Below are 72,089 nucleotides of genomic sequence, written 5' to 3'. Positions count from 1 at the left end.
TATGCTTTGACATGCCTACTCACAATTTCCTTGACTTCTACTCAACAATCTCACTGATTACTCATGTTTCATAACTAGACAGGAAAACACAGGATCATAATACACAGATGTGAAAGATTGATTATTTTATTAACAAGACAGCTAGGTAAACCCTGAACATCTTCCCCTGCAATCTTAAAATTTGTAGTTTCCTTATTCTAGTCAAAGGAACATGAAACACACTTTCAAGGCCAACATTTTGCTCAAGTCTCATAATAGTACAGTTGATCATTGTAATAATTCAAAAAGTTTTTTGTGCTAAGCTATTATTATCATTAGAGTGAACATCTTGACTTCACAGATGCATTTCTCCTTTATTAAAAAGTTAAGGTGTCCTTTTGAGAAATTTTTGATAAAATGGCAAATTCATTAGCAAATATGTGGCATCTCTAGCTACCTTGGAGATAACAAACATCCATACCTTCCTTTTAAGAAATACTCCACTCAGAATGAATAAGGATTTGTGTCTTCAAGAATTAGGTTTTTTTCTTTTTCTTTTTTTTTTTTTTTGGTTTTTCGAGACAGGGTTTCTCTGTGTAGCTTTGCGCCTTTCCTGGAACTCGCTTTGGAGACCAGGCTGGCCTCGAACTCACAGAGATCCGCCTGCCTCTGCCTCCCAAGTGCTGGGATTAAAGGCGTGCGCCACCACCGCCCGGCTAAGAATTAGTTTTTGACAAAGAAGCCAATTTTACAATGTTAAAAAGAAAGCATCTTCAACAAATGGTGTTGGCATAACTGGATATCAACATGTAGAAGGCTGCAAATAGATCCATATCTGTCACCGTGCACAAAACTTAAGTCCAAGTGGATCAAGGACCTCAACATAAATCCAGCTACTCTGAACTTGCTAGAAGAGAAAGTAGGAAGTAGTCTTGAACGCATTAGCATAGGAGATCACTTCCTAACTATAACACCAGTAGCACAGACACTGAGAGAAACAATCAGTCAATGGGACCTCTTGAAACTGAGAAGCAGTAAACTTTGTAGAGCAAAGAACACTGTCAAAAAGGCAAAGTGACAGCCTACAGAATGGGAAAAGATCTTCACCAACCCCACATGTGACAGAGGACTGATATCCAGAATATATAAGGAACTCAAGAAATTAGACATCAAAATGCTTAACAGTCCAATTAAGAAATGGGCTATAGAACTAAACACAGAATTCTCAACAGAGGAAGCTCAAATGGCTGAAAGACATTTAAGGAATTGCTCAGCATCCCTAATCATCAGGGAAAAGCAAATCAAAACAACTCTGAAATACCACCTTATGCCTGTCAAAATAGCTAAGATCAAAAACATTAAAGACGCTTTATGTTGGAGAGGATGTGGAGCCAGGGGAATTCTACTCCACTGCTGGTGGGAATGCAAACTTGTACAACCACTTTGGAAATCAATATGGCACTTTCTTAGAAAATTGGGAATCAATCTCCCCCAACATCCAGCTATACCACTCTTGGGCATATACCCAAGAAATGCTCAATCATACCACAAGAGCACTTGCTCAGCTATGTTCATATCAGCATTGTTTGTAATAGCCAAAACCTGGAAGCAACCTAGATGCCCTTCGACTGAAGAATGGATAAATAAAATGTGGCACACATACACAATGGAGTACTACTCAGCAGAGAAACAATGACAACATGAGGCTTGCAGGCAACTGGATGGATCTAGAAAAACTCATCCTGAGTGAGGAAACCCAGACTCAGAAAGACAAATATGGTATGTACTCACTCATAGGAGGATTCTAGATGTGGAACAAGGATTACTAGACTGCTACACACATCGCCAGGGAGGCTACCTGGAGAACAGGACCCCAAGAAAGACACCAGTATCACCAATGACAGAGAAATGGCTGAGATCTACACGAACAACCTGGACATGAGTGGGAGCAATGAAGGGTCATGGGAAAGAGAGGGGGAGATCCCAGCTGGATCAAGAACAGAGAGGGAGAACAAGGAATAGGAGACCATGGTAAATGAAAACCACATGAGAAAAGGAAGAAGCAAAGTGCTAGAGAGGCCCACAGAAATCCACAGATACCCCCACAATAGACTGCTGGCAATGGTCGAGAGACAGCCAGAACTGACCTACTCTGGTGATAGGATGGCCAAACATCCTAATAGTCATGACAGAAACCCCACCCAAGGACTGAGGAATCTGGATGCAGAGATCCACAGCTAGGCCCCGGGTGGAGCTCCGGGATTCCAATTAGCGAGAAAGAGAAGGGTTTATATGTGCGAGAATTGTTGAAACCAAGGTTGGATAAAGCACAGGGACAAATAGCCAAACGAATGGAAACGCATGAACTATGAAACAAAGGCTGAGTAGCCCCCAACTGAATCAGGCCCTCTGAATAGATCTCTGAAGTATCTGAAGGCCACCTGGCCAAACATCCTAATTGCCGTACTCGAAACTCCATCCAATGACTGAGGGAACCAGATGCAGAGATCCAAGGCCAGGCCCCAGGTGGAGCTCCAGGAGTCCAATTGGCGAGAAAGAGGAGCGTTTGTATGAGCGAGAATTGTTGAGACCAAGGTTGGAAAAAGCACAGGGACAAATAGCCAAAGAAAGGAAAGACATGAACTATGAACCAATAGCTGAGGAGCCCCCAACTGGATCAGGCCCTCCAGATAAATAAGAGAGTTGATTACCTTGATCTGCTTGGGAGGCATCCAGACAGTGTGACCGGGTCCTGTCCTCAGTGCATGAACTGGCTGTTTGGAACCTGGGGCTTATACAGGGACACTTGGCTCAGCCTGGGAGGAGGGGCCTGGACCTGCCCGGACTGAGTCTACCAGGTTGAACTCAATCCTCAGGGGAGTCTTTGCCATGGAAGAGATGGGAATGGGGGGTGGGCTGGGGAGAAGGTAGGGGGGGGGTGGGAAGGGGGATAACAAGGGAATTTGTGGCTGATATGTAAAACTGAATTTAATAAATAAATTTAAAAAGTGAAAAAAAAAGAATTAGTGAGGATGGCAGTTGCTCTCAGAATTCATTTGACCTATGTCTAAGAGATAATGAGAGGGTATAGATATACTGATACCCATCTTTGTGTTTAAAAGTAGATGAATGGATGGGTTATTGAAGAATAAAATAGTAAACCACTAAATTAAACTTTTGTATAAAAAGAAATTGGATGCTTAAATATGAATAAGCCATATTATTTTTTTGATGACAGTAAAACAACTGAGGAAAACTGTTAGGAACGTAGAAGGAGAACATATAGATGAATAATAAAATAATTTATTTCCTGAGAACTGCAGCTAAGGTGTAAGTCAATGATATACTGATATGTATAATGAGGATAAAAAGGGCCTTGGCATGAGAAATGACTGGTGGTTCAGACACATAATGTTTTGCAATATTTTTCATTAAGAGATGAATTTTATTGAATAAATATGAGCTCAGGAAATAGTATATTGCTTTTCAAAGAAGTGTTCAAATCAACCATTGACTGAGTAAAGTATGAAAGTAAAGTATAAAAAAAACAATACAAATTTGGATATATAAAGAAATTTCAAAATGTCATAAACATTGCTGCCTTTCATATTTCAAAGAAATCTGTGAGGAACTGCTTACTTTAAAGAAGTGGTTGATATAAGGGCTTGTGCCTAGTCTTATACCATCTTGTTTATGCCTTGTTTGGTTCATATCCCCGGAAGGCCTCTCTTTTCTGAAAGGAAACAGAAGGGGAGTGGATCTGGTGCAGGGGGAGTTGGCAAGGAAAACTAGGAGGAATCGAGTGAGGGGAAACTGTGGTCCAGATGTATTATATGAGAGAATAAGTAAGAAATAGAAAACAATAAAGTAAAGCAGTGTTCTCAATGTTCCTAATGATGCGACCCATTAACACAGTTTCTCATGTTGTGGTAACCCCCAACCATGAAATTTTTCATTGCTACTTCATTACTGTGATTTTGATACTGCTATGAATTGTAACGCAAATATCTGATATATAAATCCAGTGGGAGTAGAGATCCACAGGATGGGAACTACTGCTAAAGGAAAATTAGTCATTGTCAAGTAGTTTAGCTTACTTATTATTGTTTCATGCTTGAGCAGCTAGAAATTGACCTTAGATCCCTATAATGATGAACAAAGGTCTCAGTATTTAACAACATTAATTAAGTTTCATATATCTGTACTTAGGATTATATGAAGAAAATTATAAAATAAAATAAATAATATTAAATTACCAGTTACCGTGTTGCAAAAAACCTTGTTATTGAGTCATCTTGGTAATATCATAGAAGAGCTATTACTCTCACCATAATTTTAAATGTTGGAAAACCAAGGCTCTTGGGTCATATGGAATAAAGGTCTGTCACATACCCTTAACTATGATGCCATTCCACTCACCACACTGCTAGATTTTGTCAAAAACAGCATTTAAAGCAACAAAGGACATTTTTATGTCTAATTTCTTGAGTTCCTTATATATTCTGGATATCAGTCCTCTGTCAGATGTGGAGTTGGTGAAGATCTTTTCCCATTCTGTAGGCTGTCACTTTGCCTTGTTGACCTTATCCTTTGCTCTACAAAAGCTTCTCAGTTTCAAGAGGTCCCATTGATTGTTTCTCTCAGTGTCTGTGCTACTGGTGTTATATTTAGGAAGTGATCTCCTATGCCAATGCATTCAAGACTACTTCCTACTTTCTCTTCTAGCAGGTTCAGAGTACCTGGATTTATGTTGAAGTCCTTGATCCACTTGGACTTAAGTTTTGTGGATGGTCTACACTTTGATATCCAGTTATGCCAGCACCATTTGTTGAAGATGCTTTCTTTTTTCCATTGTACAATTTTGGCTTCTTTGTCAAAAATTTTAAAATGCCCAACAGTCCAATTAAGAAATGGGCTTAAGAAATAAAGAGAATTCTCAACAGAGGAAACTCAAATGGCTGAAAGACATTTAAGAAATTGCTCAGCATCCCTAATCATCAGGGAAATGCAAATCAAAACAACTCTGAGATACCACCTTATGCCTGTGAGAATGGCTAAGAACAAAAACACTGAAGACACCTTATGCTGGAGAGCATGTGGAGCTAGGGGAACCCTCCTCCACTGCTGGTGGGAATGCAAGCTTGTACAACCACTTTGGAAATCAATATGGTGCTTTCTTAGAAAATTGGGAATCAATCTCCCCCAACATCCAGCTATACCACTCTTGGGCATTTACCCAAGAAATGTTCAATCATACCACAAGAGCACTTGCTCAGCTATGTTCATATCAGCATTGTTTGTAATAGCCAAAATCTGGAAACAACCTAGATGCCCTTCAACTAAAGAATGGATAAATAAATTGTGGCACATATACACAATGGAATACTACTCCGCAGAGAAAAACAATGACATCATGAGGTTTTCAGGCAAATGGATGGATCTAGAAAAAATCATCCTGAGTGAGATAACCCAGACTCAGAAATACAAACATGATATGTACTCACTCATAGGAGGATACTAGATGTGGAACAAGGATGACTGGACTGCTACTCACATCACCAGGGAGGCTACCTGGAGAACAGGACCCTAAGAAAGACACGGGGATCGCCCAATGATGGAGAAATGGATGAAATCTACATGAACAGCCTGGACATGAGCGGGGGTAATGAAGGGCAAGGGTAGAGGGAAAGAGAGCCTGTGGGAGCAGGAGATCCCAGCTGGATCAAGAACAGAGAAGGAGAACAAGGAATAGGAGACCATGGTAATTGACCACATGAGAATAGGAAGAAGCAAAGTGCTAGAGAGGCCCACAGAAATCCACAAACATACCCCCACAATAGACTGCTGGCAATGGTCGAGAGACAAGCCCAAACTGACCTACTCTGGAGATGGGATGGCCAAACACTCTAATTGTCATGCTAGAAATTCCATCCAATGACTGAGGGATCTGGATGCAGAGATCCACGGCTAGGCCCCGGTGGAGTTCTGGGAGTCTAATTAGCTAGAAAGATGAGGGTTTATATGAGTGAGACTTGTTGAAACCAAGGTTGGATAAAGCACAGGGACAAATAGCCAAACAAATGGAAACACATGAACTATGAACCAATGGCTGAGGGTCCCCCAACTGGATCAGGCCCTCTGAATGGGTGAGACAGTTGATTGGCTTGATCTCTTTAGGAGGCATCCAGGCAGTGGGTCAGGGTCTTGTGCTCAATGCATGAGTTGGCTGTTTGAAACCTGGGGCTTATGCAGGGTCGCTAGGCTCGATCTGGGAGGAGGGGACTGGACCTGCCTGGACTGAGTCTACCAGGTTGATCTCAGTCCTTGGGGGAGGCTTTGTCCTGGAGGAGGTGGGAACGGGTGGTGGGCTGGGGGGAAGGGAAGAGGGGTGGGAGGGGGAAGATATGGCTGATATGTAGGACTGAATTGTATTGTAAAATAAAATAAAAAAAAGTTAAAAGAAAAAAAAGAAAGAGAAAAAATAAAGCAAGGAAGGAAAACTTCAATGGCCCCAAATTCCTTTTGAGATATGAAAGAAAACTGTTTTCTAGAAAGTTTCAAACACAGTTTGGTTATAATAGGACACCCTGCCCCATATCTAAATCAAACATGAGGGGTGCTGTGGTGATATTGTGTTCCCCAAAATATTGTACACTCTAATAACCTTAACCTAATTTTTAAAAAATAATATCTCCCAAACTAAAAAATGATATTTATGTACAAATATGTTACTGAATCTGAGGACAGAACAGCCACTAGAAATAGAGGCCTGAAAATGGTGGCACATACACCTTTAATCCTATCACTTGGGAGGCAGAGATTCACCTGGACCTCTGTGAGTTTAAAGCCACACTGGAAACAGTCAGGCATGGTGACTCACACCTTTAATCCCCGGAAGTTAGCCTTTAATCCAGGAAGTGATGGCAGAAAGCAGAAAGGTATATAAGGAATGAAAACCAGGAACTAGGCAGGTTAAGCTTTTAGGCTTTTGAGCAACAGTTCAGCTGAGATCTATTTGGATGAGAACTCAGAGGCTTTCAGTCTGAGGAAACAGGATCAACTGAAGAATTGTCAAGGTGAGGAAGCTGTGGCTTGTTCTGATTCCCTGATCTTCCAGCTTTAAGCCCAATACCTGGCTTCAGGTTTGATTTTATTAATAAGGCCTGTTAAGATTCTTGCTATAGGGTGCCCTTATGAATGACATACAAGACACTGCTTATCCATGTATGAATCATGTGCAATGGTTTGGCAGGGTTTATTTTTCCCAGAAGATATTCTTATGCAGCTACTCAGATTCCTTGTGTCTCATTATTTTTTTTCTTATTTTCTTTCTTCTTCTTTTCAAAAGCTTTCAAAAGTTACATAGCTCAGTATTTTTATTCAAATGCAATATTTGAATAGAGCACATTGCAAATATTTAAGTCATTATAGCTTCAGTAACATATTTGTACATAAATATTTTTTTAATTTTGGAGATATTTTTTAAATGTTAGGTTAAACATCATAAATATTTAACAGAAGCAAAACCATGACATGATGAGTAGTAGTTAGGATTTAGGAGAAATTTCAAACCTTCAGTAAAATAATGCATGTCTAGAAAGATAGCAATAAATTTCTAACTATTTTTATTTTATTTTATTAATTAAACCTTTTTCAACTGTTTTATATCCAGACTGCAGTTTCCCCTCCCTCTTCTTCTCCCATCCTCTCCACCCCCTCTAGCCTCCCCTCTGCTCCCACCCATCCATTCTTCCTCAATTCCTCCCATGGGCACATCAAGTTGAGGCAGGACCAAGCTCCTCCTGCATCAAGGCTGGGACAGGCAACCAGGCACTAGGTCTCTTCCTAACCCTGAAATGGGCCCCATTACCAAGACATCTTGTTTAATACTCTCCCCCTCCATCCCTCCCCCAACCCTCCCAAACTGATCCCTCATGTTGCCACCCAAACCCCGATCCAATCAGTTTACCCATGAGACCTCTTCTATTTTCGCTTCCCAAGGAAATCCATGCTTCCTTCCTTGTTATCTAGTCTTTCTGTGGCTATGAATTGTATCCTGGTTATCCTTTACTTTATAGATGATATCCTCTATGAGTGAGTATATACTGTGTTTGTTTTAATGGATCTGGGTTACCTTACTCAGAATTGTTTTTTTCTAGTTTCATCATTTGCCTGAAAATTTCAGGATGCCTTTTTTTTTTTTTTTTTTTTTTTTTTTTACAGCTGAGAAATACTCCATTGTGTAAATGTATCACATTTTCTTTATCCATTCTTTGGCTGAAGAGCATCTAGATTCTGGTTATTACAAATAATGCTGAGGGAAGTAGCCTTGAATGCATTGGCACAGGACACAACTTCCTGAATAGAATACCAGTAGAAAAGTCATTGAGAATAACAATTAGTAAATGGGACCTCATGAAACTGTAAAGCTTTTATAAGGCAAAAGACACTATCAATAAGACAAAATGATAGCCTACAGAATGGGAAAAGATCTTTACCAACCCCACATCTGACTGAGAGCTGATTCTCAAAATATATAAAGAACTCAAGAAACTAGACATCAAAATTCCAAACAATCCAATTAAAAAATCAGGCACAGATCTAAACAGAGAATTCTCAACAGAAGAATGTCAAATGGCTGAGATACACTTAAAGAATTATTCAACATCTTGGAAATGTAAATCAAAATTTCTCTGAGATACCATCTTACACCTGACAGAATGACTAACGTTAGAAACACTAATGACAGTCCTTTTGGAAAGGATGTGAGATAAGGGGAACACTCCTCTACTGATGGTGGGAGTGCAAACTTGTACAGCCACTTTGGAAATCAATATGACAGTTTCTCAGAAAACTGAAAATCAGTCTACTTCAATACTCACCTATACCAGTCTTGGACAAATACCCAAACAATGTTCAATCATACCACTTGCTCAACTATGTTCATAGCATCATTATTCATACTAATTGATTTTAAATGCATGCAAAGTTAGGTTCCTTAGCACCTCAAAAACAACATATATGATTGTGTTTAGCTGGTATTGGTCAGGCTGTTTTTCCCTTCTTGTCTCTCTTCAAAGTTTAGAGCATGATAGAATTTGGAGCAAAGCTTCAGGAGAACCTGCTAAGGCTCCTCAAAATCACAAATGAGGTACCTGAATATTAGTCACAGTAGAAGCTGTGTGAAATTTGAGATGGGAGTTTGAGTCCTACTAAGTCAACAAATCTATCTCTGGCTTTGGTGGATATCTATAAAATGATGATCCCATACAATTTACCAAAGAAATTCTGAAAGAACCTAGTGGAGCTGCTATCTTCACAGAGCATTCTGAGGTAGTCATCACCACTGGCATAATGTTGTCTATCATTTAATCTTATTATCTATTATTTTCTATTGTCTCATATTATTGCTCTGTTTATCATATCTCTAATAATTACAAATTCATCCTTGACTCAGGTTTTGCTTATAGTGGACTGAGGTCTATGATACCTGATTATTTCAATATAATTGAAGTCACTTTATTCAGTAAAGAGAGAAACATTTGTTTAGTAAGTAAATACACAACATTTACATTGCCTAAAATAGTATAACCAAACTCAAAATGTAAGTTGTTCAACTCAAGGTTATTTACTCTTCAGTACTAAGCTAAAGAAAATTAATCTTAACTTGCATGTAATTGGTGGGCTTTTCTATTAATAAAAAAGTGAAGGTAAAACAGCAAACTCAGAAGGTAGGTTTCCTCAAGTTCCTGTCTAAACACCTTCCCTCTCTCAGTAAGACCGTCACTCACTGCCAATCCTGATAATTATTCCCAGCCTGAGAGTTAGGTGAACACTTGCCTTTCTCCTTCCTTAGTACTGTAATTTTCTGGGCTATACAACAGTCTCTAGGATGAAATCATCTTGATGAAAATGCTTTTATTGTTTGGGTTCACTAGGTGTGAGAAGAATAGGAAACTGAATTATATAAAGTCCACAAAACCAATCCTGGTCTACAAAGTGAGTTCCAGGAAAGGTGCAAAACTACAAAGAGAAATCCTGTCTCAAAAAAACAAAAAAAAAAAAAAAAAAAAAAAAAAAAGTCCACAGTCAGAAACAATTTTATCTATCAGCCTACACATATGCAATGCCAATTAGATCAAGATTCGAACACTGACATGATTTTATCTTTATCAGATTTTTAGCCAGGCGGTGGTGGCACACGCCTTTAATCCCAGCACTCGGGAGGCAGAGGCAGGCAGATCTCTGTGAGTTCGAGGCCAGCCTGGGCTACCAAGTGAGTTCCAGGAAAAGGCACAAAGCTACACAGAGAAACCCTGTCTTGAAAAAACAAACAAACAAACAGATTTTAATCTTTGGTTATATACCATAACTTATTTACATCAACTATCAGTTAATATTTTCAGACCTAATGACATCATAAACTGCGTTAATCCTGACCACCCCTTGATTGCCAAATTGTCAAAGTGTGGAAGAATCATATAATGATGGATGTGATTCGTGGCATCATAAGTGATATTAGCCTATCTAAGACTATGTATCAAGAATAATGGCTTTGTACTCATTAAATTGAAGAAAATGTGCAGGTAAATTTGTACCATGTGAATGGTAGAGTGTGAATAGCAAGTTATTCTCACTGTTGTCTAATATCTCTCAAGTACAGGGACTCATCAGAAAGTTTTACTCTATATACAACTACAAGAGTGCTATGGAGCACGTAAGCTTTTTCCAAACTCAGACCTAAAAGTTCTTTTATTTGTAGCTGTGTCTCCCAGAGTGAGCTGCTGATTTTACTTCTTAGGACAATCTTCTTAAGATATACAGCAAAAAGCTGTGTGAACGTCATCAAACAGCAATAACATTGCTTTTGTACAAACAAGCGATATGTGGTGGTCTCTGGAAAAGGTGACAGTGATATCCTCATGAGCACCTTGCTTATGCAGCTGTCTGAGCATGATGTCACATAGCCTTGCTGCTGATCTTGGTACACAAGTCTGATTGATTTTGTTGCCCTCAACTCCCTAATCTGTTTCTGAAATTTCAGATACCATGTCTACTGCCCTTTAAATGTTCATACCCCATTTAGCTCTCCTTTTCTCCCCTCTGTCCATATGAAATTTGTGTGCTCTCCAGAAAATGTGGGAGAGCTTAGACTTTTTTCTAGTTTCTAGACTGCTTTTTTTGTTTGTTTTTGTTGTTGAACATTTTAATTCTGCCCTTCTTTGAAGAGACTTTTATTCTACATTAAAACTACATTTTGCTTTTGCAAAACTAAACAAATGGTTTTCATAGTTTTCCTTTTTGATGTGATTCAATGTCCTATTTTGGAAGTTTTGCCTCTTTCTCAATAAGGTCAAACTATAACAAGTCCAGATCTCTTTATAGCATGTAAGTGCAAGAGAAAAATAACAATGGTTAAAATTTTAATATTTTTTCAATGTCTAGAGGTGGAAGCTCTGTAGTATACATCTGTGTGGATAGAAAATAGACAAATGCTACTCCCATTACAGCTGCAATGGCCAGACCAGGAAGGATGTGTTCTGTATTTTCCGTTCCCCCCACTCATCCTCACACGTTCCTTCTCTGTGCCTGGCAGAATGCACTAGGGATATTCTTGTCCTGCTAGTCTATTTCATTCTTGCCCATCCATATGTACATGCTCAGACACACTCCACACTCCCACACTATATGATAAAATTGTGGAGAAATGAATCTACATATAATTTGCTTTGTTCCCCATACTGACATGTACTTGAAGAAATACATGTTTAATAGGGCAGACACCAGGATTTAAAGACTATTTTAGATTGACTTTGAAACTATTCCATAAAAATTTCTTTTATAATGCTTATTATGATAAAAGCACCACCCTAAAAACTAGATGAGCCTCTTGTTCCTCTTAAGATGTTAATGTAGGTCTTCTTATTTAACATTAAGTGCTAAACACATTTTTCCTTCTGTCTAATTTGCATTGAGATATTTAAAGATAAATTCTAACTTGAGAAACTTGTGATGAATAAAATTTTGATTATTGGTGATTATTATTATTAACCACTATGATACCTGATTACTCAGTGAGGCAATTAATCTTTCTCAGTTCTTAGAAAATAGTCATTAGCAAGACTCTGTCTTTTAGAGGAATGATTTGAAAGGAAATTTATATTGTTATAAATTTTAATGATCTCATTTTAATCAAACTTTTAGATCCACAAGCCACAGCCATTTGGGGGTAAGTAGTGTAGACAGTAAGAACTGTTTGACAAAACTATGATATAGTCTGCCAAACCAACACCAAGGAAAACTTTGCAGGGTATTTTCTTCAAAACAGTAATGTCTTTAACAGAGGATGCTGTTATAGTTCTAGTGGCATTTTTCACAGAAAAAAAGTCTCATAACCTTCATATAAGACAACAATAGTAGCACAAATCTCTAAAGCAATCTTGAGCAAGAATAACCAGCCTGTGGATTTTACACTTCATGATTTCGAGTTACATTACCAGGCTATGGCATTCAAAGCTGCTTAGTACAAGTATAAAAACAAACTCTTATGCCAAGGAAACAGTATCACCCAGGCATAGACAGTCAACAAAACTTTTTTTATCCAGGATTGAGAAGTTTAATTTTAGAACCTTTAAAATGTTACAATGTAGTACTATTCTGCTTTGATATTATCCAATACCAATTTGCAGCTATGTTAACCAAGAAGAAAGAGCATATCAATTGTCTATCTGAGAGTGAAGAAACAGCCATGCATCAAAACAAGTGAACATGGCCTTCTTGCCACAGGCTGACAAGACAACTTATCAAAATATAGGCACTTACAATACCGTTTTGTTCCCCCCACAGGAACTTCTTGGCTGAACATTAATTTGAAAATCAGCATGCTCAATGTTCATTTGTGTGAGAGTGAGCTATTCCCACAGAAGACCAAGAGCCCTGACTCTGATTTGAAGCAGTCATTGCTATGTGAAAAGGAACCAAGAGTACACATTCTCTTCAGTAATTTGTTCCAGGAATGCTGTTCATCCATGGTGAGATAATTAAATTATGCTCTCATTTCATACTCTTAATATTACCCAAAACTAAATTAGTGACCTGCCTTTGAAACTTGAAACAACAGAAGTACAGAGGAGGAAAGAAACAGAATAAACTCCTGAATGCAGACGCTGGATGGTTCTCATTTTCCAAGATAGTGTCTAATTTTCTGTAAACATGTAAGTGGAAACTACTGCGGCAAATTCATAGTAGCCAAAATTATATGTTTATTACTGTTTTTAATGATTATCTTTATGAGATTCTGATAAATGTATCAATTTTTCTAAAAAGCCAGCATCTGTTTTCCTGATTACCTTTGGGATTTATCTGGCTTTATTTCATTGATTTGTTTTCACTGGAAATTTAGTTTTTGAATCTTATTTATTTGATTTTGAAGTTCCATATAATTATAGCACCTCTTGATCTCCTTTTCTCCTTACAAACCCTCCCAACACTCCTTCAAATTAATGGCTTACATTTTCACCACTTATCACTACATGCACATATAAATGTGTGCATACATGTATATCCCTGCTTTGTTTGTATAATGTTACTCCTGTGCATGTTCTTGGAACCTAACACTTTGAATCTTATTTTCACTTGTTCTTAATTTTGATTGAAAATACATTTTTTTCATGCATATTTTATGGCATTGTTCTCCCTCCCTCAACAGTTCCCAGGTTCTCCCTAACACTCCACTCACTCAAACCCACGTCCTTTATTCCTCTCTCTCAATAGATAACAAATAAGAATCTTAAAATAATAATGCTAAAATAAGATAAAATAAAGAATCCATCCTTCATATGACAAAACAAACACCAAAGAAAGAGAAAAACAAAGAGTCAAAGAAAAAGCACTGGAAAAATATTTTAAACTATATAGTTTCATGAGAAAAGGAATTTTGCTTTCTTATCTCTGTTATTAATACTATGATGATTTTGATGGTATATTAATTTCCTTCAACTCTATGGCATTGGTTAGAAATCAGCACCTCAAAAAATAGAAATTCGCTATGTTAGAGAGTCCATGTGATGAACACCAAGTCTTCCAGAGCTTTCAACAGAGGGTTACTTATGCTTTAGGCTGGGAGACAGGTTCCATGCCAGCTTTCTCTAGATTCAGGCAGCTGTTTCCATCCATAAACCATGTCTGTCTCATACCAACTTCAGGACTTGTAGTCTAGTTGATTTTCTTTTGTTTCTTTGTTTTAGTTATAATTGTTGTTAAATTTGAGGGCAAACAAGATCATCGAGCACCATATCCCTTTACAAGCTCTTTAGCTTTATGGAATGTGAAAAGTCTCTTTCCAAATAAGCTTATGTTGTTAGTTTCTAGACATTAGGAATATGAATATATATATGGAAGACAGAATTAGTTATTGTTTTGTTGTTGTGATGAGATGGCATAGCAAAGGTATTTTATTTAAAAAAAAAAAAAACATTTAATTGGGGACTTGCTTACACTTTCAGAGAGTGAGTCCATGAATATCATGGCAGAGAGCATGGCAAGTATTGTTCTGGATCAGAAGCTGAGAGCTTACATCTGGTCTTAAATTAGGAGGCAGGGGAGGCAGAAGGAGGGAGAGAAGGAGAAAAGACTGGTCCTGCAGGGTACACTTCAATGACATACCATGTACAATAAGGCCAATATCTTTTTTTGTTTGTTTGTTTTGTTTTTTGGTTTTTTTTGAGACAGGGTTTCTCTGTGTAGTTTTGGTGCCTGTTGTGGAACGTGCCCTATAGAGTAGGCTGTGCTGGGCTCGCACTCACAGAGATCTGCCTCTCCTGGCTCTGCCTCCCGAACATTGGGATTAAAGGCATGCACCACCGCCACCCACCAAGACCCATATCTTTTTATCATCCTTCCTAAAGAGTCATTCTACCAGCTGGGAACCCAAATGTTCAAATATATGAGCTTGTGGGAACCTTTCTCATTCAAAGCACCAGAAAGGCAAGTACTCAGTCTGATACAGGTGAGGATCATAATAGGCTGATTAAAATAGTGAATTTTTAATTTCAAACACTTATCAAATTTCTCCAAACCCTGAAACCCCTTGTGGTATCATAATGATATGTAAGCTTTCTGTACTCTTAACAATGGCAAATCAATTTAAACACTTTAATCTTTGCTAAACAGAACAATAGAAATATCACTGTATTTTTATAAAATGTGAAATTATTTTATGAGTGGGTAAAATATATCCTTTTTTCATAGTTTGGAATCATGCTTAAAATAATTCTGCAGATGCTTTCTGTTAATTCTATAATGTAAGTGTGACATCTACCTATATTTTAGAAATATGAATACAGCCATTTCTGGTGTCTTAGTTGAGTTTCTGGGCCTGTTAAATTTAGAATATTTTCTTTTGTTATTTTAAGAGTCTTGTTATTTTAAATTCACTGATTATTTTGTTATGAGTGTTGACTTTATTTTATCTGATCTGAGTATTCTAATTTGGTTCTATTTTAAATGATTTTAATCTCTCACTATTATTGTTGCTGTCATCACCACCATCATTTTGGCTGTCCTGAGGCAACCCATGGCTTTGTACAATCTATGCAAATGGCCTTTTGTTGAATGTCCCTCGAACCCATGTTTGGAATATTTTGTCCATTATTTTGCTATCACACATATGTTTAGTTGTAGTTTTGACTTACAGATGTCTCCTATGGAACTTGGAGCCAGATAATTGTTACTGTTTGGTTTACTCATAAGTGAACCTTTCTAGTGCATTTGAGATTGCTCTATCATCTATTTCTCTTTCCTTTTAATTATTTCTTCTTGCTCTTATGACAGCAGTCTGTTGTTTACTTCCAGTTATGATGGTTATAGTCATGACTTAATGATTTATTATGTAATTATTGATATTAGTTGAGAATGAGTATGCTACTGTTCACTGATATGAGCATGGGAGAGATGTTGAGCTCAGATGTGACTTTCCTACCTTCCTCCACTTTGCTCCTCCACCTTCTCAAGTTCTCCTTGCTGTTGTATTCCATTGCATGCTTGCATTGAGTTCAATTATAATAGCTGTATAATTTGCATTGATTTCTGTGTCCAATCTCAAGCAGCACTCCTTTTCCTTCTAAAAAATTGATTTAAAGTTACTTCCACCAAACCTCCTAGGTTAGTTGTTTTACTTTCTCACAATGTAAAGATAGGGATCAAAGGGATGGAAAATATGATTTCTGCTGACAGAGAAATCTGACCAGAACTCCAATTCAGTTTCTCTAGAGTCTAGTTGCTTAGCAGTGCTGAGAAGGTCAGGGTCTATGCTTCTTCCTTTCCTTCAAGGGATATCACTTATTTCCCTCAACAAGGTTGCTCCTTTTCGTATTACACTTTCTTATTATATTTAGATTTTTCTAAATTTTGTCTCTTCACACCACTTTCTCAACTTTATTCTACTTACATATACATTCAACTATTTGTGTATTTTACTATTATTTTTTAAAAAGAAAGTGATAATTGTTAATTTGGGGTAGAATATAAAACTCAATGGAAAAGCATGATATTTTCTGTTTATTTCTCAAATGTTTCTGAGATTTAAAGACATTGGTAAGAATAGCATGTTATATTTGCCTCCCTTTAAATTTTGTATAATGAATTTAGAATTCAAGTGTGACTTTATGATAATAAACAAACATTCATTATAGTAGGCATCAGAATTCAAGAATTCAACATATTAAAAATACATACTGTCCATATAGGGACACTTTAAACACAAAATAGAAATCACCGTAGCTTGTGAACTGTATTTGAAATTTATGTCTTAGATAGTTGTATGCTAAGTACTGGGGTATTTGCAAAGTCTTTTGTTTGATTTTCATCATGAATTAGATATATTGAGCCCTAATTTAACAACAAATGAATATAAATACATTTCCATTGTGCCCATTTCTGTACCATTTAGATATTGATAGGTAAAACCTGGCAATGCTGAGCATTTCCCAGGAGCAACTGAATGGTCATTTTTTTTTTCTTTCTCCCTTTATTTCTTTCTTTGTTTTTGTTTTCATATTCTTTTCCTTATTCTTCAGATAAAACTTTCATTTTGTGTTCTGTAATGATTAACATTTATTCTAGCATATGCCTCATTAAAACTACAGATGAAGCAATATAGAACAATAACTGTAGAGTGATTCTCAGCAATAAAAATGACCCTGCCTTTAGGATAAGCTTCTAGGTTTATGCTGGGTAGAATGGAAATATCTCCTCCTGCTGTAACTTCTTTCTACACACAATTAATCACCTACTTTGTTATTAGCATAAATACTTTCTCTCATCCAAAACACCATTACCATCACCAAGGCCTGGGTCACGCTGAGAATAGATTTGAACTACATTTGAGTATTGCACCACAAGATGCAAAGAAATTCTTAAACAAAAGGCCACAGAAAGATCAGTCTCTCAAATGTTGATTCTCCAACAGGATTTTCTGTTTTGTTTTCTTTTTCTATGACTTACATCTTGAGAACTACCCTCCACACAAATACCAAATGAGAACCACCAGGCTTCTTGATTCTTTAATCTTGGTTTTTACTGTATTTACCTCCCAAATTGATTGACAGATGACTAGATTCTCATCTCACAATTGGATTCCTACTTCTGAAAAATCTTATGAAAATAAGAAATTCACAGTCATTTCAAAGTGTGGTATGCAGCATGTGTCTGCATGCACATACGATTACTCACAAGTGTATATTTTCTACAGAAATAAATAAAGACTAAGGGTATAAATGAAACAGTAAAGGAAAATTATCACAGTTCTAATAGTTATAATATTATAACCATTAAAATATAATTCTTGTTTGCTGTGGAATTAAATTATGGCCAAACAATATAAGTCATCTTTTCATTTTTAATTCTTGGAATACTATTTAATGCTTCTTACCTTAAGTTAGACTGAAACTCTTAAATTAGGTGCTTGTCAATTCAATAAGCATCAATTACTCTCCTTTCATTGTAGATAAATGTGTAGATAGATAAACTCATACATAATAAATCTAGATAAACCATACTGACACATGTATATACCCATGTATGTATCATCTGTTACATATCACATATAGAAAATACATATATTAATCATTTTTAATCAGTGGTGCACAAAATATTTTAGTTAAAAAATGGTTTCTAGAGCTGGAATGATGGTTTATTGCTTGCAGCTGCTCTTCCAAAGGACCCAGGTCAGGTAGCCAGCATGTATATGGCTCCTCACAATGTACCCCTACTTCCATGGTGCCTGATGTCCTCTTTTGGCCTCTACAGGTACTTCATGCCCATGATTAACAGACATATACATACATGAAATAAAAATAACTATATCTTTAAAAAAGGAGCCAGCTTCGTTTTAGAGATTAGTTTTCGTCTTCTTTATATTCCTTATTCTACTTTTATGAAGAATGTCTTAGGGGTTATTTCACTAGTGATGGAGGTTTTATCAGGTAGATTATGGTATGTGTGACAGGGAAGGTATTTTGGGCCATTCTCACACTTTTTAAGTTACTCTAGAAAAGTGCAAACTCTATGATAAGATGCTTTTAAAACTCTTCAGGATGCTGAGTAGCTTCAAGCATTGTAGATCTTCCCTAATTATATGTCGAATGCTGATAATTACATAATTAACTTAGATAATATTTAGATTGTTTTAAAATAAGAGTAAGGAAAGTTGAGATTCACTCTAGAATGAAAAGAATTTGAAAACCAAAAATCCCTGCTTTTAATATTTGCACTCTCCTTCAATATTTTCTTACAATATTCTCATCATGAATTGTATCTTGAGTGATCTCAGATCACAAAAGTATTTTCATGGGTTAAAAAATACAATGGCAGATCGGATCCTGTTGCTAATCATTTACTTACCTCTTTCAGGTTAGCATAGTGAGGAATTATAGCTCCTTTTGGAGTGTAATGTGTGTCTGCTTGAAAGTTCAGATACAGACTCAATCAAAACTTCAGATAGCTATAGTCCCAGTAAAACACCTTGTTGTAAACCATTAGAAATCTTAAGCCAGAAATGCCCAGTCAGAAGTCCCATGTTTTCCTGACCCTCAGAAACTGTGTGAGAAGATGTATAAAGGATAATGATAACCTCCAAAATTTATGTTCCTGAAGCCTAGGAGTTGCATTATTGAAAAAAATATTTATTGAAAATTAATTGTGAAAAAAATGTATCCTTGTGGCTGAAACTCTGTTAAAGACCTTGGGTAATTTTTTTAGTTATGATTTCTACTGCTGTGTAAAAAAAAAAAAAAAAAAAAAAAAAAACAAAACACCATGACCAAAAATCAACAGTCTCATAAGTCAGGACAGGAACTGAAATAGAGGCCATGGAGGAAAAATACAAGCTTACTCCTCAAAGTTTTTACTCAACCAGCTTTCTTATAAACCCCAGAACTCCCTACCAAGGGTAACACCCCTCACAATGGGCTGGTCCCTCTTATATTAATCATTAATCAATACAATAATGTATATAGTAGCTGACAGGCTGCTATAATGGAGGAATTTTCTAAATTAAGATTCCCTTTTCTGAAAAAAGTGGACCAAAACAACCAGCACACCCTTTGTGGCTTACCCTGGACCTAAGATTCAGTTGCAAGGATTTCTATGATGAGAAGTAAAAATGATAAATACAGAAGAAGGTGGTGTGAGCATTGGGCTCTGCTTGTTTTGATAAGGCTTCATAAAAAGAAACATGAAATACTGGCAAAACATATCACAGGCTGTGTGAGGCAAAGAGAAAGAGTCACACAGGCTAATGCTTTTATTTAGAGTTTCTGAACTTCATAAATATTACAGTATAAATTTTTGTTAACTCAAATGATCTATTTACAGTAGTTTAGTATGGTAATTCTAGAAACCCGGTAGAGATACTAAGTGATTGTCCACAACTATTAAAATTTGGTGTGATTTCTCATTCCGTGGTAGGTAACTAATGCAGAATTTGTGCTCAGAAAGTATGGTGCTATTGTTGCAAATGCCGGAGAGAGGGATGGATATTGGAAATCGGCATTGAGCAGCAGCTGGAAGGACCTTAGAAGATAAGTGTTAATGAAAGTCAAAATTGCCTTGAACAGACCATTAGAAGGATGTGGAGCTTTGAAGAGGCAGCCAGTAAGAACTTTCAAAATGTGAGAAAACTTTCTTGGAAAATGAAAGAAAAGAAATTCCTTTTATGTCATGGCATAAAATGCAGACTCTTGCAATAATGGAAAAAGCAGAAAATGTAACCAATGAACTATGTGATGTAGCTGACATGGCTTCCCCAAGTGTTGAAGAGATGTTCTGCATTCATCTTGGAATTCAATGCAAAGTGTGAAAGTAAAGCGACAATCATTTCTAGACTTTGTATTATTAACCTTTTGACATTGCTGTATTACACTGTCATCTGCATAGTCATGCATCAGAATGGTACAATGGAATTTTCTTTAAACAAAAGAAAACACGAACAAACACAAACTATCACAACATTAAGACCAATCAAGTTACTCAACTAAGAGAAAAGAAGGTCAGGATGATTAGATCTGAAAAAATACAACTCTTGGAATATTATAATTAAAAGTACAGTGTATGATTACAATAAATATTTTAGAGAGATGCATGTGTCCTGTTAATTAAACACCCACTTAACCATATTTCAGTTAGAATTAGTTGTTTCAAATACATTTGGTGATTTGACATGAAATCTGTTAAGTGTTTATAAACAGAAACTGATTAACTGATTAGGAACCCCAAAATGCTACAGGGTTTTGCAATTGACTATGCACAGCTGTTTCTTTGACTCCACGAGAAAGGACACAGGAGGGTTGAAATGCCATGGAGCACAGAGCTGTAGCTCCTCAAGGTCTGCTAGAAAAATGTTCCCAACAAACAAAAAAATCTCATATCTCAAAAATGTGGAACTCCCTGGAAGCAGAACTTGATTAAATTCTTACCCTGTGAATTTGGAATTCTTTCAAAATAAATTACATCATACTGGTTATTAATAATAATAATCAGGCATATACCTAACATCTCTTTGTTATACTTACGAATATAATTATGTATATGTGTGTGTTTGTGTTTGCCTATAAATGGGAGTATAAATATCTGAGAAATGTGTATGACTTATAAAAGCAATTTGATAGCTAAAATAGATATTTAAAGTTTGTTCTTTAGGTTTTGAATTATTTATATTGAAAAGAACCTAGACACTGCCCTCAATTTAGATATGAAATCAGTTATGATTTTATTGAAAATTTTAGGAAAAATCCATTCTTGTTTTTACATTCTGTATTTCAGCAGTACCTTCGCATGAGATTTAAGAAGACACTCAGATCCAGAAACAACCATTGTAAAAGTAAATGTGAATCAGTTTTTGTGATGATTGAGAAGATATTCATAATTTTAGCAATTTATAAGCATGGGAGAGTATAATGCTCCCAGTCTACTTTCAAATTTGAAAAAAGGACAATTTTGTTCAGCTTTGAGTTTCTAATATATCTCCTTCTCCATTTTTTCTTTATATTTGAGATATGTTTAATGATTGTGTAAAAAGTGAAAAATATAACAGAATAACTTATTGAAATATGTATACAAGTACAGATATATATACTTCATAGCTATACATTATATAGGTATTACTTAAATCAGTTATACATGAGATGTACATGTGTGCATAATTTACACATAAATGTGTTATTTATAAAGTTGATATATTTATTCACTTTAAGGTACTTAAAATGACTCAGTTTAATTTAAAGGTTCATTATTACTCAGTTTCAAGGTCATTAATGTTCATTTTTATTTGTACATTTAGTTTGGTTTGAAATATATATGTTTGGAAATAATATTCCTGATATTTTTTTTTTATTTTCAAGAATTTGGTTACTTTTCAAGTATTTTTTTTAATTTTTCAAGAATTTTTTATTGTCAAGTATTTCCTTCCGTTCTTCTAAATTATTTTTCATTCTCTTTTCTATTGCTCTTTGCTTTCCATTGTGTGTCTTACTGCACTACATGGGACGTTTCCACAGAACATTACCTGCGTAATGTACTGCGAACATGGCTCTCTAGACCCTCCTGACCTGCCCTTTCTCCAGACTCATACTCCTTGTGTCTTTTGCTCAGCTGCACACTTTCCTGTCATGTTTCTATGTAATTTTATTTATCTATAAAACATGGGAACTACAAGTGTAAGAAATGTGATATTTTGATTCATATGTGCGTATGTTACACACATAAACCCATTAGTTCAAGTTTTTTTTCTCATTTTCATTTATGTGTGTGTGTACCGGTCTCTCTGGGTATAATATACGTATGCAAGTGTCCATGCAGGCAGGAGATGGTATTTGCTCTCCTAGAGCTCGAGTTACAAGCAGTTATGACACACCAGCTGTGGGTTATGGGAACCAGTCTTAAAACGGCATCAGAATCTTAACCTCAGAGCCAATTCTTCAGCTGCCTCGTTCACTTCTCTTCAAAAAAATATATAATAAATAAATTTAGTAATACTATAGTCCAGAGAATAACATGGTTTCATAATATTTGTGTCATAGATGAATAATGACTTCTGATCAGGTATTTATTTGATAATCATTAGAAACCAGATAATTCAGTAGATATATAATTTAAAAGGGGGCAGATGTAAACCTCATATCTCACTTAAAGAATTTTAATCAATAGTAAGCTAGTCATGAATTGTATAATTTCATAAAATGCATGTGTTCAAATGTGCAGATGTTCAACTAAGTAAATGACCACTGAGTTTAGAGTCTTTTTTATTAAGAATTTTTTTATTCATTTTACATACCAATCATAGATCCCCCTCTTCCCTCCCCCTACCCCTCCAGCCTTCCTCCTTCCACCCTCCATTCCCTCCTACGAGAAGGTAAGGCCTCCCATGGGGAGTCATCAGAGCCTGATACATTCAGTAGAGGCAGGTCCAAGCCTCTCCCCTGCCTCAAGGCTGTGCTAGGTGTCCCACCATAGGTAGTAGGCTCCAAAAGGCCAACTCATGTACCAGGGATGGATATTGATCCTACTTCCAGGGAGCCCCCTAAGCATATCAAACTACATAACTGTCTCACTCTTGCAGAGGACCTAGTCCAGTCCTGTGGAGGCTCCACAGCTATGAGTCTAAATATGAGTTCATGAGTTCCTACTAGTTTGGTTTGGTAGGTTTCTCTATCATGATCTTGATGACCCTTGCTCATAGAATCCCTCTTCTCTTTCTTTCACTGGACTCCTGGAGCTTGGTCTGGAGTTTGGCTATGGATCTCTGCATCTGCTTCCATCAGTTACTGAAGAAAGTTTCTATGATGACAGTTAAGGTATTCAACCATCTGATGGATCTGGATGGAACTAGAAAATATCATCCTGAGTGAGGTAACCCAGATGCAGAAGGACAAACATGGTATACACCACACATAAGTGGATAACAGATGTAAAGCAAAGAATAACCAGACTACAACACACAGTTCCAGAGAAGCTAGCTAACAAGAATGACCCAAAGAGGGATACATGAACTGCCATGGGAAGGGGAAATAGATGAGATCTCCATGAGTAAATTTGGGATGCGCAGTAATGGAGGGTAGGGTATTGGAATGAGAACATAATGGAACAAGATGGTCAAGCTGGAACAGGGATGGAGTGGGAGAGCAATGAAGGAGATACCATGACAGAGAGAGGCATCATGGGAATAGGGAGAAACCCAATAGTAGGGAAGTTCCCAGGAATCCACAAGGATGATCCCAGCTTGGACTACAACCAATAGTGGAGACAGTGTCTGACCTGGCTTACCCCATTAATCAGATCGGTGAGTTTTGAGTCTTAGTCTTGATCAATTTGACTTCAATCAGCTTTTTTTTTTTTTTTACTCCTGACTTAAAATGTGTGTGCGAATGTTTTCCTATACTGTCTAATTCCCCCACTCTCTACATCTTCACTTGAATTCTCTTACAAACCTGATTATCTGAATTACCACATAACCCTGGAGTTATGAGCCCACATGTACAGGTTTGGAAACTACTAATGCCAACAGTGTGACTCTGTGTATTCCTTGCTGGTAAAGTGGTTGTAAATTCAGTTGGAGAGGTGATTCCCACAAACCCTTAAGGGACAAGCCTGTCTGTCTGTCTTCCTGGTTGGTTAACTTTCTATAAGCCAGTGAGGAGAACTCCGCACCATCCTTCTTCAGGTTTACTACATCTTTAGAATGTCTCACAGTGATCAGGAAAATACCTTACTTGTATTTCCTGGTTTATTAAAAGAAACAGTTTAGGAACTCCAAAAGGAAAAGATTTGAACAGGAAATGACAGAGGGTGCTTGTGGTGTGACTCTCTGAGGACACCACCCTTCCAGTACCTGTGTGATCTTAGGTCCTCTAAGAGGGCAGCAGACTCTTTGAACCACCAGCTACTTCTTCAGCCTTCAAGTTCATTACCCTTAATAGCAATTTAGTGATAAAATTTATTAGTTTTTCCTATATTAACTGTACTCTAAAATGAACACTTAACATACAGCTGAGTATTTCCATTTAATTTTCGTGCAATGTGTAAGAATGAACGTGGGTTGCTTTACATACTTTTCCCAAGAACTAAAACTTTCATGAAAATCCCAGCTGGAGACATCGTTCTAAAACTGATAAAAGAGAACACAAGTAAAAAGTGAGCCTTCACCTTGTAACAATGAATTCTAGAGATTCTGTATCTGTAAAGATTTTCTGTCTTCCTGTCTGCTTTTACAGATGGAGAACATAAAGTAGTTCTCATGCTTAAACATTATCAACAAGATGTCCTGACATATGCCTTCAGCACTTAGATGATTACCATATAGATATAATACTACATATTATAATGATATATAAATATATAAGAAAATAGATTCTTCTCTCATACGGTACATCCCAACCTCAGTTTCCCCTCCCCTGACTCCTTCTAACTTCCCCTTCCCTCTATGCCAGATCCACATCCTCTCTGTTTCCTCTTCAGCACAGAACAGGTGTTCAAGAGAAGACAGCCCAGCAGGCAAAACAAGATACAATATGACAGGATGAGATTCCTAATATCCTGGCTGGACAAGGCAGACTAAGAGAACAAAAAGAGGCTTGAGGGCAGGCAAAGGAGTCAGAGACATACCTGCCCCCATTTAGGAGTCCCAGAAAAGCAGTAAGTTAACAGACGTAACACATACATGGAGGACCTGGATCAGACCCATGTAGGCCTGTGCTTGCTGTTTTAGTCTCTGGGAGCCCATGGGGGCCCTTCTTAGTTGATTTGGTGGGACATATTCTTCTGATGTCCTCCGTCCCCTCTGATTCCTACAATCTTTCCTTCCTCGAGGGGTTCCCGAGCTCCTAGGAGAGGTACCTGATGGAGACATCCAATTGAGACTCTTTGTCTGCATAAATGTCCAGGAATTGTCAATTGTTTTCTTAATCTTAGCCATTCTGACTGTGATGAGAAAAAAAATCTCAATTGCATATTGATTTCCATTCCTCTAATTGTTAAAAATAATGAACAGATTTTGAGACAGTTCCTAGCTATTTTTTTTTCTTCTTATAAAAACTCTGTTCTGTTTCAGACAATTTTTTAATTGGGAAGTTTTTTTCTTACACTTTCCTTTTTGTCGTTGTTTCTTTGTTTTGTTCTTTATATAATTTTTGCCCCTTATATATATAATTAGGGTTATTAATTCTCATATCTCTCTCCATATGTATATGACAAAGATTCTCTTCCACTCTGTGGGATACCTCTTTACTCAATTGATCATTTCTATAGAAGTTAGCTCAGTTTTAGGAGCTTCCACAAGTCAATTGCTTGCCTTTTTTCTCGGTCAAAAGGATCCTATTTAGAAAATCTTTACCGACATTTATATAATGTTATGTATATGTGTTCTACCAATTTCAGCATTTCACCTTTCACATTAAAGTTTTTGATCCATTTGGAGTTGATATTTTATGCAAGGCGATAAGAGTCTATTTTCATTTTTCCTTATATGGATATCTAGTTTTCCAAGCACCATTTATTGAAGATGCTGTCTCTTCTCCAAAGTATGTTTTTGGAATCTTTGTCAAATATCAGATGTATATAGCTGATTGTACTTCTCTTTGAATCTTCTTTTGGTCTATATATCTGTTTGTGTGCTAGGAATATACAATTTTCTTGCTATAAATCTGTAACATATATTGAAATTGGGGAGGGTAAATCCTCTCTTACTATTCTTTTAGATTAGAATTGTTTGGAAGTCTGGGGTCTTTAGGTTTCCATATATATTTTATACAATTTTCTATTTCTGCGAAGAATGTGTGAGGGTTTTGATTGTGATTCCATTTGATCTGCTACTATAACAATTTTTCCTGGTAAATGTGACTCTGTAAATATGATCAAGTGAAAGACGTTGAGAAAAAGAGGACAGATTTTTCTGGTTCATCTAGGTAGGGAACCAAAAAGAAATGTGGCAATCAAGGCAGTATAAAGAAAAATACAGAGCACAGACATGTTGGCAATATTCATAGACATTGTGAGTTTCGTGTGGCCTATGGGGAATAGTTTAAATATGCCTGTTAAGTACTGTGGAAATGAGGGGAAATGTTCTTCCTTAGAATTTAGTGAAGAAAGACAGAAGAGCTAACACATTTTAGACTCTGTCCTCCAGAAATGTAAAATAAAAATGAATTTCATTACTTAAAATAACCAAATTAATAATAGTTTCTAGAGTGCTAATTTTAAACTAATGCAGTCACTTAGTTTTCTTATTTTTTTTTTGTCTCAATAGTCATTCAGGGGGTATACGTTTATTAGTTTTGTGCTAGCTCAGCTTCATTTGAAATCATCTTTGGAGCTTCTCAGATTGTGTTCTTGAGCCTTCAACTGCTTCATCATCTGTGTGTTCTGCTGAGGAAATTGAATAGTGTTTAGAAAATGTTTTTAGGTTTCTGATTCCTGCCCTTCTCCGGGACCTCTCAGTGGTAAATAAAATAACACCTGTTAAGTGAAAGATATTAAGACTAGACTTTAGGCCTTCAGTGTGGTGGTATTGTGTTCCCTGAAATATTGTGCAACCTAATAAACTTATCTGTCAGAGACAAAACAGCCACATTATTAAACATAGAGGATAGGCAGTGGTAGCACACGCCTTTAATCCCAGCACTTGGGAGGCAGAGCTAGGCAGGAATCCGTGTGTTCAAGGATACAGCCAAGCATGGTGATTCACACCTTTAATCCTAGAAAGCAAGCCTTTAATCCCAGGGAATGATGGTAGAAGGCAGAAAGATATATAAGGTGTGAGGACCAGGAACTAGAAGCATTTTGGCCTGGTTAAGCATTTGGCCTGGTTAAGCATTCAGGCTTTTGAGCAGCAATTCAACTGAGACCCATTCGGATATGAGGACACAGAGGCTTCCAGTCTGAGGAAACAAGATCAGCTGAGAAGTTGGCCAGGTGAGGTTAGCTATGGCTTGTTCTGTTTCTCTGATTGTCCAGTGTTTACAGGTTTGATTTTCTTAATAAGAACTTTTAAGATTCCTGCTACACTTCAGAGTACCAGTCACATCTTTTTCACCTGCAGTGCATAAGAACTTGTCACATCCCTGAGTGCTGGAGACAGGGACTAGCCAGATAGGGGACAACTCCAAAGCTGGCACACTGAGCATATGCTTGCTGGAGGAGGCACTTGAGAATTGTTTGTGGCTTTGTCCCCTTGCCACCTGATCTGAACCCAGTTTCTGATAGAAGACCTTTAAATGGCCCTGAACTGAGAACTGCCTGGATGGTTCTCTTCCCTCTTGCTGTAGACCTCCATCTTGCCCTCCTTTCCTTTCTCCTTCCATTTCTCCCTCTCTCCATTTCATGTATGAGTCAGGAACAAATTTCTCTTTAAAACTTACCCTCTATCTTCCATGGATTTTGTTCTTCAAATTATTGAGAGAAGAACGAGAAAGAAAATTCCCTTGGCTAAGGACACTTTGTTTGGTGGTCACAGCACGTCTGAGAATTTAGCTCTCTGAAAAGCATCATTCTAAAAGAAACCCCAAATGTCTTGTATCAACAGTATCTAAAATATTCAGTCTTGTGGTTTCTGCTTGCACTTTGCACCAGGCTCCAAAGAGCCTAGAACATGTGGAGATAGATTACCTAAGAATAAGAAAATAAGAACCAGGCTCATTAACTTACACTTTAATGATGTAGTAGCATATTTTGCACTACGATTAAACTCAAATATCACCACTTCATTTAACATTTTTTTCTTCAAGCAGGAGATTTAAATGTCTATTAATGTTATAATAAAAAAGACAATTGCTTTTATGTTTAATAAAGCACTATCTATAATATTTTATTTATACAGTGTTATCCTTTCCATTTTAAGCTAGAAGATATAAAATAATTCTCACTCTCATTAGTATTCCTGAGATAGTCTTTTAGAGAGAAATGCTAGGGACTTTGGAGTAAGTCATCAAATCATGAATACCAAGTAGTTTCAGAGAACAGTTTCTTAAGACCAAGCTGGCAGTAAAGTGCATGATTAGCCTTGTATACTGTTAGGAAAGTTCATTTGTACTTTCTATGGAATAATATACCCTTTGTTCATCCTTTGCAGAATGTATTATTGGGGGCAGCATCTAATCTTCATAGGAACAAAGGCTCTTTCCAAATCTCCTTTGTAACAGTCTAGATAGGCACCCCTGAAGAAGGGAACTAACCTCTCTGTGGCTCAATGTTCTCCACTATGACCTGCTAACAAGGTTGCTGTAATTATTGAATAGTCATATTGCATACAGCATTCAACACAAGAATGGAGGAATTTTTAAAAGCACTGAGTAAATGTTAATTGTTGCCATTTGTTTAAAAATAAAATGCAGCACATTTCTCCTCTCCCATTACCTCCACAGACTCTTCTTTTCTCTCTCTCTTTGTTTCCTCTCTCTCTTTTTGCTTTATTTCTGTTTTCTTTCCTTTTCATTTTTCTGTTTTTCATTTTAACCTTTCCTTGATCTTGACTAAGAGACCATTTATAAAACTTATATAAGTCATTCTCAAAGTCACCTTTTTCCCCCTGATATATATGTGACACTTTAGTGCATATCATACATGAGGGTGCCAGAGAGTGGATACATGTGAGCATGCACATGCTGAAGCTGGCAACTTAACCAAGTAGAATAGGCTGGCTGTCAAGAAAGCCCCAAGAATTCTTCTATTGGTGCTTCCCCAATTCCAGGATTATTTTTACACTCTACAATGGCTTGCCTCTTTACATGGGCTCTGGGGGTCAAACTCAGACCCCTTTACTGGCTTAGCAAGCCCTTTGCTAATGAAGCAATGTCCCCAGTCCTCACAGGAACTGGTTTTAGATTACTTCAATAAATGCACACCAATGCACAAAACTAAGACAATCATCATATACAGCAGACTTTTAGTATTTCTCTATTGACTAAACTCTAGCTTTAGTCACAACCTGTGACACAGACTTGCTCTTTCCATTGCTGTATAAAACTTCAAACTTGCTTAGCTAGGAGATGTCCTTGTCCTTGGCCACTCTTTGATATATATCTAGTGAATTAAGCTTTTATGCTCAGTGGATTTACAGGAAAAGCATTAACTTTTAACTTAAAAAAAAATCTGTGTCTGGAACATTGTCTGGTTGGAACACAAAGGAGACCTTATTTGTGTCTCCTGAATGAAACAATGATTATCTATAACACACCAGGAACATTAGTAGGATCTAGCTATATACTTATGAGCATGACTAACAATGCTTTTCTTCAACAGCCTTATTTGTCCTACAAATAAAGGGAAATCACAGGCTATCATTGTGAGAAATATAAAGGCAAAAAGGGGTATTCTATGTCTCCTAGGGACTATTACGTGTATGGAGTAAATGCAGGGCTACTAACTGTATCTATCCCCTAAGTAATATTCCCAAGCAAGTGGAAAATGTATCAGGCATCCTTTCCTAAAGACCTCATATGCATTATACTGACTCCTAATGAGAATACTCTCAGGTCAATGATGAGTCAGTATTGGGTTCAACCATATCTTGACAGCTATTGTTTATATACATATACCTTGCCTTCTACTAAAACTTCCATCTTACTTCAGGGCCCTGAAGATGAACTCTAGGGAAGCAGTAGATTGCTTCTCAGTGTAGTCCCATTGAAATAATTTCCCTTCCTTTCTTTATATTATGATTTTGCCTGTTTTAATTGACCTTTCAAAGACTAGTGGTCCAACCTGGCTTGTGGCCTTATAAATTGTAAACTCAAGTTGAATAACACTTCCTGAAGAATTGAAGAGATTACAAGAGCATATTTAGTCAACTGAAAATAATTATTTGTGACCAACTTACATAAGATAGAAATGAAAGAAAGTTGGAGCAGTACATACTTCTAGAACTAAAGATGTGTGTATCTGTGATAAGTAGTTCAGACTCCATCTTAAAGGCACTGTAAAACATTTATAGGAAAGGATGCAATATAGTTGCGATTTTGTCCTCATTAATTAATCAAGACTGTAGCCCCAAAATAGATCACAAGGAGAAAAACAGAGACCAAGAGAATAATTAGTAACTGAAAGTTCACCTGTAATAAGATAATTCAATTTTTTTAAAGGAAATGAGTATACTACATTGTTATTTGGAAGATTTCATCAACAAAAGTCTGTCAACAAATTTTTGTCTGTTATCCAAAGTAGGAAATTTATTTAATACTATTTTCTGTATAGCAGAATAATGTGTAAATTTAGATGATATTTAAAAAATATTTATTCTCATAGCTTACATTCTAATTTATTTTTAAAAAAAACATGACCCACCTGATTAACATTATAACCCAGAATAGAGTCATATTCAGTAACAAACTCATTTGTCTTTGTGACCTCATGATTTATTACATGTGAGAAGTTTATAAATAACAATAAAAATGACATACCGATTTTTAGAGGGCAAAATATGGATAATAAGGACTTCAAAAATGAAATAAGCATTTCAATTTGGGGCTTATCCATGTTTGTTTTAAATATTTTTTCATTTTAAAAAATTTATTTGTTCTCATTTTATGTGTGTGACTGTTGATCTGCTCATATGCATGTGTATGATATTTGAGTTCAGAGAGGTCAGAAGAGGGCATCAAGACTCCCACATGGAACTGAAGCTAAAGGCTGTTGTAAACTACTTTGTGGGTGCGGGGAACCACACAGATCCTCTCCAAAGCAGCAAGTGCTCTTAACCTTTGAACCATCTCTCCAGTCCCTATTTTGTAAAACTTTCACTCAAGATGTCTACTGTATAACTGTCTGTTAGTTTAAAATTGACTTGAGGGCAAATAAGAATATCAAGAATATCTTATTCTATCTATATGCACTTAGCAGCTGTCAGTTAATAGTCAGTTAACTTTTTTTAAGACTTTGTGACTACAATGTAGAAAATAACAAAATTGTGGCTATGGGGATTAGAAGGGAATGGCGTCTGTGAATCATTGAACACAGAGCTGGCACATGTATGTATCTAGAAAATATTGCAATAAATTTTATTTGTAAGTCTTCCCTTTTTAGAATTCATGTGCTAGAATTTTCAGAATTCCAGTGCTGAGCAGCATTTATAAGGATGCCTCTGCTGATATGGCTGAGAGTTGAGAGCAATGCACGTTTGCTACATGTGTTTGCTGTATCACCTTCCTCGTTGAAATCCAGTAATTAAAAAAAAAATCAAAAAGAATTTTCTATTTCATATTAGGTGGAACCTGAAGAAGCCCAGAGTAAGAACCTATTAGTGACTCTTCAGAGATGTAAGTAGGACAATCCATAAGTAAGGATGGATCACAGAAAGGACCTCTTACATGCTATGCAGGAAGTTTATAGGTAGAGGGTTAGTTCGATTGTGTGCAAAGGCAGAGGCTTCCTTTCTGTTCCACCGTCCTGTGTAGGAGTCAGAGTCATTATGCTTCTTGTACTCTATTTTCAAGAAGATAGCTCCAGTTCTAAGTGCTACATCTACCTTTAGAGGGTGCAGGAGGATGACATTAACAGACCAAGGAAGTACTCTGCATTCCATTTTTGTCAAAAAGCAGAACCTTCTTGAACATCTGGGGAACTGTTTTCCCTCCAGCCTTGTTACCTTTTCAGAACTGGGAAACTGCAGAAGTTTCTTCATGCTTGGATGTTATAATAACAGTTAATTCAGACAACATTAAAATCATCTAGCAGGCTTTACAATGTTAATTTCTCAGTCAATTGTCCAGTCACTGAGGTAGGGTAACTGCTGCCTTCAACAAAATAAAGGTCATGTTTGGGGTACCCATAATACATGCTGTGCTCCTCAGTGTTGGGCAGCAGAAACAGTGTATCATTCAGGGCCTCCCACTGTTTAGGGAAAAAAAGAGAAAGAAGCATTTTGTAAGCATTTAAATGTGTCTGCTAGCAGGAGTACACACAAAACCTGGCAAGCAGAATCTGGTGTCTAGATTAGATCCCAGAAATGGACAGGGACCAGTTCCTGAGGCAGTTACTTAATGAATTTGGTGAGGGAAAATATGATCTCAAAACAGAATTAAAAAAAAAAAAAAACATGGGAGTATGACCTTATATCTAATGTTTTTTTAATAGCTTTCTAACATTTTTATCACTCTAAAAAATTTGGTAGATTGTATCTGTGTGTGTGTGTGTGTGTGTGTGTGTGTGTGTGTGTGTGTGTGTGTGTGTAATCAGAGATCAAGTTCAACATATGGGAATGCAAAGGCAACATTTTATGTACAAATATGGCAGTGGCCTTGTCAACTGACTGTAGTAGAAAGGAATGCATAGCCAAACTGACAGAGGACAAAACGTTGAGAAATGACTAGACAGATGAAAGAGAGAGGAGGCAATTTTTTGAGAATATGTGCAGCTTATGGTTTGCTTGATATTAACAGTCTGAAAAGACTCAAATTTGGATTTATCCAACAACCAAAATACCAGTGGGATATCTCCCTATGATTTATTGGTTGCAGAGCCCACAGAGGTCTCCAAAAAGCACAGGCACATTGCTCTCAGTTGCTCAGTGTAACTACATTGTAAGACCCTATTGCTGAAGATACTCCACATTTTAGTTTGTGATAATAGTGAAATCTATCTTAAACACTGGAAAATATCCTCCATGCTGGCTAGTTTTCATAGTGTCAGATGCTGATAGGCTGCCTACTGGAATAGAGAAGACATCAGTTTCTTCCTCAGTTCTGGACTCTGTGTGCTACAGTATTAACCTGCCAGACACAAAGTGTTCACTTGTGTAATACCAACATGACTGTATGGGGTAACTGAACACTTACTGATTAGATTTGAGAGCTGTGAACAGGGTGAAATATCTTGCCTGGTACTGTGGACCCTGGTCAAAATCCCATAGCTAGGGAACTCATGTATCATCCTAGGGTAGAACCTACTCTTGATATTTTGTTATACAAAAATGTTGTCGAATTGTCTTCTAAATATTTATGTTTATACACATAAACCCTAAGAGTTCCCAACCTTGGTTAGGGAAGTTTCTTTTTATAGTGGCCAGGAGATAATGGATTTTGTTACTCTTTTCTTTGTTTCATAAGATGTAAGGTCATAGAGAGTTTTAGAAAAAGAGATAATGAAGTAAGACACAGGAAAGAAAAATAATTAGTCATAACAGAAAGACTATTTAGGAAAAGACACACAAGACCATAAATGTAGTGTAGGGTTGGGATGTATTTCTCAAAGGTAACTATGATAGAAAATGACAATCCAAGTTTATAGGTTGGTAGGTTGGAGTCAGGAATCCTTGGAAACTAATTGCATTGGGTGATCACATGTGTATAGGAGCCCCATGATTATGTTTTTGGGAGGTTTTTCCTAGATTTTTTGCTTTATTTTTTTTTTTTTTTTTTTATTTTTTTTGGTAGTTGATCCTGTTCTCAGATATTTTAGTTGCATTGTGATTTCAAAATACTTATTCATTACACTAGTAACTTTTGCTTTGTTCTCTTTGATTATAATCAATCATAAAATACTGCAAACAAATAACTATAACTAGGGTAGTCTCAGAAATCCTGTAATGCTCAGATATTTTACGTATGCATTGTGATACAAATGTCAAAAATACTTATTCAATTACAGTTGGAAGACATAGGTCAAGTTTGGATAACAGATTTTATTAGAAGATGGCAAGCATGTTTATTAGAGAAAGGCAACCATGCTCATTAGAGGGTGGCAACCATGTTTATTAAAGTGTGGCAATCATGTTTATTTTGGATCATCATTTGATGAAAGAGAATGAAAAGATTTTAGAAGAAAATATATGAAAAATTTAAAATAATCTCTTCAGATTAATAAATTTTATAAAGAAACAGTGTTGGATTGCAAAAGGGACTCAAAACTCCAATGGCACTACAGATCATGAGTGTCTATATAAGACTGAAGTAAGGCATGCATGATGTATACGTGTGGGGGGCAGTATTGATTGTATGCTATTATTTCTGGGGTGATGACAATTCTAAGTACATCATAAAGTATGATTTGCAATTATCTTAAATTAAGTGACATGGTAGACATTGGTATTTCATCAGGATACAGTAGTAATAGGAAATTAGCCTATGTAATTTGTAATAGAGTTTTAGATTGCTGAGAAAAATATAAATGTAGGAACTCTCTGGCAGTTTTCTCAAGAAAGACAGGCTATATATGTCCGTGAGGAAGAATCAGGGCCAGTACCGAGAACAACACAAATAAGAACCAAGACTGATGACAGACATGGAAGGGTGTCACCCCCACCCCCACCCCCAACCAGATGTCCCCATCCTAACTCATAGGCCCTACGAATGTGACCTTATATTTATTCAGATAAAAAATCTGAAGAAACAGATAAAGGTCTGAAGATGTTTATTTTTTTCCATGAGACACATTAAAAATGTAGCCTAATTGAAGTGATATAAAAATCATTAGAGATGAAGAAATCAATGACTTGGAAAATATATGTTGATTCCCTCATACATATGAAGTTTGTTATCTCCTACAGAGAAACAAAGTATAAGTATTCATATAATGAATACTATATACCATATGTAATTGATTCATAAATATAAAAATTCCATGAAAGTGAGCTTAATTTAAGAAGTTATCTTATTTGTCTTAGTTTAAAATTTTAAGTAGTTTTAATTGAAATAGAACTTATTCACTTTCCTCCCCCTCCATTTTCCTCTCTCTGGCCCATCTAGCTATGCTCTCTCAAACTTCTCTTAGCAACCCACTCTCAAATTGAGAGTCATTTTACACACACACATTAATGTATATGTGTATGCATGTATGCACACACATACACACACACATACACAGATATATGAATAAAATTTCATTAGTAGTTTTTTGTGTATGTGATTTCAAGGTGACCCCTCTGCATTGGAAAACCAATAATTGGCCTCATCCCTGGGAAAGGCTGGTTATTCTTCTCTAAGCAAGAATTATTTGATTGTAGCTCTTTGTCTAGGGGTGGGACTCACTGCCTTGTACATTAATATATTCATTGATATTCTCATTGTTCCAGTCTTCTTTATCATTTTCTAGGAGAGACTTTTCTTTTTTTCTTTTTTCTTTTTGTTTTTCAAGACAGGATTTCCCTGTGCAGTTTTGGTGCTTGTCCTAGATCTTGCTCTGTAGATCAGGCTGGTTTTGAACTCTCAGAGATCCACGTGGCTCTGCCTCCCAAGTGCTAAGATTAAAGGTGTGTGCCACTGCCGCCTGGCAAAAAAACAAAAACAAAAAAAAAAAAAACTTTTCTTAACAGGCATCCCAGTATTCTGATTCATAATCTTTCCACCCACTCAATACAAGGGAAATCTTCCCAGTACCAGAAACCTAGCCAGCTTCTGGGTACTAATGAGCACATGGACCTTAGAAGAGTTCTACTACTTCTACTGTGCTAGTACAACATAATTCCTTAATACACTATCTATCTATCTATCTATCTATCTATCTATCTATCTATCTATCTATCTATCTATCTATCTATCATCTGTCCGTCCGTACATCCATCCATCTATCTATCTATCTATCTATCTATCTTCTATTTATACATACAGATAAGTGTACCTACCACTCTTCATCAATAGATGTATTTTTTTACCATGAATGATTTATTTGATTTATTTTTTCTCTCTCTCTCTCTCTCTCTCTCTCTCTCTCTCTCTCTCTCTCTCTCTCTCCTGTGTGTGTGTGTGTGTGTGTGTGTGTGTGTGTGTGTGTGTGTGTATTTTAGGGGGAATGCATAAACATGATTCTAAAATTTTAATAAGTACTTCTTTTAAAAATTCATTGTCTTATATAATATTCTGTGCTACTGTGAATTGTAGAGACCTAAATGTAACCCCTGCCTGTAATAGAGTAATGGGGGGGGGGTGAAAGAAAATATTTTTTAATATACATGATAATATAGTTTAAATACCTTTATTAACTTTATATCTTAATGTAAAAAACAATGAATGGCCTTGGGAAACACCATCACTAGGCATCTCTAGGTAATCAAAAATTTGAGATAAAGATTGATGCAATTCTAAGACCATTTACCTTCCCCAGATCCTGAGACAAGAATGATAGAAACCAGATGGCAGTTGCTTCTTTTCATAAAATGAGGGTTACCTCTAGGTTTGTGTAAATGTCAGATGAGTGATATAGATTATGAGGGCATGCATTTTTCCAGCCTAACAAAATGCTTTGGAGGTCATATTTCCTAATTATTGTGGCATCTTTGAAATATCATACCATTTTAGCACTCTCTTAATCTATAAAATGCTGTGATACATTTTAACAGCTTTATTCTATATTTGGCCTTTTAAAAGCAGCATGCTTTATGGTCCATCAGTTACATAGTGGCGGCAATCATAGACGTTTTGTTCATGTTATAGGCTATGTTAAGGGCCTTTTATTTGAGTTGTCTATACTCAGTAAAAAAAAAAATTAAATCCAATGAATGCTAAATTGGGTAAATGTGTTGATTGTATATGAAATAATATAATGTGATACTTAATCTTTATATTTAAAATTAACTTTTTTGTTCATATGTGTGACAACTATTCTACTTTTCATGCAAATGTCCAACTATTTGAACCATACATATAGCGATTAAAGAAACATAAGATTTTCTCCTGTAACTTATGAACAGTGAAACTAAACTGAAGTTTGAGGATAAACAAGCAATATTAAAGCCATCAACCCATGTTTCATTAAACAACCTATCAAAACATTTTTGAAGTTTTCTATCCCAATGACAATGTATTTAAATATGTCTTCATATGTTCATATTTAGGGTACAGAATAAACAAAACTGAACATAGTACAAAAATAAGAAGTAGAAGGAAAGTGAGTGGAGTTGATATTAATAGACTCCTGCTGCTGTGGTTCATACAGTATGTTAAATTATGAATGAGTCATTTGAAACATACTTTTCTGAGGCCAGTCCTATTCCAATTGATTTCTGGTTTTGCAGAGTATTACGTCTTTCCTCATCTATGTATACTGGACTCTGAATTTCCATACTACAGAGCATATTTTTATAAACAATTTCAAATAATTTATGTAACCAACAAATATTTCTAAATGTCTATTGAAAAACTTAGTTGCTTTTTTATTGCATAAAAATCAACACTATTACCATGACAACTTAGAAAAGAAATCATTTAATTTTGGGCTCACAGTTCTAGCAGGTTCTAACCTGAATCCATAATCGTCATGGTAGTGGGAGCATGGTCGTAGTCCATGTAATGGAGTAGTGAGGTCAGTAGCTGCGTGTTCTTAAAGTAGATAGTGGAATCCAGAACCTCCTTTCTCTTATCCCAGATGCCATGAGATTATTGGGTCTTGTTGTACTGTTGCCACCAGTGATCCTAAGCAACAGGGTTCAGGGACCATGGATAGAATTATCTTCAATGGAGAGCCAAGATAAATTTGTCTTATTTTTGAAATGTTTGTCCCAAGTGTTTTGTCATTGGGATAGAGACTTAACTAACATATACAAACCCCCACAGAAACCAAGTAACTTAAACATTATAAAATTCATAATCAAATAAGCTTCTATGCTAGCACTACAGCTTCCCTCTAGTTTCTTAAAAATTTAATGGCTTTGTTATTATGTCTGTTGTATATTCTAACAATAATTTGAAGTTTTATTTTTATGTCCTTTAGGATCAATGTGAACATGACACTCATCATTGTTATAACATTTAGAGATTTATCATTAAAATATTTTTTGCATACTTAGATAACTCTTTTCTGCCTCATATTACTACATCCTTAACATATTTGGTGTGTTTGCATGGTTCCATTTAATATTGTGTGTTCTATTCTGCAATGTTCTCAAAACCCTCACTGCATGACAGTGTTTGGCATCCATTCTATTACAGCAATGTGAGATGAAGTTTTCTTTCATTTGCATATAAAAACATCAAATCATTAAAATGTAGGTGGTGACTCTGGATCTCTTTTCAAACTGATATTTATGAAAAGCTGCCAGGAAAAGCTTCAGAATTTAAATGCAAAATAGTAGATCATGAAGCAGCCCATGCGTCCCAGTTGCACATTAGAGAAACTGCTTCTGGGTAAGAGTGAAATCTGTTGTCTATCTCCTGAAGAAATGACATGGAGTAGATAGAGTTTTTCACAGTTAATGCTGGGAAATGAGAAGGACTTTACATAGTCAAAAAATGGATCCCACTTCATACAACATAATTAGAAACACAAACAATTCAAACATCCTAAAAGCAATCAAGTTAAGATTGCATTCAGGGCAAGGACATGTGGTTGGCTGGCATTTTCAGTCTCCTGCTTTAAGCAAGAAAAATTTCAGCCATGATTCTTGACCTTAACATAAACCTCAATATGGAATACAATTCAAATCTGTCATTTTTTGAAGATTTTCAATTATTTTCAGGTGAGAAGAGGTTAAAGGTTTTTTTTTTTTTTTTTTTTTCCTTTCTTGGTACTCTGTCCTCAAATGGCTTGGGCTCTTCTTTTCCAAAAAAACACACAAAAGAAATGAAACTCCTTATAAGTAAGAGAAGCAAAAAAAAAAAAAAAATGAGTAGGAAAAGAGGAAAACTGTGGAGAAAATGAGTAGAAGGAGGATATGAAGACTTTTGGCAATAAGAGAACCAAGAAGGAATTAGTGTTCTGAGAAAGATTAGCAGATAAAAATATATCAATACAGGAGCAGAAACTGTAAGAAATAAAAAAAGTGGGTGGGGCAGCACTGCAGAGGAAAGAGCTTTTCAAACAGGTTGTTGGAATAGCCATGAATAAAATTTGCATTTAAATGTATTAAACTAAAGCATTAAACTTTCCAAAATTACTTTCCAGTCCTCTGTTTATCAGGATTCTATTCTTTCTCTCATTTGCTTTATTTCCTAAAATATGTTATTTTATTACCAGATGTAATTTAAAAGCATAAAAACATATGACATACATACGTGACAAATCCTCAGATCCAAAAGCAAATCATGAACTAGTTTAGAGCCCATAATGTGACAAAGAAATCAAGACGTTGTCTGCATTAACGGGTAATTTATTAAGATAAATATTTTCAATTTTAAATAATCTTTTAATTCTTTTTACTTGAATTTAAAATTGTTTTAGGGTTTCTTATACATTTTTTCTTCCTACAGAAGCCTTGCCTAACATCATCTAAATGTATAACAGCTGTTAAAAAAATGGTTCTATGGAAAAAAATGTAAGCATTTATTCAGAGTGATAAGCATAACAGTAAGTCTTCATATCATCTTTTTTTTCTGTGATGTGTCCCTAATCACTGCAGTCATTGATATGTCTTAATACAGATACAAGTGAATAAATTAATTCACTTTATTTTTACTAGACAACTCTGAAACAATGAACCAAATGGGTACTTTTCCTTTCAAGTGGTTTTATCTTATTTATATATCACAGTGCCTGAAAACTGATTAATTACAGTGCAAGAAATGTATTTATTTCCTTATCATAACACAAATTCCAGTGCTGCTTTTGATCTGATCACTAGTGACACAGTAGATGAGATCTGAGCCCCTGAACTTGGAATGCTTTGTGAGTTTTCTATTGTTGTGTCCTTCGAAATAAAGAGTTTCAATTTAAATCATAATCATATATATGCTTAGGATGCAAGTATTATGTGTGGATTTAAGTATACAATGTAGAGTTTTTATTTTTATTTTATTTTATTTTTGGTTTTTCGAGGCAGGGTTTCTCTGTGCGGCTTTGTGCCTTTCCTGGAACTCACTCTGTAGCTCAAGTGGGCCTTGAACTCACAAAGATCCGCCTGCCTCTGCCTCCTGAGTGCTGGGATTAAAGGCATGCACCACCATCACCCGGCTTACAATGTAGAGTTTTTAAATCAAGCTATTTACAAGTACTTTATCTAACTTACCTATCATTATTTTGAGTTGCATTTTACTCCTTTAGTTCTATATAGTTGAAGCATATAGTTCATTATTTTAATACAGTCACCCTGCTGTGTAATAGATTGATACTTCTCTTGTCTCTCTTACTGTTTTGCTTTCAACTTATTTTTTGCTCCCCTATCCCAACCCCTAGTAGACTGAGAAAACTGTCATTCTATTTTCTTTTTCTAAGAGTCTACATTGTCAGAACTGATAGATAAGGAAAACCATGTAGTTGATGTTCTCTTTCTGTGCCCAGCTAAAATATCTGTAGTATTATCTCCCTTACGCTCATCATTTTAGCTAAAGTTGTATGATTTTCTTCTTTGATAATGCTAAGTACTATTAACGTGTATGCATAAGCTGCATTTCCTTTACCATTTACCCATGACTGGCCTTTAGGTAGACCCACGTCTTAGCTGCTAGGGACAGTTTTGTAATATACAATGTGATGTAAATGTCGCTTGACATATTGATTTCAGATGTTTAGGATGTATACCCAGACATGGTGTGAGTGATTCATCTGATAGCTCTACTGTTAATTTTTGTCAGTGATTGTAATGATTTACATACCTGTAACAATATGTTAAGAACATAGAACACGGAAAAGTGCCTCTTCAATATGTCATGTTGGCAAAACTCAATGTCAATATGCAGAAGGACATTTGATCCTTAGCCCACACCATTTATAACAATTAACTGAGAACGAACTAAATGCTTATATATTATAGCAAAAACCACAAAATGAATTGTAAAAATGTAGAAGAAAGTTTCATAACATTTATCTAGGTGGCAATAGTTGGCTATTATTTCAAAAGCACAGACAAGGAAAAAAAATGGAACAATTGTGATGACATTAACTTACAAAATTAACACACAGCAAAGGAAATAATAAAGACACCATCTAAATAATGTGAGGACATATTTGCAGATTATATATATGGAAAGGTATTTTTTACATAAAAAAGTTTTTATTCACCATGGATTTTCCTCTCGTCACTCCCCCTTGCCCCCACCTTGCCCCACTCCAACATAACTCCCTTCCCCTCCTCCAGAAGGGTTAAGTCCTCCCATGAAGGTAGGCAGAAAAGCCTGATTCATTCAGTTATGGTAGGACCAAGTCCCTCCCCGATGCATTAAGGGTGAGCAAGGTGTCTGACCATTGGTAATGGGATCCAGAATGCCAGCTCATGCACCAGGGATAGATTCTCATCACACTTCCATGGGCCTCTCAATCAGACCCAGCTACACAACTGTCTCCTGTATGCATAGGGTCTAGTCCAGTCCCATTCAGGTTCCACAGCTTTCAGTCTAAATTTCCTAAGTTCTTAGGAACTTGTCTTGGTTCAGTTGTCTCTGTAGATTTCCCCATCATGATCTTGACACCTCTTGCTCATATAATCCCTCTTCTCTCTCTTCAATTGGACCCCCAGAGCTTGGCCTGGTGCTTGGTTGTGGATCTCTGCATCTGCTTCCATCAGTTACTAGATGAAGGCTCTACGATGACAGTTAGTGTATTCACCAATCTGATTAGCAAAGTAGGTTATTTCAGTCATATGGGAAGGTTTTAAAGCCCATAATGTATAAGGAATTGACATAACTAACTCAGTACAAGAAAATAAATGGCTCAACATAAACAAATGAGCAAAAGACATGAATAATTTTTTGTTAAAAAATAACATAAGAATGGCCAAAGTATACATGAAAATAAAAATCTCAGCATCAGTAATTGTTGAGGAAATTCAAATTAGAGCCACATAAATGTATCACCTTCATCCTCATTTGAATGTGTTTTTAATCAAAACAGATGAAAGTTAACAAATGTTTCATGCTGGCAAGTATGCCAAGAAAAGAGAATTATTGTGCTATCATAATATTAAATGTGTTGACATCTCTTTAAAATGAATGTGAGAAGGATTCACTGAAGCTACTCATAAAAATAATTTTACCCTAAAGGCTTCCAGTCTCTGTGCCATTGAAGAAGTTTAGTATATGTGAACTGATGTTCCTCATAATTGATTGGTTCTGAATAAGAATTCTTACTGTTATATTTTACTCACTGTGCCTTGTTCATTATATTTAGATTATTTTTTACCCTTTACACGAGTCTACAGAAAACTCTCCAGATTTTTTTTATTTACTTCTATCCTGGACATTGTGTGATTAATTATTCATAGCTTAGAGAAACAAAATTTTTATTTTTGTTGCTATTTTTCCAGAAGAAATTTCCTGTGTATAATTTCATTTTAGAGCTATTTTTTATATTTCAGAAACATAAATATACTTCCAAGATCATAGTTATTTTATTGTAATAATAATAATGTCATTTATTTTTAACCCATCTGTAAAAAAAAAAGTCATTTCGTCCTTTAAGTAACCAAGACTTCCCTAAGAGTAGAAGTATGAAATATTCCACTTACAAAAGAGGCTGTTAATGTGTATTTCCTTTACTTGTTAATAATTTCATGTCAGAAATCATAACTGTTTCATCTTGCTTTTGACAAAATTTTCATGAAATCCCTGTCCTATTTAGTATACACAGTCAACTTGACAAATCCTAGAATCACCTAAAATTAGTTTCAGTTGAGTAATTGGTTTTATGAGTTTGGTCTTTGTGCCTGTCTATCAAGGATAGTATTGATTATTAACTGATTTAGTAGAGTCCATCTACTGTGCTGGACCCATGCCTAGTTATATGGTCCTGTGCTGTGTAGGAAAACTAGCTAAACAAGAGTTTTCAGGAGATCTAGAGAGCAAGACAGCAAGCAGGGTTACTCCACATGTTCTTTCTGCTTCAATGTCGTGCCTTACCTTCCTACCATGACTTCTCTCAGTGATGAACTGCGAAGTAGAAGTGAAAGCCTAACAAACCTCTTCCTCCCTTAAACTGCTTTTCCTCACATGTTTTATCAAAGAAATAGAAAAGAAGCGAGAGCAACACTCATACACCATAAAATCATATCTAACAGAAACTCATTAAACCGGGCAGCGATGGCACATGACTTTAATCCCAGCACTTGGGAGGCAGAGAGCCAGGTGGTTGTCTGTGAATTTGAGGCCAGCCTGGTCTACAGAGCGAAAGCCAAGACAGGCATCAAAACTACACAGAGAAACGCTGTCTCGAAAAACCAAAATAAATAAATAAATAAATAAATAAATAAAAGAAAAGAAACTCATGTTGCAAGAGTATAAGATGGAGTCACTGGTGTTCTTTTACTGGCCTTCCCGGCCTCCCTCATGGCAAAATGTGTGATCCAACCGATAGCACCTGCTGGCTTGATTTAGGTTGACCTAGGAGGTCAGTCTGCTGTAATCTTGGCTTCCTTGTCATCATGCCTCTGACACTTGACTGATTATATGCCTCTGCTCTTGTATTACAATACCACCATCCGAACATGCAAAAAAGTTATTTGCATGTGTGTTGCTCAAAATTCATCTAATTGTTTCATTTTTTTCCTTCTTGAATACATCATCTTCAAATATCTGAATTGGGGAATTAAGGGATGTTACTGTAGGGAAAGGAACTGTGTTTGAAGAATTAATGGTCTAATTAAGTTTCTGTCTTTGCCTTCTGTTATTGTTATCACATATACATAATTAAATCACTTTAATTCTCAGTTTTCTCCTCCATAAATATGGATAGAAGTGCCTCTTTTCTGAGCTTTTAAAAGAAGTGAAAATGAGGTGCTGTTTGTGAATGTGCTTTGTAAATTATGAACCACTCACTATACAATATGATAATATTATTTTGTATAGTGTATATTTATTCTGTGGTGCTTTAAAGTTTATTAGAAAAGTTTATTTTCTGAACAATAATTACTTTATAATAACCTGCCTTACCTACTAAAAATATAAACAAACTTACTTGGCAATGATAAATTACTAAAGTATTTTAAATGAAAGCACTTGCAATTTAATGCAGTATATTGATCTCATTTTTATTTTATATTGCTTGACTTCTGAATTCTTGACAATATTTTATTTTCAGAATAAGTATGAAATGGAATATTATTGGTTTAGTGAGCAAAACTAAATAAATAAAACAAAACAATAAACCATTTTGAAATTATATCTGATTCATGTTCCTTGATATGCAGCATACAATCAGATTTTACAATAATAGTTATTCCAAAGCAAGGTAATGTCTTTGACTTATAACTATATTCTTTCAGCACTGGTTCATTGTTTTTATGCTAGCAATGGTTAAGCATCTACCTAAACACTTGCTAATATTCTTTCATATTATAAAAAAATGTAAATTAGGTGTGTAGGTTAATGTCAGGGTCTTCAGTTCAGTTCCATTGGTCCATGTCGATTTTTATGCCAATACTAAGCTGTTTTTATTACTGTAGCTCTATAGTAGAGCTTGAAGTCAGGAATCATGATGCCTCCAGAGGTTGTTTTATTGTACAGGATTCTTTTGGCTATCTTGGGTTTTTTTATTTTTCCAAATGAAGTTGAGTATTGTTCTTTCCAGGTCTGTGAAGAATTTTCTTGGGATTTTGATGGGGATTGCATTAAATCTGTAGATTTTCGACAAAGAAGCCAAAACTATACAATAGAAAAAGAAAATCATCTTCAACAAATGGTGTTGGCATAACTAGATGTCAACATGTAGAAGACTGCAAACACATCCATTATCTGTCACCATGCACAAAACTTAAGTCCAAGTGGATCAAAGACCTCATCATAAGTCCAGTTACTCTGAACCTGATAGAAGAGAAAATAGGAAGTAATCTTGAACACATTGGCACTGGAGATCAATTCCTAAATATAACAGTAGTAGCATAGACACTGAGAGAAACAATTAATAAATGGGACCTCTTAAAGCTGAGAAGCTTTTGTAGAGCAAAGGACATGGTCAATAAGACAAAATGACAGCCTACAGAATGGGAAAAGATCTTCACCAAACCCACATCTGACAGAGGGCTGATATCCAGAACATATAAAGAACTCAAGAAATTAGACATCAAAATACCCAACTGTCCAATTAAAAAATGGGCTATAGAGCTACACAGAGAATTCTCAACAGAAAAAGCTCAAATGGCTGACAGACATTTAAGGAATTGCTCAACATCCTTTGTCATTAGGCAGATGCAAATCAAAATGACTCTGAGATATCATCTTATACCTGTCAGGATGGCTAAGATAGAAAACACTGAAGACAGCCTATGTTGGACAGGATTTGGAGCAAGGGGAACACCCCTCCACTGTTGTTGGGAATGCAAACTTGTACAGCCACTTTGAAAATCAATATGGTGCTTTCTTAGAAAATTGGGAATCAACCTACATCAAGACCCAGCTATACCACTGTTGGGTATATACCCAAGGAATGCTCAATCATACCACAAGGACACACATGCTCAACTATGTTCATAGCAGCATTATTTGTAATAGCCAGAACCTGGAAACAACCTAGATTCCCTTCAACTGAAGAATGGATAAATAAAATATGATAAATATATACAATGGAGTACTACTCATTAGAGAAAAACAATGACATCATGAGGTTTGCAGTAAAATGGATGGAACAAGAAAAAAATCATCCTGAGTGAGGCAACCCAGACTCAGAAAGACAAACATGGTATGTACTCACTCATAAGTCAATACTAGATGTAAAGCAAAGGATAATCAGACTGCAACTCACAACTCCAGGGAGGCTACCTAGTAAAGAGGACCCTAAGAAAGACACAGGGATTGCCCAACAACAGAGAAATGGATGAGATCTAGATGAGCAAACTGGGGGTGCAGAGGGGTAATGGAGGGCAAAGGTCAGGGGAAAGAGAGCTTAGGGGAGCAGGAGTTCCTAGCTGGATCAGGAGCATAGTGTGAGAACGGGGAGGGTGATACCATTATGAATGAAGACCCCAGGGGAATAGGAAGAAGCAGAGTGCTAGAGAGATCCCCAGAAATCCACAAAGATACCTCCACTATAGACTAATGGCAATGGTCAGGAATGTGCCTGAGCTGACCTTCTGTGGTTGTCAGATGGCTGAACACCCTGACTGTCATGATAGAACTCTCATCCAGTGTCTGATGGAAGCAGTTGCAGAGATCCATGGCTGAGCCCCAGGTAGAGCTCCGGGAGTCCAAATTCAAGAGAGAGAGAGGAGGGATTATATGAGGGAGAGATATTGAGACCATGATTGGAAAAAGCACAGGGACAAATAGCCAAACTAGTGGAAATGCATGAACTGTGAACCAGTGGCTGAGGAGCCCCCATGGAACTGGACCAGGCCCTCTGGATAAGTGAGACAGTTTATTAGCTTGAACTCTTTGGGAGGTCCCCAGGCAGTGGGACCAGGACCTGTCATTAGTGCATGGGCTGGCTTTTTGTAGCCTGGGGCCTATGCTGGGACACTTTGTTCAGCCTGGGTGAAGGGAGGAAGTGACTGGACCTGCCTTGGCTGAGTCTGCCAGGCTGGGCTGACCTCCCAGGGAAGTCCTTGCCTTGGAAGAGGCGGGAGTGGGGGTTGAATTGGGGGAGAGGCCTGGGAGGTGGGAGGATGGAGGAGGGAGGATGGTGAAATCCGTGGCTGATACGTGAAATTAACTTAATTATGAAATAAAATATTTTTTTAAAGTTTGAATTAATTTGTTATTATGATGAATTTAGAATACAAATCACATAAGTGATTTATAGAATCATACAAGGCAATGGGGGGTGGGCTTACCAGGTAAAGGTTAAGGGCTTCCTCAGGGAACTGGCTCCTAGCATTCACATTATATGGTTTACTACCCTCTGCAAGCCCAGCTCCAAAGGATCTGAGGCCTCCTTATGGTTTCTATGGGCCTTCAAACTCATGCTGTAAATACACACACACACACATACACACACACACACACACACACACACACATATACTTAAAATAATAAAAAACTTTTTAAAAAAGCATAGATACTAATATCTCTGACATATACTCATGTTTGAGGCATTATTATATGCATACATAATGCATATATATATGAATAATCAATAGAAACTAAATAATAATTAAGAGTAAGAGATCTAGGTGTGATATTTCACATAAGAGTAAATTATAGATGACCTTAGGTAACAATATCATATATTTTAAAAATATAGAAAGGTTTTTGATTGACTTTTCCACAATAAACTAACTTTTGAGAAAATATATACATTTAATGATTTATGCATTACTCAATGTGTCCATTTTTCTAAATGTCACATGGTATGCCATTAATCTTAACTTTCTAAGTTTAAAGGATTAATTTAAAGATGCATTTAATTAGAAAAATAAGAAAAGTCCCAAAATGAATGTGCTTACATCCACTTTTAAATATTTAGATTAGGTACAAGCCCTAAGTGTGTGTCTCAGTTCATTTTTGGCTGCTATAACAGAATGCCGTAGACAGAAAAAAATCTATTATGCAAAACATAACTTATAGGCTTGTGGATCTAGAGAAAAAGAAACACACAAACTCATGGCCTATGGAGATTTCACACATTACCAGATCATTTAATATGGCTTCATGGGATGATCTCTTAGCCAAAATTCTCTAGACAAATGTTATCAAAGCAGTTTGAAAAGAGTATTAGCTAAGTTCACTCTTATAAGGTCATGTGTCGAAGAAGTACAAAATGAAGGCAGCAAGAATAAAATATTTTCATGCCAGACAGTGGTGACACACGCTTTTAATCCCAGCACTAGGGATTAAAGCCAGGTGGATCTCTGTGAGTTCAAGGCCAGCCTGGTGTACAGAGTGAGATCCAGGATAGGCACCAAATCTACACAGAGAAACCCTGTCTCAAAACAAAACAAAACAAAACAAAACAAAAAGAATAAAATACTTTTGTATGAAAACTTTCCTGAAATAATAAGGCCACTCTCATGATCATATTGTTGGATTTATTCCCTAACCTCTGGCTAAACCCCATGCATTGGGCTCCACTTCTCAATTGGAGTTTCACTGGGAATACCATATCCACACATGCACTCACAGTGGACACATTAGAACCACATTAATGCTTGCCACAAACACCATGTTACCACTTCTTACATCTCCTTCCTCTATTAGTGGCTTGGTGAGGGCTTTAACTTAAACCACAAAGGATTATGATTTATTTACTAGTTTGTTCCTTAAGATCCTCAACCAGTACTCCTCATAAACACATTGTTCATAAACTGAACCTACAAGTATTTAATTTCATGTCTCTTGCAATACCGATTGACATAAAGTCCAATTAATTTCCATGACTGTCTACAAAATCATCACATAATACTTTTCATGTTAAGAAAAGTAGATGCCAAACACTAAAGTATATTATATATTTGAATTCTAATTTTTTAATCAGTTGATTTTTATTACTGAATAAAGCTATTTAGTGTGAGCATCCCTTAAATGAATTAGAGACTTGTAGATAAATTTCACTGTTAACAAATGAATTGATATGTTTCAAGAAATGAGAAATATAGTTAAAGGTTAATTGAAATAGTCACAAACTCAGCAATAACAATACAATGTACCAATAATTTTAAATGAGAGACCAGTTTGACACGATTATAATAAATTAATGCAAAATATTTTAAACTAAAATTCTAAAAAATGTTTAAGAATATCGGATGGATCAAGTGAATATTGACAAATCACCTAACACTTGTTCAGAATATAGACAAAGTTGTTGAGTTCACAGAATGCATCCTGCCTTGAAGTTGGTATTGTTTAGTTGAGTAATACAGCAGTATGAAATATGAAAAGTGTTACAATGAGAAAAGAATCTAGTCATTATGGAGTAGAGAACATATTAATGCCTGTAAGACAACCAATCAGAGGCAAATTGATCGAAATTAGATTCTCTGAATTTAAAAATCTTGATTAAATATAAAGACATAAGACCATCAGATGGATAGGTGAATGGATGTGGTACAAGTAGACCTCAGTATGTATACTAAACAGAATGACTTGTGGTGGTTTGTTATATTGACATTGACATAATGCGACTAGATAGGATATTCTGTTATTTAAGGGTCTCTAGAAAAATGGAATGGAAATGAGATGGTAAATAAATGGATAGAAAGATAGATAAAATAAGGCTTAAACAACCCTGGAGACAAAGCCACACTAGTTTATTCTGTGCCAGACAGGAAGTGGAACAGCTAAGAGTGTAATACATTTTGAATATAACAACCCAAGGACCAGAAGCTTAACCCAAGAACAGGAGAAGATGGATGCCCCAACTAAACAGAGTCAATTCACCCTCCTTTTGTCCTTTTATTATTTGGTATGTACTAGACTGGTAAGAAGGATTTTCTTCATATATTCTACTTATTCATTTTTAACATCTTCTGAAAAAGCCCCCACAGATACTCAGATGAAGCTATATACAATCATCAACCCACTAAATTTGACACGTAAAGTTAATCACCACAGTAACAAGCTATGGTGAGTTTAGGGGAATTCAGATTTATAGAGCAGTCAGAAGCTAATTCCAAAGCAAGATCATTATTATAACAGTTAATGTTCTAAGCAGAAGTGAGAACTTGAAATACTGCATTTTTAAGAAGTGCATGCTTGTGAGTGTTTGAGAGTGGGAGTGATATATAAGGAGTTACTTTTGTCTCAACCATAAATAAGTACTTGAGCTGACAAATAACATCACCCTGAAAAGTTAAAATTAACAAAACTTTTTAGAAACAAAACATAGTTATAAAAATGAATTAATAATTAGGCTGGCTTGATAAAAAGGTGGTTGTATATTCTCCTCTAGGATTCAGGACTTCACAATCCTTCAGTTGTTGTCTAGGTTTCCAACACTGGGTATGGTTTTCTTCTTGTTGAATAATCTCAAAATAAGAGGAGTAATAAAATATAAAAATAGAAAAACGAATTACTGGGGATAAATAAGTATTCTACATTAATACAGAAAAGTAGCAAGTATGTTTCAACTGAGGGGATCCTTAGTTACTAACATGATGGACTTCCCTTCTCTTCAGCTTTGTGGTCACTACCACAATAGTTGCTAAGTTATCCCTGTAATGCCCAGTTCCATGGTTTTACTGCCATGTTAGTTCTTGTTTTCTAAGCATAAGTTATAAAAGTAACAACTGACCGGTATTTCTAGATATCTCTGTTGTGATGTTTCCAGGTTATAGTTGCTGAGAAGGACTGTTCTATCATTCCACAGATATAGAAATCATTTTGTCTGGTGAAGTTTTAAAATTCCAGTGAAATGTGATTTATTAAGTCATCATGCACAGATACTTTAATAAAATCTACTGCCTTAAAAAAAATCTTGTTGTATTTGAAGGGTTGTTAGCATTTGACAATATTCATCATACTGGGCCCCCAGTGCTTTGCAGATTCCTGTTCAAGTATCTCTCCTCTCCTGCTGATAATGCTTAGTCTCCCCTAACATCTCCTCTATAATCATGCACATCCTTAAATCTTAGGTCACCTTCATTTATGTTATCGCTTGAGAAAGATGTCGTGCTCATAAATACCATCCACACGTTTCTCATAAGAAGAGATCAAGCCAAGATATTTTTACTGAGATTTTGATATTTCCATTTGGATAACTCACAGATTTCTAAACATAGGATATGTAAAATTAGTACATTTTTGTCCATCAAGATCCAAGTTTTCTATGTTTCCGGAAATGAAGTAACCAACATTTTACTTATAAAGGCCAGAGATATCTTAAGGACACTTTCCCATCCCTAATATCTACGTGATGATTCAAGGAGTTAAAGTAATATATCTTTTTTTATTTATTTATTTTTCATTAGTAATTTTTTCATTCATATTACACACCAACCAAAGATCCCCCTCTTTCCTCCTCCCACCCTCCCAGCCACCTCCCAACCCACCCTGTAATGCCCCATACAAGAAGGCAAGCCCTCCTGTGGGGAGACACATCTAGTAGAGGTAAGTCCAAGCCCTTTCCCCTGCCTCAAGTCTGCATGAGGTGTCCCATCATAGGTAGTGGGCTCCAAAAAGCCCACTCATGCACCAAAAATGGATTCTGATTCTACCAGTAGTGCCCACCCACCCCCAAAGCAAATCAAGCTACACAACTGTCTTGCCATGCAGAGGGCCTAATCCAGTCCCATGAAGGCTCCACAGCCATTGATCCAACTTTCATGAATTCCCACTAGTCTGGTTTGGTCATCGCTGCATGTTTCCCCATCATGATCCTGATGCACTTGCTCATAGAATCCCTTCTCTCTCTCTCTCTCTCTCTCTCTCTCTCTCTCTCTCTCTCTCTCTCTCTCTCTCTCTATCTCTATCTCTATCTCTATCTCTATCTCTATCTCTATCTCTATCTCTATCTCTATCTCTATCTCTATCTCTATCTCTATCTCTATGTCTATCTGACTGGACTCCTGGAGCTCTGCCTGGTGTTTGGCTGTGGATTTCTGCATCTGCCTCCATCAGTCATTGGAGAAAAGCTCTGTGATGAATTTTCCTCAAATCCCAGCTATACCACTCTGGGCATATACTCAAGGAATGCTCAATCATACCACAGGGAAACATGCTCATCTATGTTCATAGCATCATTATTCAAAATAACCAGAACCTGGAAACAACCTAGATGCCCCTCAACTGAAGAATGGATTAAGAAAATATGATACAAAAATACAATGGAGTACTACTCAGCAGAGAAAAACAATAATATCATGAAATTTGCAGGCAAATGAATAGAATTAGACAAAAAAATCATCCTAAGTGAGGTAACCCAGACTCAGAAGGACAAATATGATATGTACCTACTCATATGTGGATACTAGAAGTAAAGCAAAGGATAACCAGACTGCAACCCACAACTCCAGAGAAACTAGCTAACAAGGAAGACCCAAAGAGGGATGCATGGATTGTCTTGGGAAGGGGAAATAGATGAGATCTCCATGGTTGAACTGAGGATGAGGGGAGGGCAATGGAGGGAAAGGGATGGGGGATGAGAACATAAGGGAATGGAATGGTCGAGCTGGAACAGGGATGGTGTGAGAAAGCAATGAGAGAGATACCATGATGGAGGGAGATATCAAGGAGATAGAAACCTGGTATTAGGGAAGTTGCCAGGAATCCCCAATGATGACCGCAGCTTGGACTACTAGAAATAATGGAGAGGGTGCCTGAACTGAACTGGCTTGCCCCAGTGATCAGATCATTGAAAGTCCTACATCTTTAAAATTTGTGTGAACCACTGCCGTCTGTGCATTCATAAAGCCTAATTAACCTAAGAGTGGTTGGTACTTTGATACTTCTTCTCCCCTCACTAATTTTGCCCATAAGGACGAACCTATTTGCAGGTAAAATGACTTATCACCTCTTCACTCTTTCCTTCAGGAGTTTCCAAACCGGTTTTGATAAAATAGTCTTTGAAATACTAAGAGGGAATGCCATTCTCTGCTCACTCCATAACCCCTTAAGGTTATTGCACTCCCTGTGACATTCACAAGGCATGTGGTCATCTGCCCTTCCTAGTAAAACCACTCCATTTGCTCACCCATCATAAGTACTTTAAAAGTTCCTGTCTCTACACCTGAGGGATGCTAGTGTCAAGAGACTGACATAAGCATATTCTAACTACATAATATGGGTTTCATCCCACTTCGTGTTATGACTCATGTATCATCTTCTTTATAGATCCAATATGAAAACCTGCCTCAACCCTCTACTGCAGCACTGCATTCCCACAATTCCATTCACTTAGTTCCTTATAGTCATAACTAAGTAGTATAAAACAATTAGTTGTAGGAGTGATACTAAAGTTCTTATCCAGTTTAGTTTGTATTTATCCTCACTGGGTTGTGGTAAAGAAAGTAGAGAAAACCATTATTTTTTAATTTCTTTTCTTTATTAAGATTTTTTTTTCATTTTACATACCAACTATAGATCCCCCTCTAATTCCTCCTCCTGCTCTCTCCAGCCTCCCCCTGCAACCCACCTCCCATTCCCTCAATTAAAGGTGACAAGATGGATGCCTGTATTAGAGGAGACAGCTGTATATGCTGAGTTTGCTGAAGAAACAAAAGATAGGAGGCAGGAATTGGTCGATGTGATTAGGCCATCTGTGTTTGCTGATGCACTTTATTGAAGGTAAACTGCTATGCCCTCAAAGAGACTAAAGGATGTATTTGGCCCTTCTTGTTGATCAATAGCTTCCAGATCCTTCATGATGGCATTGCTGGCTACAAGACATTCACATCTCAGAGGGACAGAGAAAGAAAGTATAATTGCAAGTTTTCTGCAGCAAATGCTAGAAGAAAGTTGAGGCCATTGGCTTATAGTCAGCTATTGTCAGTAACAAAGAGTAAATTATTGGGGCAAGACTGAAAAATTTAGACTAACATTTTACTAGGTCTGCATCATCCTGTAGACACAGAAGAGATGATCATAACTTGTTGAGGCCACAGCTTTATAAAGTAAGTTGCATGTTAAGAAACTCCTGTTTTCTTCATAGCATAAAGGAGCTAGTCATGTATTACTGAGTGAATGCAAGATAAAAGTCAATAACACAGACAGCATAAGTTCTTAGAAATAGCTAACTTGCCAATAGGAGGTAAAACATATGATTATTTTGTTTGAAAGGCATTAACTTTCATTATAAAGTAATGGTTTATAATATTGGTAAGTCACAATATATTCCTACTTTATATCTTGTTTTTAATTTTATTTATATTATTTGTTGAAAATATACTTTTTAATACTAGCATCCTTTTGATCTACTTAACCAGTTTCTAGTATGAAATGGCTTTTGATTGTTTAGGAGTTGAAGGCAAGAGTAACACAGTAGATGCTTGTAAAAATTTTTATTTAATTTTCATTTTTGTCTATATGAGTGTGTCTTTGTGTGCCACACATATGTTGCTGTTTAAGAAATCAAGAAAGAGAATTCACATCCCAGGTGGTTACAAACCATCTGATGTGGGAGTTAGAAACTCAGGATCCAAATTCTGGTTCTCTTTAAAAGTGTTACCTGCCAAGCCATCTGTACAGGCCCAATTTTCAATTTTGATGAGGTATCCAAAGGTAAATTGCAGTCTCAGGGTTTTATATTCGTTTAATGGATACTAGAACTGACACAACAACTGCTATTTTAAATAAGTATGCTTAGTGTATTTTATAGTATATATGTACAGTGTAATGTTCAAAATTAGTGGAAATATCCAGAAATGTTAATAAAAGTCAGGAAGACACAATCTTACTTGTTAATACACTTACTGTCTTAAATATAATCACCAAAACCAGAGTTAGTTTTTATTCATTTTTATTCTTTATTCTGCTTGATGATACATTTACAAGAGGATAGTCTCTTCTATTCTTTTCCTCTGGAGGAAGATTTGGGATCAAAGTCCTTGGACTTAGTATCCTTTTTACCTTGTGCCCCAAAGAGATTGATTTGTATTGTGCTAGAAGCCCTCAGAAACATACAAAGGCTCTTTCTTGTACAATCCCTGAAGAATTACAAATGCTGACAGGAATTTATCAGCACTGTGTTAAATCGCCTGTTGAAATCTGTTAGCTTAATTTCAATGTGTCTGTTCTCTGCCACTCCCTCTCTACACATCAGTTTTTCTAAAAGATCACAGAGTTTCCAGGAAAAAGATCACGGAAGAGTCCCTCAGAGACTCTGTCCTCTTTTCATCTGTAGGGACTTAGCAGATATCTTTCAAGCCCTTTACAGTTTTCATGTATTTTTGAGCACTCAGGAGAAAGAAATTCTAACATCTCAATTCAATATATTTAGCATATTTTCTGTGAGTCTATCTTGCATAATTCGACTAAAACAATTTCTTATTGTATAAAATATGTGAAAGAAAAGAGATAGTTATTTGATTTTTATTCATATTTAGTTGTAGTATAAAACCATTAGTTGTAGGAGTGATACTAAAATTTTTATCTAGTTTAGTTTGTATTTATCCTCACTGTATTGTGGTAAAGAAAGTAGAGAAAACCATTTTTTTTTAATGTCCTTTATTTTTTTGAGACAGGGTTTCTCTACATAGCTTTGTGCTTTTCCTTAATGTCTTTTCTTTATTAATATTTTTTATTCATTTTACATACCAACTATAGATCTCCCTCTCATCCCTCCTCCCTCTCTCCAGCCTCCCCTTACAACCCACCTCCCATTCCCTCAATTAAAGGTGACAAGATGGATACCTGTATTAGAGGAGACATACAAAGGCCAGGATAGGGGAATCTCTAAGAATTTAGACTTTTTATTCTTCTGATGAGCTCTTGACAAGTACTGGAATGATCCATCTGGGCTATCCAATAGGGCTCATATGATGGGGCTAGGATTACAGTTCTAGGCATTGTGGTGATATTTTCTTTGTGCACCCCAATAAGGATTATCTGAGGATCAGAGAAAAAAGCCAGCCACTACATTAAACATAGAGGTCAGGCAATGGTAGCACATGCGTTTAATCCTATCACTCAGGAGGCAGAGAGCTGTCTGGATCTCTGTGAGTTCAAGACCACACTGGGAACAGAGCCAGGCATGGTGGCACATGCCTTAAATTCCAACACTAGTTAACCATAAAGGTCTGGAGATCTGTACAGACAGACAGGAAGTTATGTAGCTGGGTGGAGAGCAGAAATGAGATGGCAGATCAGAAAGGCATATAGATGTGGGTATACAGGAAGTAGGTCTCTTTGGAGACTAAGGTTTTGGTGAGGTGAGGTGAGGTTGTCTGTGGCTTTTCCTGTTCCTCTGACTTCTCATGTTTTTACTCCAATATCTGGCTCCTGATTTTTAATTAATAAGAAAGACTGTTTAGCAATTTGTGTTACAAGGCATAACTGTTCAAGGGAATGTTTTTGGTTCCCCCTTACTTCATGGTAGTATCATACATTATATCATAATTATACATTATATAATGATATAAGATGACACCATACATAATACCGTGAGAACAATGGTGTACGTGACTCCAAAGAAAAGAAGTGCTGGGAATTTTACCTGGTCTTCTCTATGGGCTTTTTCTTTGAACAATGTCAACATAAGTGTTTGTAATGAATTTTGGGAGTTATTCAATAAACTATAAAAACAAGGAGATTTGGGGAAGCTCAATAATTTGTCTTGATATCAGAAATGAAAATTATGCTCTGAATAGCTAAGTATGCTTTTGGAAAACCCTTGCATATGTCTACTGAAGACAGAAAGAATATAAAACTTATTTTGAATTATTCTAAATAGAACATTCACAGATGCAAAAGTAATATCCCATAATACGTTGAAGCCTCCTATCAAATCTGTCCACCCTTATCTTGTACTTCATCAGCAGGCTGAAGGCTTTTCCCCCCATTAGATGGAAAGCTGGAAGGCAAAAGTTCTCGGTTGTGGCCAGTTTTCTTATTATACAGTGTTTTGTCTATCATCTTAGGTAGCAGGGTTTCTGGCTTTCCAAGTGTTTCAATATTCATGCAGGCCTAAACACGTGGGAGTTCTTCTACCCTTGGCTATAGCTAACCTTGGAGCTTCTGGACAGACCTAAGTACCCAGATTCCTTGGCATATTATAGTTGTCACTGTGACAGCTGGAGGCTTGAGGTGCTTGAAGTCCTTGGTGCTAACGTTTTGGCACCATGAACACTCCCAGCAACCATAACCTGCAATTTCTCTTGTACCTATGAATCTCCAGCCTCAACTCTCTGCCCTCTCTTGCCACCTGTCTCGCACTGTCTTTCCCACGCTGCCCATTCTCTTGAACAGTTCAGCTGCTTCTTCCACAGCTGTCAAGCAGCTTAGCAGTTTGCCATTTTTTGCAGTTCCTTCTGCTACCTGCCCATGCGTCACTGCTACTGTCACTCACACCGGGACCTGCACCTCGGATGCTGCTCTGTTATGTGCTGATTATTTCTTTGTATTGCCAGCTCAACCCACATGTCTACAAATAGGCCATGAGTGACCCTACTAAAGGAGGTTTAATCGGCCGAAAAGTGTAACTCTAGGAAAGGCAGAGCAAGAGAATGCCTCCCAGCTGACTAAGTGAGCAACTAATTAGGGTGTCAAACTGCCCCATATCCCCAAAATCTTGTTTATTTACAGGGAAAAGAATTGATACGAAATACTTATGTAAGGACATAAGTTGGTACATTGGTAGTGAAGTTAACACTACTTTTGCACAGGTCTCCAGGAGAGATGATCTCCCTTACCTGTTTCAAATTCCTTTCTTCCCCCATAGTGTTTATATTTCCACTTGATTATAACGTCATAATTAAACACAAATTTCAGAAATGACGTTCATCTAAGTTACAGCACTACATCTCTTGCATCCTACTACTTTTGCTTAATTTTCTGCTTTTGAGAATTATCCAGTTTATAATTTCTCCAGAGAATTAAAATGCTTTTCTCCTGTTCCCTTTGCTCTTTACCATATGAAAAGCAAAAAAAATATAAATGAATAAAAAAAAATAAGCATTGAATTTCTTGTTTAAGTTCATTCAAGTTAACAATATAAAATCAATTCTAATTCCACTCAATATTTGTGTTTTTTACTTAGAAGCACAATTATAACATTGGAACTCAGGAATTTCATAGATATCAGACTCAAGAATATTAACTAAATAGAAAAAAACACAAAATAAAAATAAATTTCGCTGGGTGGTGGCGCACGCCTTTAATCCCAGCACTCGGAGCAGAGCAGTGATCTCTGTGAGTTCGAGCACTGTACAATGAGTCAGAAAGCGCAAAGCTACACAGAAAACGTTAAAACAAAAAAAAAAACACAAAATAAAAATAAATTTCATTATACTTTATTAAAACAAAAGAAAAGTTAAGAAATGCTATTGATTACAAAACAAGCTGTATGACAAAATACATGGAAGTCTGCAGATTTGTATACACTAAAAAAGAAAAACTATTTTGTGCTAAACTAAGTCATATATTTAAACAAATTTTATTAAGTGCTATAAATATCCAGTAAGGTATAATTCTTAGTCTCAGAATCATACCTATACATATGCTAAAGTAATAGAAGTGTTATTATTAATTTTCACTGAAACTCTGCCCACGAATTCATGCAAACTACAAGAATATTGACCTTTATGAATGTCTGTCTTTTAATAGTTATCTACATTTATTTCTGGAGCTCAGATTAATATGTATAAGTAAAATGTTTGACTGTTTTGTCAATTTAAGAGAGTAGAATACTTCATTTATAGTTTGACAGTTTATTCTCTTGCACACTAAATGATGATCCAGAAATAGTTGTAAAAAGTCTCCAGCATTTCAGTAGACAATTAACAATGAGTTATTCTCTATTCTTAAAACTTTTGATTTGTTATTTTATTCTGCACCATCTCTCAGAACATCTAAATCATGAAATGAGGTGAATCCAAAACCTTTATTCATTCTAGTAGTGACAGATTTAGGAATATTCTTAAACACAGAGTGATTCTGTGTCCGATAATATAAGGTTTTGAACTTGAGAAGGTTTTTGGGTGTGGACAAAGAGAGAGGATGATAAACATGCATAAATATCTTGTTCAACAATTAGGAATGTACTTTAGAAAAGGCATAAGGATGACTGACAGTTCTCAATGCAACAGAATTATAAACTGAGAAGGTAGTTTGAGAATGTAGTGGTTACACCAGCTTCTTTGATCTTGTCTATTTATCACATGTATTGGCTGGCATTTATGAACAATGGTAATATGTCAATTACTAATAAAAGTAGGTATTTATAAAAGAAATATTTTGATACTTCCAAAGAACATGAACTCAAGTCTTTGCTTCTCTTATCAAGCTTTTATATTTTCCTACAGTCATTTTTTTATTAAATTAGGAAATTTTTCTAGGGAAAATGTCAGCTTCAACATTGAAGACATTATGAGACTATATATATATTAGTGAAGCTACTACAGGAAAGAGAATCAGATAACAATGTTATTACTAAGCAGTCTGAGGAGGAGTCTGGTTATTTTTTCCAGCCTCAAGCTAACCATTCTATTGATATACCCAGCTGTAATTCACACTAAAAAGCAGGGTTTGAACTGCATATTCTTAGGAATGTGTCTGCTTAATGTTTTCTGCCAATCTGTTCAGTGAGATTAAATTGAATTCTATTTGAAAGTAGAGAAAAGAGAAGGAAGATTTTTTAACTGCTTTGTCTCAATAATACTTTATTCCCAATATAAAAAAATAGTAGTATTTCATATGTGGTGCATTTTTTAGATTGTATAACGATAATATAGTAAGTGTGAAAATAAAATCTGACTTCAAAATTATCCATAAATGTTGGGTCAATTAAATCTGAGTATATAATTTTACAATTTTTAATATATAAATAATTATTCACATGCAATACAATTTTAATTGGCATTTTCAAGAAATTGGTCAAGCTATTATTTATTAATAAGCCTGATAATTAAAATATATCTTTTAATAATAAAATTTATAATATGAAAGATAAGTGATTGTGAAATGCCTGAAATACCAGGCTTTTAAAAATATTCTCTTCACATTTCATTCGTAAAGCAAAAAGTGAACAATTACTAACTAAGCTTGGGTACATGTGGATTTCAGTGAATAATGATTTCTGTAACCACTTTTCGGGGACAAATGTCACTTTCAGCTTTTAGATGACTGTATAAAACAATGCTTCATCTTCAGAAAATAGTTCAATTATACCATGCCAATGAAGAAATAGTCTTCCTTGAATCTCACAAACATATGAAACCTTAAGTGATATTTTAAAATCCCTTATGTAATTTTTATATGTACAGAAACATACAGGGAAGAGGATTCATTGAAGGGTAATTTAACCAAGTCAAACAGTCACAGTACAAAGAACTTGAGCAAACGATACTTCACTGAATCCCTTTTCATATATATATATATATATATATATAATATATATATATATATATATATATTGAAACACAGAAGAGTAAGAAAACAAAATGTCATATTCATCCCTTCTCCAAATTTTCCTAAATCCAATCCTTTTTCTAATTACCCAATTTTATATCTTTATATTGTTTTTCCCCTTCCATTAATATCAATTTGTGCTTTTCAAGTATTCATGGATATGTGGTTACCCATTGGAGAACAGTTGACATACTAGGACCAACAGTCTTAAACTGTCTTTTTTTTTTCTCTCAGCAGCTAAAAATTGTCAACAGCTCCACAGCTAGGGTTAAGATGCACACACAACTATTATCGTCATACTGACTGCTGGTCTACATGGGCTTGTGCAGATCTTGTGCGTGTTGTGGCATCCACTGGGAGTTTATGTGTGAAGCCTCTCTGCTGTGTCCAGAGATGATTATTCTTTATAGTCAGTTACCATTTATGGATCTTACATTCTTTTTTGACTTTCTTCCTTAATGATCCTTGAGTCTTGGAGAGAGTGTGTGTACTATAAATGTTCCATTATGGACAGAGTATTCAACAATTTCTCTCTCTCATATATATATATATATATATATATATATATATATATATATATACATTGTGTGTGTGTGTGTGTGTGTGTGTGTGTGTGTGTGTATGTTCTCACCTAGGAACTTTGAAAGGACAGCATATTCAAAAAAGTATTGATTGTTCAATTAGATAAATACATGTAATGGAGTTAAATTACTTTATTATTTCTTACCATGAACAAAACTCGACTCCAAATGCATCAAGGACCTCATTATGAGACCTGAGACATGCAGTCTTTCTTCTTCTTGGATGGAATTAGAATACATAATATTTCTCAAGGTCAGTAAACAACAAAAACACAGACACACATACAGATTAAAAAGCAAACAAACCAAAACCCGATATATTTTCCTGCAAAAGTGTAATCTAACCTAATGTATGTATACACACATAGACACACAGAACCACAGATGCACACACACACACACACACACACACACACGAGGGTACAGTATAATATTTAGAAGAAAAAAATAGAATTACATTTCTGACTTAACTAAACATTTATTAAAATAGTGAGAGTTCTGGTAGGCATTGGACTACTGGGACTAAATTATTGTGTGATAATGCTTAATTGAAAAGATTAATAAAAAGCATTGTTATACTTCTATTGATTAAATTGTGGAAACAAATAATAGAAGAAAGAAAAGTCAAGATTAAAGACTACAAATAATACCTGCATCTCAAACTATTTTCTATATTTATGAGGATATTTAATTATATTTTATTAATAGAAACATTATATATATTTATATTCATTTGTTTTATATTTAAACTAAAATTAAGTATACACACACACACACACACACACACACACACACACATATATATATATTATATATATATATATATATATATCTTTAATTTATAGGAATGATATAAAACAAAAGTTTTTCCCATGACCTCTAAAGAAACTTCCTATTTATGTTGCTCAAACTGAGAATTAACTTATTTTGAATGAATTTGTGTTTGTAAATATTTATGTCTCTATGAGCATAAAGATATGTGCATGTAAGTGTCCTTTCAATGTTTCCCATGGCTCTCAACTAGAATCAACTTTTGAGGAATAATCCCTGCTGTTACATGTAGCCTCACCCATGAAATTGTTTCATTGCTTCAAATATCTTCAAATTCTCCTTCTGACAAAAGCCAGGAAAAAAATTAAGCTTTTTGCATGCCCCTGTGATTATATTGTCCCAACCAAAATAGTTCTTTTTAGAAATACAGCATAACGTAATCCTGTAACATAGTATGTCATAATACTTAAACGATTATGCTCATAACTCAAAACAAAAAACAAAGGCCATTTGCAACTATTTATACTACTGTGTGTGTAGCACAGAAATAAGATTATTTTTAAAGCATTTATCCCTGTTAAATTGTGTATGTTACTGTCTTAGTTACTTTTCTATTGTTGTGAAGATACTACAACCCAGTGAATTTACAACAGAAAGAGTTTCGTGGGAATATACCACTTCAGAGAGTATATCTGTAACATACATGCAAGTAATATGGCAGAAGGCAGACAGGTATTAAGCGGGAGCAGTAGCTGAGAGCTCACATCCTGAGACAACAAACAAGAGGCAGAAAGGACTAAATAGCAGTAGTGTGGAGTTTTGAAAGCTCAAACACTACCCCAAATTGCCTATCTCCTCCAACAAGGCTATACCTCCTAATCCTGCTCAAACTGGTACAACATTTCGCAACCAAGCACTCAATAAATGAGCCACAGGAGGGACATTCTCATTCAGACCTCCACAGTAGGCTATAAGAATCTTGCTTTGAAGGGACTGGTTAGTTTTCTAGGTTTAAGAATTATTCTAGAGTCATTATACTTAAGTATGAAACACATTTTTTTAAATTACTCTTTAAACAAGATATAACTACATGTCCTGTAAGCTCCACAGTATTTCTGCCAATGTCAGCACTCTGTTGTAGGAAAAATATGATCTGTCATTCTCATAAATTGTCACCATGAACTTTTCTTTAAAAATGTTACGAGGTAGCCAATTGTCATTGTGGTAAGTGGTAAATGGTGTTGTTTACTTTTGTCAATATAAATACTAATTTTAAAATCCTGACCATCATTATTGGAAAAAAAAATGTGCCCAGTCCCAGTGAATACATCTACAAACACTCCACTCCTAATGTTCAGGAAATATTTGAAAGAGAGGACAGAAATATTGTAAGAGCCAGATGATCAGGGACTTTGCTGTGACATTGTGCCTCCCAGCAATGCCAAAAGTTATACCAATGAAGACTCACTAGTAGGACTATAAACATGAGCTGAAAAAGGAGGACTCTGTCCCCCAAAGAACCCCAAACATGCCAAATTTCATGGGGAAAAGACTCAAAGGCCTCAACACTGCAAGAAAGAACTACAGACAATTAACTAATTAACTATATATTCATACATGAATAGCAGAATAAATCAGTATGTCCAAAGATTAGGATTACTATATTTATCCAAGTAGAATTATGATATATTAACAGGATAAGTGAAAAATATGATCAAATATAGTACACGGATTTTTTTTTCAGTAAGAAAGAACATGATTATAATTTGAAGAGAATGGAAATAGTAGACAAATTAGTTTCCCATAAATTCCCATGCTGTTCTGTTTTCCAAACTGAGAATTATGGCATTGCATATGATGCCCAGAGATTACAGGTGTTATAAAGCACATAGAATAAGTCAGACGTATGTTAAACTTGAGCCCTGGATTGACACTGCCTAGATATGATATTGGGGGGAAATACGGTCGTAAGTGTGAATTTTATTCTCATTTATTATTTTCTTTTAATTTCCTTTGCACCAATTTGAAAACTTCAAATTGTTTAGTAACTTACAACTATTTTTATGTTATATATTTCTGACATCTATAAACTCCATGAAGTCAGAGACTGATTTTCCTTTGTTTGCCAATAACTGTCCAAATCTTATGAGACTACATCCAGTAATAAGGGTGAAATCAATCCAGGCTGATGAAGAAACTGATGACAAATTGAGAAAAATTTTGATCTGGGGTATTGTGTTTAAAAACGAACAAAAAATATAAACTTCATGAAATCATTTAGCAAAACATACATAGAGCAATTAGAATATAAAACATTGATGCAATATAAAACTTACTTCATAACCTAACCATAAAACACCTGTAAGTAATTGTTGGCAAATGCTTCTCACATTTCCTCATTGATCATTCCCCACAGATTTTGTTGAACTAGAGGGATTTTTCTTACTGGTGCTAACTATGAACACCATGTTCTTACATCATCTAGATTAAATACATTTAGAAGGCTGGTATAAACTAAAATGATAATGTCTTGACAATTTTACTTTACACTATTTTAAAATTGTTCAGGAGTAACTGATGAGAGGTCAAAATTGCTAAGATCTCTACTTCAAACTAGGGCACCTTATCCTTTCAAGATGCTTTTTATAGACTTTTCTGATGACTTAGATTCACATTTCTCTTACATGTTCTATAGGACATCCTGATGATAATTACAATTCAGCTTCTAATTAAAGGACAATTTTGATCAAAGTAATTATATTTGGATCACAGTCCTATGACAAAGCAGTTCAAAGGATAATTTCCTACTAAGTGTGTGGCAGAGGTTCACAAAAATAATTAAAGGATGGTCAGATCCTTTGTCTAAGCATGAAAAACCTCTATATAATTATAATCATTGGCATTATATACTTAAAAAATAAACATAGATGCTTTATAAGTTGTACAACTAAGCACATTTTTTTATATTTTGAATTGCAAAATCAGGCTCTCTCTGATTCTGTTCATAATTGTCATTGTGTTCTTAATACACATTTCATATTTCAGCACTTCTGAAGCAGTTGCAAAAGTTCAGTATTACAGGAATAAAAGCACTTATATTGACCAAAAGACAATTATACTCCTAATACATAAAATCTTTGTTTCAAAATTCAATGCTCTTTCACTGACCAAAATCAGTTTATATAATTAATTCTATGTTTTGAAAAACAAAGAGATGCTTATATCTATTATAGGTAAAATTCCAATGGATTGATACTTATATTGCAATTCAGTGAATGGCAAACTTACTCATTTGTGGTCATCCTTTGATTGTGATTTACCTTTGTGTCAAAAATCCATTAATTCTAATTCCCTTCTGCTCAGAAGAGTCAGTTAAGAAATAAATTTAAAAACAATAATGACTAGATGACAAGGGAAAATGGAAGATTTATTATCTTTTTAAAATATTGAAGGATTCATTCTCATTTCTAATTAAGTTAATCACTTCTCCACCTATGTAATTTACCATAAAAGACTTGCTAACATTTCTTTATTTTTTCGTTCAAGTGCTCAATTTCATTGCCATCATTTCGAAACATAAAAGAATTGAGTTATTTGGGTAGCAAAAAAAAATTCTCTTTTCTACTATTTTATTTTTGAGCAAAAAAGCACTGTATTTGTACAAATGATTGTGTAAAGAGAAAGCCATAACTTCATTTACAATATTTGACAGTTATAATATTAAAGCTATGAATAATAATTTATTGTTTTGCCTATAAGCATTTCAAATTGGCATCTAATACATTTCTTCCTAGATAATGACCTTATGTAAGATGAAATGGAATTAAGCAAAGGATATATGTATTAGGTGACCAAGAGGGACGACATCTAATAAGGAGCCCTATTAAACTGCAGAAAATTATCACTCTAGGGAAGCAGCACAAAATTACTGCTGACATCATGTAAAACTGAACCAGAAAAAAAGGCTGCAGGAGGAACTACTAAACTACTGAAGCAGCAAGAAAAAGAAGAAGGTGATGTAATGATCACAGGGCTTCACTTTTACCATAAGGAATTTAACCTAAAGTTCACAGATGTTTTTTCTCAATGTATAAATACATTTTGTTGCATCAAACATGGCCATTCACACTTTGGAGGAAGATATCTTTACATTTAGAAAAATTTATATAGTCAAATGCAATTAAAGTTCATTAAAATATGATTTTTATTTTATTTTTAAAATTAAAATAAATTTTAACTGATAAAGTATTTTAAATGTACACATTTGATTACTATATTACATTTTATACATCAATATATTTTAAAAAGCTTAAATTAAGAAAATAGACACATTGTACACTTTTTTTTATTTGCCAAGAGTACTTTTAAAATATTTTTCTAACTATTAAGAAGGGGCCAGAAAGGAGGTGGGGGAGGAAGAGGAATGAAGTGAGGTGGTGGTCTGGATGTAAAATAAATCAATAAATAAAATTTAAAAATTCTCTAAAAAATGAAAAAAATGAAGTTCATTATTGTTATGTATAGTCATATATATACATATATATGTATATATGTTCAGTTTTTAAGTGAAATATAAAGAAATTTAAATGGATCATTGAAGAAAATAAAAGATCCTAAAGTCAAATGAAAATTACAGCACAGTTTTTCAGAAGTTCTGGCATGCTGAGAAGGAAGAAAAATATGATAAATATCAGTGTTCATATCAGAACATCAGAAAAATATCAAACAAATAACCTAAGAAAGTACTTCAAGGTGTTAAAAATACAAATAAGAAAAACTCAAAAGTAGTAGAATGAAAGAAAAAAATAAGATTAAGTAAGAAATTAAAGAAATAGAGCCTGAAAAAAACTAATACATAAAAATCAATCCAACAAAATTCTACATCACTTATCATTGAAAAGATAAGAAAACTGACCAAGAAAACTAACCGAAATAAATAGAACACCCACATTAATGAAATTAAAGATGAAGAGGTGAATATCATAAGTGTAACCAATAATAATTATTAGGGAATATAATTAAATCTCATAATATAAAACTGGAAGAACTGGAAATGGAAAATTCCCAAGCAACTATGAGCTACCAACATTAACTGAAGAGGGTATGAACAACATGCCCATATTGGTAACAAGTGACAAGATTATAGTGGAAGTTAACATCTCACAACATGAAAAATCCAGGAATGCTCAGAATCACTGACAGATTCTAGCAGAGCTTTAAGGAAGAACTAGCAGCACTATTTCTTCTGTGGTTAACATTGCTTGTCAACTTCACAGGATATACAATCATCTAACAGAGAAGTCTCATGGAACATCTGTAAGAAATGCTTTAGTTTAGGATAGCCTCTGGGCATGCTTCTGAAAGATTGCCTAAAGCTTCTGCTTTGGGACTTCACCATCATAAAGAATTGTATTTTTTATTTATGACACTAAATAATCTGTCTCACTTAAATTGAGTTTGTCTGGGTGTTTTATAACAGCAGCAAGAAAACTAACTGATCCATTTCTCAACTGTTCCAAAAACTTAAAGGGAAGAAACCATAACTAGCCTATTCTACAAAGCCATAATTACACTCATAACAAACAAGAACAGAGCAAAGCAAAGAATCTGTATACCAACTTCCCTGAAGTTCAGAAATACACAATGTTTAAATAGAAGATACTATCATGAAGCAGAAGTTCTGCTCCTTTCGCAGGGAGCTATAACCATGAAATCTTAACCACATGGTACCCTTCAAAAATGATAGTACCATTTGGCATTCCAGCGTAGGTTGTGAAAATCTCACAAGGCCCTATTACATGAAGAGCCACAGGCCATTAATGGCTTCTAAGAGAAGGGGTCATGGTCTGAAATATTCTTCTTTCAGGATAAGACTTCTGAAAGACTCACTTCTTACCCACCTAAACTAAAGTTCTAATTCAGTTTTTTAAAAAATCAGTTCTCCGAATTTTGAAATCTGTTCACCTTTAAAGTGTTCCCAATGCATAGAACAAAATGTTTTCTTTAAAATAAAATTCTAACTAGGTCTCTGTAGAAGTCAGAATCATGAGATTCAGCTGAAATTCTAAGTGAGATTAAAGCTAATCTTCATTCTGAGTATAGTTATTAAAATGAAACGTTTTTGTTTATGATTCATGTAATATTATACAAGTATTATTTGTAATATAATTTTCAAAATTATAAGAAATCAGAAAGCAGAATTATTGATTTATCATAGGAATTCTTATAACAATTGTGTTACAGTAACAGATTCAGTAGAAGTTAATTATTTCAGCTTTTATGATAAAATTAGAATGACATATTGACTATTTTTCAGTGGAAAATGTCAAATAATTCAACCACATATTCATGAACAGTAAATCAAGCACTGAAAATAATATATGTTAAAACTATGACTAAATGCTTGAGCTAATATGTAAAATGCCTCATTTGTACTGTCGCATTATTTTTATTTTTACATTGAGACTTTATAGTTTTAAAATTTTGACATGCAGTCAGTACTATATAAATATATACACATTTCAGTGATAACATAGGGATAAGTTTTTATCTTAGATTTAATGGTGAAAAAATACATTTTTACAAGTCTGCCACAATGATAAAAGTGACTTATACCCTCCAGACATCAGGTAGAATAACCAATGATCCTAATTGCTACATTTCAGAAATCTGAATAAGGCTGATCTGCTGAAGATGATGGTAGTATTATATAATTCTATGGAATATTCAGTCTTTGGATACTTTTACACTGGTGCATAAAATCTTCATTGACTCCACATAGATGTTATCATTAATTTCAATTTTTGCAGTAGATGAAATAATTATGAACTCAAAAAATTACTCCTAGTTACATGGGCCAGTAATGTCCAAGATGAAATTTAAGTGCAGATAATTTGTTTCTAGAGGCCATGCCTAATTTCTCTATATTCAAAAGGAAATGATAAGCCCAATTATAAGATTTATTGATGAGTCAAGATTTTTCAGGATTGTAGCTACAACATAATGGGAAGGGGAGTGAATTATTACAGGAATTGTCTCACAGATCAAGAGATTAGGCTAAAGAGATGGTTCAGAAAGGAACACTAATTTTTCTTGCAGAGAACCTGGGTTTGCTTTCCAGTAGCCACACAGTAGCTCACAACATCCTGTAACTCTTTTTCCAGTAGATCCAGTGTCCTGTTCTGGTTCTCTTGGTCTCTTTCACATTTGTGGTGTACATACACACACACACACACACACACACACACACACACACACACACACACACACACACACACACACACACACACACACACATATTCACACAGTTATATAACATAAATTTTTTAAAGAAATTTTACCACCAACTTTCCAGAAGATGAAGAGTAATAATAATAATAATATTAATGATAAAATTCAGTCTAACAGATAGGAGAAGGTCATATAAATGTTCAAATGTCAAAGAACCCTGAGCTCTTTTGACTGATTATAGAAGAAAATATAAAAGAGAAATTTTCACTTTCCTCATTTGTTCAGTTTGTAACATGTCTTCAAGGAATTGAACAGTGCCCCTCATGTTAATGAAAACAAATGGTTTCTCACTTTACCGTTTTAACTTTGAATCTCTTCTGGAAATATCCATACAGATAAATGCACAAATAGTGATTTACTGGCTATCTAATCATTCTTAATCCCAGTTGATTTGAAACATAAATTAACTGTCAAAAATTCCTTTACTTAGAAGAAGTTTAAATTTTCACTAAAACCCAGGTTTCTAAACGCTGGACACCTAGTATTATGACAATAGTACCAAACAGGATCTATTTATCATGCCCTCATTCTGATCCAATTCCATCCATACGGTTATACTGACTTATGAACCTGCCTCAAGCAAAGGGATAACAGAGAAACAAAGAGAGAGGACAGTCAACACCACTCTTTTGGAACAGTAGACACACCTCCGCTTTAGAGCACATTGCAAATCCCTTTGCGTTCACTATCTTTCCTTCTTTCATCCTCTTATTCTTATCACATAATAAAATAAAATTTACCTTTATAATGACTTTTTATGGGACAGGATGAACTGTACAGACCATTACATCACAGATATGTAGAACTTCCTGCCTCTCCTCTATCATTCTAACTGAACACAATCTAGAAACGATTCTGAACATCCCTGTCTCCAGTGCCTTTTTAGTCTCTCTGTTTCCATTGGCAACCATTGACCCTGAAACTTCTCAGGCCATAAGGAAGCAGCTATTGTAATGGTTTTTCGAACATCTTAGAACAGTGATAAAATGTGAAAAGTAACCAGCTTAGATGCCATTAACCACTCCTCTGTATTCTTTTAAAGTTTTTTTTTGCAATAATAAACAACTAGAATTTCCTTTCAGCTCTTAAATTTTTTCTTTCATTTGTCATACACTTATTTTATAACCAATGTTACATGTATCTCCAACTTGATTCTCTTTTAATAGTCCCCACTTTCCAAATTGCCTAAATTTCTCTATTTTTTAACTTCAGATCTGTGTTTGTTGTTTTTGAATACTATACCTATAAAATAGAAATGATATGTAGTAAAACAAATCACTTGTTTAATTATTATATTAAATATTTAAGCTTATATTTAATATGTTTAAATTTTATATTATTTTAATTTAATATGTATTTAATTTATATTTCTTATAAATTTATATTTATAATATTTGCTATTATATTAAGCTAAGGTTGTATGAAAAGGCTTTATGAAGATTTCAAAAATATGTAGAACTCATCTTCTTATCAACTACACAATGTTACATTTTAGTTTTCCCTTTTGCATGAGAATATCACTGGAACAGTCTGAGTACTAGCATGTAAGGATATTTCCATGTCTACCACCCCAACATGTACGTCTAAACCATCAAAAATTGTCAGTTGGGGGGAAAGAATGGGAGGAGAGGAGGGAGGGGAAACTGCAGTCAGGATATCAAATAAATGAATAAATTTAACTAAAAAAATTCTCAGTTATTTGCCTCTCACAGACAATTTTACTCTTCAAAATATCCTAGCTTAACCATATGATTACTAGATCTTCCAGCCCTAAAACCCAATTCTTTGTTTTGAAAATCTCATTCATTAAGAGGAAATAGAAAAGTATAGAGAGAAGTTGCGGAGTGTTGGGGGGGGGGACACACAATCATTTAAACTTTTAGTTAGAACTGGGAAGAGGAATTCTCCACTGGTGTCTGTCTTGAGCTTCTGAGTCTCTCTGTGGATACACATGAGCAAATATCAGTTCAAACTAAGTTGAATACAAACAACAAGCCAAAGAAATTTTTCTCAAACCCAGTTTAGTAAACAAAGGAGTTTATTGGGATTGCTTATTTGAGCATGGGTGAGGAGTTGTTTTCATGAGTAAAGGTGTCTTGAAGTTAGCTGTACCAGTAGAAACCCCACTCCAGCCTGGGTGACAGCTTATAGAAGCCGAGTCTCCTGTGTTCCCTGCCCACATGGCAAGCTGCTGCTCTCTGGAATATTCTTTTTTTCCACAGGAGTTGTTTGCTGCTTATATCACCACAGGGAAAGACATTTTTCAGATATAAAGCACCAGATTATTAGCCTACTAATTACGTTTACCCAATCTTTCTCTCAGCAGAATACCGATACATATTTAAAAACTGCAAGTTGAATCTGAAACTTCCAAGCCTTCTCAACCAACATGGTGTTCAGTGTAACTAGACATAAATATCTAATTCTCATCCTTTGTTCTGAAGATGCATTTTTTTTTTTATTCGCTTCCATATGGTCTCAGCAAATGGTGTTTTCTCTGCTTGAACCTGACCTGCTTCCAGTTTCCTTTGCTCCTTCTGCCCAGTTAACCTAGATTATAGTCTCCATCAATATTTATCTTGACCTTCTGTGTTGCTCAGTAAAGTCTTCCTAAAGCTACACAAGTTGATGGTATTAAAGAACTGTGTATTTTCCCTCACACTGTCAATATGAAGCTATAATAAAATAGCCCACAATGATCTTTCCCACTGAAGTCCAGAACCATTAAAATAATATATATCTCAATGTTGGGCTCCCATAGTTCCACATAGGATCAAGAACAATTTGCAGTAAATGACAATTACAGAATATCAATATATTGATTGGAGGATGAGAAAAAGTAAATAATAAATAATATAGTATTTTTAATAAAATATAGTGACTATGCTGTGTTGATTCCTTCTACACCTAGCAGCACTGTCTGTAGTTCACTACTTTGCTTTTATTTTCCTTTCTCTGTATAGGACATGTTGTCAGAGGTAAATGATTAATTTCTGCAAAAATAATCCCAATTTACTGAAACATGAAGGATACGGATGTCTAAAAATGTGTTAAAATATGAAAAGCATTCCTACATGCCTATAAAGTGTCTTAATGTCCATGAATTGAAAATCATAGTTTTGTACTTATAGTTTTCTTGTGTAATTCTATTTTCAAATTCTAGCTATATGAATCAAAATAAAGGAAGCCAATTAGAAAGTGATTAGAA

This window comes from Peromyscus leucopus, chromosome 15 (assembly GCF_004664715.2).
Source record: "Peromyscus leucopus breed LL Stock chromosome 15, UCI_PerLeu_2.1, whole genome shotgun sequence".
Classification (NCBI taxonomy): Eukaryota; Metazoa; Chordata; class Mammalia; order Rodentia; family Cricetidae; genus Peromyscus; species Peromyscus leucopus.
The sequence above is the reverse complement of the archived record's forward strand: the minus strand, read 5'-3'. Positions refer to the sequence as shown.